The sequence below is a fragment of the Dendropsophus ebraccatus genome, unplaced genomic scaffold, assembly GCF_027789765.1.
Source record: "Dendropsophus ebraccatus isolate aDenEbr1 unplaced genomic scaffold, aDenEbr1.pat pat_scaffold_505_ctg1, whole genome shotgun sequence".
Classification (NCBI taxonomy): domain Eukaryota; kingdom Metazoa; phylum Chordata; class Amphibia; order Anura; family Hylidae; genus Dendropsophus; species Dendropsophus ebraccatus.
The window spans coordinates 6,153-78,241 of record NW_027210107.1 but is presented as its reverse complement, the minus strand read 5'-3'; the positions used below and the strand labels follow the sequence as shown (position 1 = coordinate 78,241).

Below are 72,089 nucleotides of genomic sequence, written 5' to 3'. Positions count from 1 at the left end.
GCACCCTCTACATGAGGAGGCTGATACAACCCTTATTGGTCTTGATCCGCGGCTGTGGAGCCACCTATAGATGGGGCCATCCGTTCCAGGTCATTGTGAGGAAGGAAGAGCGCATGTTTTACCTTAAGACTCCAGAGGACTTGCCCAGTTTGTTTGCCTTTTTGGATGTCGTCCCTATCCAGGTCCCAAACTGGCTTGCTATGGACCGCATCCCTATACCACCTGCCAGATCACGCCGCAACTCCACAGCGGGCCGAAGGAGATCTATCTCATCATTGCCCCGGAGGGCTCCGGATCTCTCAGTGGCTATGCCCGAGGAGGCCTAAGCAGGGCCGGACGTTGTTACTACACCGGCTGTACAGGCGAGACTCTGAGACGTACATGGGGAGTGCATAAATATATATGGGATGGGATGGTGTAACACGGGCACAGTCTAGGGCCACAGCAACAAAAAACACCCCTGCCCTTCTGTAAGGAGATGATTCCAGGAGGCACATTTATTTGTTGTTCCAGTTGCTAACCAGTATGGGTAGTGTACCTTACTCGTACTGGAGGTATTAGGTTCCCTAGGCAGTCATCCCCTCACGTTGATTGTTATGCCTCCCTAGTATAGACGCATTCTACCTGAAGTGTTCTTCCCACATACCTGCATATTTACAGTTTTCTGAGTTCAGGGGTTCTGGATTTTCCTCTGGTTGCACAAGATATGTTAGTTTATGTGTTTTTCATTCATATAGTCCGAACTAAGTATGTTGCCCTGGAGGGTACCGGCGGTCACCCTCCCGACCAGTTCGGGGGAGCCCGTTGGGTGCTCTCTAGAGATTTACCTATGGTCTGGCGGGGGCTGTTTATGGGCCTCTTCCTTGGTCTTGCACACCTCTTTTTCTTTTCAGTCTCCCTGGGGTTGTCCCTGTGGGCCTCTCTGGGTGAGATTCTTCTGGGCGTAGCCCTCCTACCCCCACTTTTTTCTTAGCTCACGCTATCTCTCTTTTTCTGTCCTCTTTTTTTTTTTTTTTTTTTTTACTGTCCCCTGTTCTATACGTATCTCTTCCACTCTTCCCCGCTTTCCTTCCCCCCCCTTTTTTTTTTCTTTTTTTATTTGTTTGTTTGTTTAGTTTTGTTGTCTGTCTCTGTTGTCTGTGCAGCGGGTCAGGAATGTCAGTCCAACAGGCAGATCTACGCATCGGGTCGCTCAATGTTAAGGGCCTCCATTACCCCGGGAAAAGGTCAATTCTCCGCAATTTTCTGAAAAAACAAAAACTCCATATAGCCTTTTTACAGGAGACCCATTTGCTAGAGTCTAACCTGATCACGTTATCTAACACTGTCTTTCCTTCCGTTTACCACAGTTACTCGCCAAATTCCAAATCTAGCAGTTCCTGCATTATGATCTCTAGGGATTTGCCGTGGGAGCACATTGAGACTCGTACGGACGGAGAAGGCAGGATGGTCCTTCTGAAAGGCCGCATTGCCTCACACCTGGTCACACTTGCATCATTCTATTTACCGACCACGGGTCAAAATCAGTCTCTCTCTGCTCTCCTTGAGACCTTACACGAGTTTACTGAAGGCACCTTGGTGGTGGGTGGCGACTTCAATCTGGTGCTGAACCCAGCCTTGGACTCCTCCACAGGTACTTCTCACCTCAGTGCGGCCTCATTGCGTAGAATAGGTCGGACACTGAATGAACATAGACTGGTTGATGTCTGGCGGGTGCTACACGGGGGAGAACGGGACTATACGTTTTATTCCCAAGCCCATAATATGTACTCTAGGCTGGATTATTTCTTTTTACGGCAACGGGACCTCCCTCTAGTTCAGTCGGTGCGGATAGATAACATCACCTTCTCGGACCATGCCCTGATTGTAATGAGTATGACTATGCCCTCTCTCCAACGTTCACAATTTCAATGGCGTTTGAACGCCTCCCTATTACAAGATGTGGTTGTATGGGGGAAGATAGAGTCTACTATAACTAATTACTTTCAGACGAATGTAACCCCAGATACTTCACCGCTCTCTGTATGGGAGGCGCACAAATGCGTCGTGCGGGGAGAACTGATCCAAAATGAGGCACGGATAAAACGGGAACGGATTCTAAAAACGACGCGGCTACTGGAACAACTTAGGGAATTAGAGGCGACCCATAAAAGGTCACCATCGGGAGACCTCACTGGAACCCTGATACAAAAACGGGAGGAACTGAGGACACATCTTCTGCATAATGCTAAAGCCACCCTGACAAAATGCAGGAGATATTACTATGAGCACGGAAACAAACCGGGGAGGGCTCTGGCTAGAGCCCTGCAGACACAACAATTGCGTTCCTATATACCCACGGTAAAAATGACGCAGGACAGGTCGGTGCACACCCCCGCTGCCATCGCTGAGGCTTTTAAAGACTTCTATGCGGGTCTCTATTCCATTGACTCCTCCAACCCCCACACTGTGAATACTGAGTTCAGGACACGCATCCAGCATTACTTGGAGAGTTCGGGTATGCCCAAGCTTGAGGAAAATGCACTGGAGGACTTAGAGCGACCTCTGTCGGAAGTAGAACTCTCCCTGGCGGTTAAAACCTCCCGGACGGGAAGGGCACCTGGACCAGATGGTTTCTCACTCGCCTATTACAAAACCTATCTGACCCACTTAGGTCCCCACTTCATAAAGGCGTTCAACTCTGTATCAACATCGGGTATACTGCCAGTAGATACCACACGGTCCCACATCTCAGTGATTCCAAAGGAGGGTAAGGACAGCGCGCAGTGTTGCAATTACCGTCCCATTTCATTGTTGAACGTGGACCTGAAACTATTCACAAAAATTTTGGCCACACGGCTAGCGCCACTGTTGGGGGAGACCATTCACCCTGACCAGGTCGGGTTTATGCAAGGACGCGAGGCTAGGGACAATACAATTCGCGCCATCAACCTAATTCAGAAAGCCAAGATATCGGATGTGCCTCTGTTGCTTCTCTCTACCGACGCTGAAAAGGCGTTCGATAGGGTGAACTGGGATTTCCTCTCCGAGACACTCCGCTGTATTGGACTAGGCCCCAGCTTTCTGCACTGGGTGTCCGCCCTGTATCACACTCCGATTGCCAGGGTGAGGGTGAATGGTCTCTTATCCGACGAATTCCACATATGGAATGGTACCAGGCAGGGCTGCCCACTGTCCCCGCTGATCTTTATCCTTACCCTGGAACCTCTGTTATGTAAAGTACGGTCGAATGTTGACGTAGGTGGGATACGAGTGCGAGGTGTCGGCCATAAGGTAGCGGCCTACGCCGACGATTTGCTCTTTTTTGTATCGAACCCCCGGATATCGCTCCCCTCTCTGATGAAAGAACTGGAGGCGTATTCTCATCTTTCCAATTTTAAAATAAATTTTCTTAAATCAGAAGCTCTCGGTGTGGGCCTGCCGGATGATCTGACATCCGCACTTCGTTCTTCCTTTCGGTTTCGATGGGCTGCGACGGCGATTAAATACTTAGGTATCTCACTGCCGACGGACCTGAAGAATCTGTACGTACTGAATTTCCCCCCCTTACTAGCCAAAATACAAACACAATGTGAGACCTGGTCCAGGGGCTATTTTTCATGGTTTGGGAGATGCTCCATATTTAAGATGACGATCCTCCCTAAGCTGCTGTACTCCTTTCAGTGCATTCCAACTAAGATTCCTCCATCATTTTTTAAAACAATCACGACTCTCCAAGTAAAGTTTATCTGGAATGATAAACCTCCCTGTATCCGTAGAATACTGCTTACCCGCCCGAAGAGGTGCGGCGGGGTGGGCTTACCAACATCCGCCTGTATCACATGGCGGCCCTCCTAACTAGAGTGATAGATTGGTGCCGACACGAGAAGAGTAAAATGTGGGTAGGGATAGAACAATCCATGTCCTCAGTTCCTCTTACCTGCTTGCCGTGGCTACACCCCTCTAATGTCCCGACCTTGCGAACCCATCCAACTATTGGCCCCACGTTGGCTGCATGTGCCAATCCCAATAGCCGGGCATACATCTTGCCTCACAGATCCGCTTGCTACCCGGTCCTGGGTAACCCAGCATTCCCTGCGAGTTTACAGGATCCGATATTCAAGGTATGGTCCAAAGCCGATAAATTTAGGGTGGATGCATTCCGGGCGGGCACATCCTGGCTCACGTCTGCGTCTCTAGGGGCTATATCGGAACCTTCACCGTTGGGCACGTGGAGAATAATCCAGCTCCGCCATTATCTAAACTCCCTACCCTCCCCTTCTTCGTTCAACACTACGAGTACCTACTTTGAGGCCCTATGCCTTGACGAGGGCCCACTGCGCCACTTTTTATCGTTGACGTATGCAGCTTTGCAGTCGCCACCTGACCAACCACTGCCGGAATATCTGCTCAAGTGGGAGTCTGATCTCAACCTCTCATTGTCTCCCCAACAACGAGAGAAAATACTTATCCTGGCACACAAATCTTCAGTAAGCTCGTCCTTTCAGGAGACTGCTTATAAGATCATGACCCGTTGGTATAGAGTACCATCTAAGCTACACGTCATGTGGCCTGATGTGGACCCAGTGTGTTGGCGATGCGGTGCGGCAGAGGGAACACACCTCCACATATTCTGGTCCTGCTCAGTGCTCACCTCCTTCTGGGAGATGGTGCAGAGTATTGCTCCTTGCTGAGAGCCGAGACAGGGGAATAGGGGGCTATGGGCTGTTCACCTTCGGTCCACTGGGACCCTCGGAGTAGAGGACTAGTGGACCTGGCCTTTGACCTGACCCGCAAATGGAGGTGGCTCTTGGTGAGACAAACTGATGCGCTGCACTACCCCCCTCCCTTTTCCCCCTTTTGTGTTAGGTGTCCGTTTTTGTGAGTGTATGTATATGTATCTATATGTTTACTATTATTTTTTATTACTTAGTTTATTTTACTTTGTTTTATATTTTACCCTTCCCCACCCTTACTGCCCACGGATCCTACCCTTTCCTTTTTCTTTTTCTTAACCCTTACCTTTTGAGTTCTTCTCCTCTATTCTTTCTCTGTCTGTTGGACACCTTCCTGGTGTTGTTAGCGGCACCGTCTGGTGCGGCTCTGTTACGTTACATTGAAAATCCGGATGACGGTGGGGGGGCCGGGGGACACTGGAATCCTCTGTATATAACTGGGGTGCATTTGTATGACGGGTTCATGACCGATTGATCATTTGCTCTTACCTTGCAATGTTATACTGACAATGTGCCATGTTTTACCTTTTTTTTTTTTTCTTTTGCATCTGCACTTTCCGTTATTGTGAACTATGTGCAGGAGGATTGGCGGGTGTGTTACCGCGCCACCTCCCTGTTGTCCTTAAAATAAAGAATTAAAAAAAAAAAAAAAAAGAACAGATGGTATAAAGTAGCCTCCATCATAACTATATGGGAAGGTATGGAGGTCATGGAGCAAAAAGAATAAAAACGTGGTGTGAACGAGACTTTAATATGGTGCATTTTTACACCGTCTAGTTTAAAGGGAACCTGTAACCCCCCGTGCCGGGGTGACAGGCTCCCGACCCCCCCGCTACAGCTACACTCTCCGTCATTCTCTATGAGCGTTGGACTGATCTCTCAGCGCACGCCGGGCTGCAGCGGCTGAGATCTCGACCGGATCCAGAAGCGGGACCCGGCAGGATCAGGTGAGTATAGGGGGCTGTAGCGGGGGGTCGGGAGCCTGTCACCCCGGCATGGGGGGTGACAGGTTCCTTTTAAGTTTCCACTGTCAAGCTAATTGACTTTTTTATTTAATTTAAAGAGGTACTCTGGCAAAAACTTTTTTCTTCTCAAACCAACTGGTGTCTGAAAGTTATATAGATTTGTAAATTACTTCTATTTAACTATTACTTCCAGTACTTATCAGCTGCTGTATGTCCTGCAGGAAGTGCTGTGTTTTTTCCAGGCTGACACAGTGCACAGTCTCTGCTGCCACCTCTGTCCATGACAGGAACTCTCCAGAGCAGTAGCAAATCCCCATAGAAAACCTCTTCTACTCTGGACAGTTTGTGTAATCAACAGAGATGGCAGCAGAGAACACTGAGTCAGACTGGAGAGAAAACACCACTTCCTGCAAGACATACAGCAGCTGACAAGTACAGTTTTTTTTTTTTTTAAATAAAAGTTAAATACAAATCTTTATACACCAGTTGATTTGAAAGGAAAAAAAGTACCAATTTAGTTCTACTGAATTCTGGCACTTTTTCTGCCATGTTCTCATTTTAGTGTAAAGTTTAGTTCTCATTTCATCCCCTGTGGGGCTTTTTCGGTACAAATCATGTCATTCTTTATCATGTGATCCCAGGTTTTATGTTGAAGAACTGGGGAAAAAACTGTAATTTCCATATAGACATGACAATATTCCCCCCTATCGAAGCTTGTGAAAAAACACAAAAAACACCATAGCAGAAAAATGCCCTATGGGTGTTGTGTTTCGATTTTCCCCACTGACTAACATCTGGTCTCTGCGTTTTTGAACCCCAAAAATGCCATATGACATATTTCTGAAAACGCCTAGTCTGAGTCCAGCCATATAGTACATGAGAACATACCCCTCTCCTAGTTATTCACAGGATAAGGGATAACAAGACCTACAGAGAATTAATGGAGCACTGTCCCCACTGTTTATTTGAGGGGAATATGTTTCCCACATTCTTATAACCACTGGGCCCTCAACCAATCAGCTTGATATCCCCTATCCTGTGGATTTTGCAGGGGGGGGAGCGACCTAGCCCACACCTGAATGTATGGGTGTGGGGGCACAATACTCTGCCTTGCCCCTGATCCTGCCCACACACACAAGAGCCACTGGGTTATGTATATATGATGTATATTTATGGTGGTGTCCGTGTTGCTATGATTGGTGTGACCTTGTCACTTAGAAACATAGAAACATAGAAGATTGTCGGCAGAAAAAGACCACTGGGTCCATCTAGTCTGCCCTTTTAGTATTTCCTTTCTAATTATCTTAGGATAGATATATGTTTATCCAAGGTGTGTTTAAATTCTGTTATTGTAGATTTACCAACCACCTCTGCTGGAAGTTTGTTCCAGGTATCTACTACTCTTTCAGTAAAATAATATTTTCTCACGTTGCTTCTGATCTTTCCCCCAACTAATCTCTCACTGTGTCCTCTTGTTCTTGAGCTCAGTTTTTTACTAAAAACACTCCCCTCTTGAACCTTATTTAGTCCCTTAACATACTTAAAGGTTTCAATCATGTCCCCCCTTTCTCTTCTTTCCTCCAGACTATACAGATTCAAATCCTTAAGTCTTTCCTGATATGGTTTATGCCTCACACCCTCCACCATTTTTGTAGCCCGTCTTTGGGCCCATTCTATTTTATCAATGTCCTTTTTTAGGTGAGGTCTCCAGAACTGGACACAGTATTCCAGATGTGATATCACTAGAGCTCTATACAGCGGGATCACAATCTCTCTCTTCCTACTGGTTATACCTCTAGCTATACAGCCCAGCATACGATTTGCTTTCCCCACCGCCTGGTTGCACTGGTGACTCATTTTAGGCTGTCAGATATCACTATCCCTAAATCCTTCTCTTCTGAAGTCTTTTCCAACACAGTACTGCCGATGTGATACTCGGATAGAGGATTCCTCCTCCCCAAGTGCATTATTTTACATTTGGAAACGTTGAACTTCAATTTCCACTGTTTGGACCACTTATCTAGCAAAGCTAAATAATTTTCCATATTACTGACACCTCCAGGAATATCAACCCTAATGCACACTTTTGTGTCGTCAGCAAACAGACAAACTTTACCTATCAACCCTTCTCCTATGTCACTTACAACCAAAATAAAAAGAATAGGACCCAGAACAGACCCTTGTGGCACACCACTTGTAATCAGTCTCTGCTCGGAATATACACCATTAACAACAACCCTCTGACATCTATCCTTCAGCCAACAACAAATCCACTGAACTATCCAGGGATTAAGTACAATTTTCTCCAACTTCTCTATCAGCTCTTTATGGGGAACTGTATCAAAAGCTTTGCTGAAGTCCAGATAGGCGATATCCACAGCACCACCTTCATCCAGCACTTTTGTGGCATAATCAAAGAAATCAATTAGATTAGTCTGACATGATCGGCCCTCAGTAAAGCCAGGGGTGATTCTAGCCTCTCTGCTGCCCGAGGCGAACTATAGGATGACGCCCCCCCCCCATCCCCCCCCCCCGTTGTCCACCCTACACATATAAATAGGCTTTCATGTCAAGACACAGTCATTTTATTTCTTGTGTTATGGCAAGGGTTATTAAATAAAGAAGTTTAAAGAATAATACTGACTGTACTCTCTCAGGAACAGAGATCTGCGGGGCAAAGACTCTGGGATAGTTCTGAATACTTTCTTGACATCGACAGGCACAATCAAGGTTTCCGGCCAAACTCTCACAACACTGAAACAGACAAAGAAGACACATAAGTAGACTGAGTACACCATGCAGATTCTTTTAGGCACTAACTTCCAATTCCAAAGGGATTCTCTTGTCCTTTTTAGGAGGTTTTATCATTGTAAGCATATGACAAAGTGCCCTTCTTCTTGCATCCCCAACAATCAACTCCTATTCTGACCTCATAGCTGCAGCTACAACTCCTATCCTGACCTCATAGCGGCAGCTACAACTCCTATACTGACCTCATAGCTGCAGCTACAACTCCTATCCTGACCTCATAGCGGCAGCTACAACTCCCACCCTGACCTCATAGCTGCAGCTACAACTCCCACCCTGACCTCATAGCGGCAGCTACAACTCCTATTCTGACCTCATAGCTGCAGCTACAACTCCTATCCTGACCTCATAGCGGCAGCTACAACTCCCACCCTGACCTCATAGCGGCAGCTACAACTCCCACCCTGACCTCATAGCGGCAGCTACAACTCCCACCCTGACCTCATAGCGGCAGCTACAACTCCCACCCTGACCTCATAGCGGCAGCTACAACTCCTATCCTGACCTCATAGCTGCAGCTACAACTTCTATCCTGACCTCATAGCTGCAGCTACAACTCCTATCCTGACCTCATAGCTGCAGCTACAACTCCTATTCTGACCTCATAGCGGCAGCTACAACTCCTATCCTGACCTCATAGCTGCAGCTACAACTCCTATCCTGACCTCATAGAGGCAGCTACAACTCCCACCCTGACCTCATAGCTGCAGCTACAACTCCTATCCTGACCTCATAGCTGCAGCTACAACTCCTATCCTGACCTCATAGCGGCAGCTACAACTCCCACCCTGACCTCATAGCTGCAGCTACAACTCCTATCCTGACCTCATAGCTGCAGCTACAACTCCTATCCTGACCTCATAGCTGCAGCTACAACTCCTATCCTGACCTCATAGCGGCAGCTACAACTCCCACCCTGACCTCATAGCTGCAGCTACAACTCCCACCCTGACCTCATAGCGGCAGCTACAACTCCTATTCTGACCTCATAGCGGCAGCTACAACTCCTATTCTGACCTCATAGCGGCAGCTACAACTCCTATCCTGACCTCATAGCGGCAGCTACAACTCCCACCCTGACCTCATAGCGGCAGCTACAACTCCCACCCTGACCTCATAGCGGCAGCTACAACTCCTATCCTGACCTCATAGCTGCAGCTACAACTCCTATCCTGACCTCATAGCTGCAGCTACAACTCCCACCCTGACCTCATAGCGGCAGCTACAACTCCCACCCTGACCTCATAGCGGCAGCTACAACTCCTATCCTGACCTCATAGCGGCAGCTACAACTCCTATCCTGACCTCATAGCTGCAGCTACAACTCCTATCCTGACCTCATAGCTGCAGCTACAACTCCCACCCTGACCTCATAGCTGCAGCTACAACTCCTATCCTGACCTCATAGCTGCAGCTACAACTCCCACCCTGACCTAATAGCTGCAGCTACAACTCCCACCCTGACCTAATAGCTGCAGCTACAACTCCCACCCTGACCTAATAGCTGCAGCTACAACTCCCACCCTGACCTAATAGCTGCAGCTACAACTCCCACCCTGACCTCATAGCTGCAGCTACAACTCCCACCCTGACCTCATAGCTGCAGCTACAACTCCCACCCTGACCTCATAGCGGCAGCTACAACTCCTATTCTGACCTCATAGCGGCAGCTACAACTCCCACCCTGACCTAATAGCTGCAGCTACAACTCCCACCCTGACCTCATAGCTGCAGCTACAACTCCCACCCTGACCTCATAGCTGCAGCTACAACTCCCACCCTGACCTCATAGCGGCAGCTACAACTCCTATCCTGACCTCATAGCTGCAGCTACAACTCCTACCCTGACCTCATAGCTGCAGCTACAACTCCTATCCTGACCTCATAGCGGCAGCTACAACTCCTATCCTGACCTCATAGCTGCAGCTACAACTCCCACCCTGACCTCATAGCGGCAGCTACAACTCCTATCCTGACCTCATAGCGGCAGCTACAACTCCTATCCTGACCTCATAGCGGCAGCTAAAACTCCTATCCTGACAGCTGGAACTACAACTCCCATCTTTACCTCATGGCTGGAACTAGGGCTGGGCAATATGGGCAAAACATAAAATCTTGATTTCTTTTGATTTTTTTCTCGATACTAGATTTAAATCTTGATTTTTTTAAAAAAATTTATTCTTTGCTAATTCTGATGGGTGTAGTAGTAGAGGCATAGTGGCTAAGGGGTGTAGTAACAGTAGAAGCATAGAAGATGAGAGGTATAGTAGTAGATAAGGGGAGTAGCAGTTTTGGGAGTAGTAGTAGTATCAGAAGTGGAGGTAATAGTAGGAATGGTAATGGGAGTAGTATTGGGGTAGTAGTATAGTAGTATTGGGGTAGTAGTATAGTAGTATTGGGGTAGTAGTAGAGTAGTATTGGGGTAGTAGTAGAGCAGTATTGGGGGTAGTAGTAGAGCAGTATAAGAGTAGTATTGGGGGCAGTAGGAAAGCAGCATTGTGGGTAGTAGTGGGGTAGTATTGGGGGTAGTAGTAGAGCAGTATAAGAGTAGTATTGGGGGCAGTAGGAGAGCGGTATTGGGGGCAGTAGTGGGGTAGTATTGGGGGTAGTAGTACAGCAGTATTGGGGGTAGTAGTAAAGCAGTATAAGAGTAGTATTGGGGGCAGTAGGAGAGCAGTATTGGGGGTAGTAGTGGGGTAGTATTGGGGGTAGTAGTAGAGCAGTATTGGGGGTAGTAGTAGAGCAGTATAAGAGTAGTATTGGGGGCAGTAGGAGAGCAGTATTGGGGGTAGTAGTGGGGTAGTATTGGGGGTAGTAGTAGAGCAGTATTGGGGGTAGTAGTAGAGCAGTATAAGAGTAGTATTGGGGGTAGTAGTAGAGCAGTATTGGGGGTAGTAGTAGAGCAGTATAAGAGTAGTATTGGGGGTAGTAGTAGAGCAGTATAAGAGTAGTATTGGGGGTAGTAGTAGAGCAGTATTGGGGGAAGAAGTGGGGTAGTATTGGGGGTAGTAGTAGAGCAGTATTGGGGGTAGTTGTAGAGCAGTATAAGAGTAGTATTGGGGGCAGTAGGAGAGCAGTATTGGGGGTAGTAGTGGGGGCAGTAGGAGAGCAGTATTGGGAGGTATTAGTGGGGTAGTATTGGGGGCAGTAGGAGAGCAGTATTGGGGGTATTAGTGGGGTAGTATTGGGGGCAGTAGGAGAGCAGTATTAGGGGTAGTATTAGGGGGAGGAGTAGTAGAGCAGTATTGGGGGTATTAGTAGTAGTATTGGGGGTAGTAGTACATCATGGAGACAACCCCCCCCCCATAAATGTTATCCCCTGTAAGGTCCCCACCATTAATAGATCCCCCAACCCCATTAATTCCAGAATTCCAGAAAACTAATTAAAATAAAAAAAAGGATCCCCTATATACTCACCTAGTGATCTGGCAGGCTTGTGTACAGCTCCTCTTCTCTCCGCTGCAGACGTGTGACGTCACCAACGCGCGGGTGGCCGGAAACAGCGTGGCGGTGATTGACAAGGCAGACAGCCAATGGGCTGTCTGCTATTAGTACGCCTGGGCTGTTGGCATCTCCCTCCTTCTCCTCCGGCCTGACGCTGCATGCACTGAAGGAGGCTGGGGGCGGGGACAGAGCAAGACATCCTCCTCCCGGCTCCGGCCTGTTACTGGGTGAGTGGCTGGGGGGGACGGAGCAGGGGCGGAGCACACAGGGGCGGACTTTATTCTCCTTCGGGCTCCGGACACAGGGTAGGCGGCCGCTGCAGCCTGCAGCCCTTAACCTTGCGTCCGGAATACCGGCCGGGGGGGGGGATGCGGCGGCGGCAGATGCGGCGGCGGCACAACCAGGATCACTGCAGCGGCTGTGTGTGCCCTGCTGTGTCAGTGTCAGTGTGCCGCCCCCATGATTACAGCTGGTGGCGCCGCCTGAGGCAGACATCTCAAGTCGCCTCATCATTGCGGCGCCCCTGAGTAAAGCCATGCTGGTTTGGATCCATCAAATTGTTGATTCTTAGGTGATCCATTATCTTCTTTTTTAGAAGAGTTTCCATCATTTTCACTACTACAGATGTCAAGCTCACTGGCCTGTAATTACTGGGCTCTTCTCTACTCCCCTTCTTGTGGATTGGTATAACATTGGCCGTTCTCCAATCATCAGGGACACTGGCGTAGCTACCATGGGGGCAGGGTACGCCGTCGCTATGGGGCCCGGGGGTTCAGGGGGCCCGGGCCCCCGCGTTAAAACATGCCCCCGCCCCCTGTATTGCCGCTCACTATGCATATGCATAGTGAGCGGCCCTGAGCCATCCCCCCGCCCGCCCCTTCTATCGCCGCTCAGCTGAGCCGATCAGAAGCCCGGGAAAGTGCAATGAGCAGCACTTTCCTGGGCTCCTGATCGGCTAAGCGGCGATGGAGGGGGCGGGCTGGGCAGGCGGAGGGGATCGCTGTCCTACTCACCTGTCCGCCGGCCCCAGCAGCTCCTCTCCCGACACTCCGGTCTCCCGTCATCCTCCGGCACAGGCAGCGGGGTACAGAGACGCTGCCTGTGTCCCGGAAGTGTTCTGCAGCGGCAGATGAGGATGACGGGAGACCGGAGTGTCGGGAGAGGAGCTGCTGGGGCCGGCGGACAGGTGAGTAGCCTGTTTGTTGTTTTTCTGGTTGCAGGGGGGCTACTATGGGGGCACTGGCTACTGTCTGGGGGCATTGGCTACTATGGGGGCACTGTCTTCTATGGGGGCACTGTATGGGGGCATTGGCTACTATGGGGGGCACTGTCTTCTATGGGGGCACTGTATGGGGGCATTGGCTACTATATGGCGGCATTGGCTACTGTATGGGGGCATTGGCTACTATATGGGGGGCACTATATGGGGGCATTGGCTACTATGTGGGGGTATTGGCTACTATATGGGGGCATTGGCTACTATATGGGGGGCACTATATGGGGGCATTGGCTACTATATGGGGGGCACTATATGGGGGCATTGGCTACTATATGGGGGGCACTATATGGGGGCATTGGCTACTATGTGGGGGTATTGGCTACTATATGGGGGCATTGGCTACTATGTGGGGGCATTGGCTACTATGTAGGGGCACTATGTGGGGGCATTGGCTACTATATGGGGAGCACTATATTATGGGGGCATTGGCTACTATGTGGGGCACTATATGGGGGGATTGGCACCAATTACACTGCTGCTATCTCCAAACTGTGACAATAAGCAAAATATTTTTTTTCTATTTCCCCCCCTAAAATCAGGGGTGCGTCTTATCAAAAGGCGCGTCCTATAAAGCGAAAAATATGGGGGGGGGGGGCCTTAAAAAATTTTGCTATGGGGCCCCGTGAATCCTAGCTACGCCCCTGATCAGGGACATCTCCTGTTAGCAGGGATTGGTTATACAGATCTGGCAGGGGCGCAGCAATCACTGATCTGAGTTCTTTAAGAACCCTGGGATGGACACCATCTGGGCCCATCGCCTTATTTAACTTTAAACAGGCAAGTTCCTCTGCAACTTCAGCCTCTGAAAATACTGGAGCTGAACCCATATAACTGGAGGCAATGTTGTGTCCAACCATCCTGTGACTGTGAAGGCCGCCTTCTGAAAACACTGAGCAGAAGTAACTATTCAAATAGTCAGCGACTGCCTTATCTCTATCAATAAACGTATTCTCCCCATTACTTATTTTAGTAATGCTGCAGCTATTCCTCTTCTTCCTGTCACTTATATATCTGAAGAAGGTTTTATTCCCCTCCTTAACAGATTTTGCCATTTCTTCTTCTTTTGAGGCTTTAGCAGCATTTATAATCAGCTTCATTTCCAGTCTCTTTATACTTCCTATATGCTGCCTTTTTTCCTTTTACAATGGCCTTGACCTCTCTAGTAAACCACAATGGTTTCTTCTTCCTTTTACTTTTGCTAACTTCTCGAACTTGATAAAACCTTTTGCCAAGCCTTGTAGATGTAGGTATGAACCTTGTGATGCATGAGTTTTCTTCAAGATTTGAGTGTTCCTTTAATCCAGGGATATGCACATACAAGCAGGAGTTCCACCAGCCACCGCTCTACACTACTTTTGCGCATTGTGCGCAGAGGTGATAGATCTGTGTAGCAGGCAGATGTCCAGCTTTATGACTCTGCAATATGTGATGGATCCCCAACTCCCCCAAGTTAAACCAAAGAACGCAAAATAAAAACATAACACTTTGTAATCAGGTGTCAAAGGGTCCCAATTTTATTTAAAATTACATGACACTGAAAATGGCAGACCCCCGACTCACAAAGAGTCACCCTCCAGCACTCAGGCGAGGAAAAACCCCCTGTGGGGGAAACCTCTAGGGAGCCATGGCTGGAGAGCTGCCCCTCCCCTGGGCTTAGAGGGTAATACCATACTATAAGTATAATAAACTGGATGTGAGAGAGATGAGGCTGCAATATCTGTCACCTTATTGATGGCTAGGCGGCTGTATCTCTTCTCCTTCACAGATCCAGGTCCCCTGCTAGAACCTCCAAATTTCATCAAGGGTAGGGGGCAGATAAGTAGTCAAGCTCAAGGTCCTCTGGCGCATCCAAGATGGCACTGATCAGGGTGCGGTGCATTGCTTTATGGAACCTTCTTTATGACATAAGCGCTTGTCATCACAGTGCATGGTTGCCATGGTTACTGCAGGTAAACATATCTGAAGCATTAACCCATTAATAACTGGCAATGTGCTTTACTGCAGAGGTCACTAAACACACTTGTGACCAAGCAAACAGCCTATGGTTAGGCCACACTAAGAACACTAAAGAACATGGTTTGATGTGGCCCATAGCAACCAATCACAGCTCAGCTTTCGTTTCTCAAATTACTCTGGTAAAATAAAAGATGAACTGTGATTGGTTGCCATGCACAATTTAGACAGTCTAATCTGCCCATAGCAACCAATCAAAGCTCAGCTTTAATTTTTTAAGAGCTTGTTAATATATGAGAGCTGAGCTGTGATTGGTCGCTATAGGAGAATCAGATTGTGTTTTGTCTCTGGCAGGTTAATAAAGCTGCTCCATTGCTGTAAAATCTTTTGATTATGATGATGACTGAAAACACATGACATCAAGCTTCCCCATAATGCTTTGCAGTCAGCCCTTCCTCCATACCTCACAACTTTTTGGAGGGACACTTGTGGTTCACAGACATTTCTATACACAGTTTAGAAAACCACTGGTATACAGTTATATACGGCGGATTTGTTAACATGAGTGAGACAGCCGACAATCTGATTTCGTTGTATGTGGAAAGGGCAGCCAAAGAGTATTACTACATTTCCCAGGCTGTCATAGGAAATCGGTGATCACCCGAATAGTTAATCAATGGAGAAACTGCGCTGACTGTACAAAAGGGGCTGTCAAGTTGTTTAAAAGTTAAATAGTCCACAATATTAAAGGGGTACTCCAGCAAAAAAATTATTTCAAATAAACTGGTGGCAGAAATTTGTACTTCACTTCTATCAAAAAAATCTCCAGTCTTCCAGTACTTATTAGCTGCTGTATGTTCAACAGGAAGTGGTTATTCTTTCCAGTCTGACACATTAATATCTGCTGCTAAAGTAAGTTACTGTCCAAAGTAAGTTCCTGGCATGGACAAAGGTGGAAGCAGAGAGCAATGTGTCAGACTGGAAAGAATACACCACTTCCTGCAGGACATACAGCAGCTGATAAGTACTGGAAGGCTTGAGGGGTTTAAGTAGAAATAAAAAAAAAATCTATATAACTTTGTGACACCAGTTGATTTGAAAGATTTTTTTCTTAGCTTGACATCCCCTATCCTATGGATTTTAGGGGGAGCACCAGCTTGGGCCCACCTGGGAATTTGATTCTTGGGGCCACCATACCTTACACCAGATATAATAAGCACCAAACCTTTCACATTACTATAGTGACCTTGCACAGAGCTGTGCATGTGACCAGCGATGTTGGCTCACTGCTAGTAACTCTTCAGTCAGTCTATGCAAACAGTATAACCCGCCACTTAAGTTTCTTGAAAGGAGAAGTCCCATGAAACTAACAAATCTCAGGTAGGCAGGGGGGTGCAGGAACATAATAAAGAAAGTATATTTACACATCCCTGTGCCCCCCAAGCTCTTCCTTAATGTGCCCGCTCAGCCAATCACTGACTGGGGATGGACACCGCTGCAGTTATTGACTGGCTGAGCAGGCAATCCATCAGGCGAGTATGTGACATTGAGCTGGGGCCGTGACATACACAGAATATGTTCAAAAATGACTGAAAAACTTCCAGCAGCTGTGGGAGAGAGCGCGGTCCAGGGGCACAGGGACTGGTGAATATAGTTTTTTATTATCTTCCCACACTCCACTGCCTGACTACCATTTGTTACGAGACTTCTGTCAGCTGTAATTCGCGTTCCAAACTGCTGACACTGTTAGATGCTGTTAGATGAAGAAGACACATGGTACCTTACATATATTTGTCTGTGCTTCTATAGCATAGAAATTGTTTTTATTCTCTGGTAGAAAGGGTCAGACAGGGAGGCCCACCTCCTGCCAGGGGCCCACCAAGGGGTAGGGCCCATCGGGGGATTCCCCTGTTCCCCTGTAGGCCAGTCTGAGCCTGAGGAGAGGGGTATGTTCTCATGTACTATATGGCTGGACTCAGACTAGGCGTTTTTCAGAAATATGTCATATGGCATTTTTGGGGTTCAAAAACGCAGAGACCAGATGTTAGTCAGTGGGGAAAATCGAAACACAACACCCATAGGACATTTTTCTGCTATGGTGTTTTTTGTGTGTTTTGCCACAAGCTTCTATAGGGTGGAATATTGTCATGTCTATATGGAAATTACAGTTTTTTCCCCAGTTCTTCAACAGAAAACCTGGAATCACATGAGAAAGAATCACATGATTTGTACCGAAAAAGCCCCACAGGGGATAAAATGAGAACTAAACTTTACACTAAAATGAGAAATATGGCAGAAAAAGTGCCAGAAAAAAACACCAAAAAGCAGGAAGATGTGCAACAGTCTTAATCTTGGTTCAGATTTATAGTGAATTCAGTAGAATTAAATTGGTACTTTTTTTCTTTCAAATCAACTGGTGTATAAAGATTTGTATTTAACTTTTATTTAAAAAAAAAACTGTACTTATCAGCTACTGTATGTCCTGCAGGAAGTGGTGTATTCTCTCCAGTCTGACTCCAGTGTTCTCTGCTGCCACCTCTATTCATGACACAAACTGTCCAGAGTAGAAGAGGTTTTCTATAGGGATTTGCTACTGCCCTAGAGCATGGGTCTCCAAACTGCGTCCCTCCAGCTGTTGCGAAACCACAACTCCCATCATGCCTGGACAGCTAAAGCTTTGGATTTGGCTGTCTAGGCATGATGGGAAATGTAGTTTTGCAACAGCTGGAGGGCCGCAGTTTGGAGACCCATGCTCTAGAGAGTTCCTGTCATGGACAGAGGTGGAAGCAGAGACTGTGCACTGTGTCAGCCTGGAAAGAACACAGCAATTTCTGCAGGACATACAGCAGCTGATACGTACTGGAAGACTTTTAAATAGAAGTAATTTACAAATCTATATAACTTTCAGACACGAGTTGGTTTGAGAAGCAAAAAGTTTTTGCCAGAGTATCTTTTTAAATTAAATAAAAAAGTCAATTAGCTTGACAGTGGAAACATAAACTAGATGGTGTAAAATTGCACCATATTAAGGTCTCGTTCACACCACGTTTTTATTTTTTTTGCTCCATGACCTCCATACCTTCCCATATAGTTATGATCTGTTCTACATAGACTCCCAAAATTCATACTGAAATACCTCCCATTATGTTCTTTATGTTCATTATGTCAGTTTAAAGGGGACTACAGGTAAGAAAAAATTGTTTTCTATTAAAAATACATTAAAAGTTAAATATATGTGTCTATACAATGTATTACCATATCTGTATGGTTCTGCCACACTGGTAGCTGATAGAAATCCAGGAAGTGCTCTCCCCCCTAAGGGTGCCTTCACACGTACCGACTCGCAGCGTTAATAACGCTGCAAGTCGGCTAGGTCCTGGCAGATCACTGTCATTACATACACGCAGCGGTCTCAACGTATGTAATTCTGCCGGCCGCTTAACCCCTTCTGATGCCGCCCGCCGCGGCATCAGAAGGGGTTAAGCGGCCGGCAGAATTACGGTACGTGTGAAGCTACCCTTAGGAGACAAATCTTTCATTCCTCTGTCTCACATTGTGTGTGTTTGCTGAGATCAGGCTGATGATGCAGACAGGGGGCAGGGCGTGATGTCCCAGGAGGCTTGGCTGGATCCCCCAATCCCCTGAGTGATTCACCATCTCTGACCGGCCAGAAGCAGGTGTTGCACAGATTTCTCTAATTGTGCAGAAGTGTGCAGTGAAATTAGGACTGTGTTCACACATGTTGGAGTGTCATTGCAGTACTGCAGCGTATTCACAAAAATAATGCAGTAACACAAGTAAATGATGCTAAACGGCAAAGAGGATCAGAGCCTTATTGTGGGGCTCAACCTCAAAGATAAAAGATGCTTGATCATAATATGTGCGTGGAAATGGAAAGAAAAAAAAATCAAAAAGTTCTTTACTTTATTCCAGCGTTACAGGTAAAGAATACAGCCTGCTGTGGGGTGTTACAGGTAGAGAATACAGTGTGCTGTGTGGTGTTACAGGTAGAGAATACAGTGCTGTGTGGTGTTACAGGTAGAGAATACAGTGTGCTGTGGGGTGTTACAGGTAGAGAATACAGTGTGCTGTGTGGTGTTACAGGTAGAGAATACAGTGCTGTGTGGTGTTACAGGTAGAGAATACAGCGTGCTGTGTGGTGTTACAGGTAGAGAATACAGCGTGCTGTGTGGTGTTACAGGTAGAGAATACAACGAGCTGTGTGGTGTTACAGGTAGAGAATACAGTGAGCTGTGTGGTGTTACAGGTAGAGAATACATGACTGGGTATTATTGAGTCCTTACTTACCACCCTCACCTCAAATAAAGACACAACACCATGTGGATTTTAATCGGCCACAGCAGCCGAGTTTATTACAAACAAACATTTAAATTAAATAACTCAACAACCTGAACTTATATCCCAACCATATAAAACGGCAGAGGTGGTCCTCGAAGCCCAAAATAACCAAGGCGGTCACCCACAATTAATCCCACCCACAGGTTGGCCTTCCAGCCGGTCTGCACAGGCTGAGAGGCATACAGTTAACACCTGTGGGCACCCAACTTCCTTTTACCCCCTAAAGGGTTAACTTCCACGAGCCACCAGGTAATTTTCCGTGACCGCCAACTCCATAAAGTTTGTTAAGGGAGACCGGAACCCACCTATGGTTCCCTCCCCTATTTTCCACCATTCCCAATAATCACCACCAACTCCGAGGACCCCCCCCACGCCACAGCTGCTGCGACAAGACAACCGCCCCCCAGCTGCGCCAATCAAAACACCACCTGCCCCCCAACCCCATACACCGATCCTAAACAACAGGAAAACCAGGGTGGGTGGGTGGGGTTGTCAGCTCGACTTTCTAACCACAAGTGGCTAACACTCCCCCCTCCCCTCACAATTTATAACATAACCCCCCCTTATCAAAAACAACCCTCCATATATGGTACCCCACATGACCTACGGCCAATGCCCAAGGCTTAACCCCCCAGTAACCCCCCACCCCTTTTCCTCTAACCAAAACACCCCCCCACCTAAACCACCTTACATGTAAACTCTCCTCACCATGCTTAATATTTGTCCCCCTCCCCCAGTCCCAATAAACCCCAGTCATGCTGGCCTCCCCTCATGCATTCTGCTACTGTCCGGCCATTACTTGACTGGGTATTATTGAGTCCTTACTTACCACCCTCACCTCAAATAAAGACACAACACCATGTGGATTTTAATCGGCCACAGCAGCCGAGTTTATTACAAACAAACATTTAAATTAAATAACTCAACAACCTGAACCTATATCCCAACCATATAAAACGGCGGAGGTGGTCCTCGAAGCCCAAAATAACCAAGGCGGTCACCCACAATTAATCCCACCCACAGGTTGGCCTTCCAGCCGGTCTGCACAGGCTGAGAGGCATACAGTTAACACCTGTGGGCACCCAACTTCCTTTTACCCCCTAAAGGGTTAACTTCCACGAGCCACCAGGTAATTTTCCGTGACCGCCAACTCCATAAAGTTTGTTAAGGGAGACCGGAACCCACCTATGGTTCCCTCCCCTATTTTCCACCATTCCCAATAATCACCACCAACTCCGAGGACCCCCCCACGCCACAGGGCAAACGCGGAACACCTACGCGGTTGCACCCCGCCACACATTAACCGCTACTTCCAAACCATCCTGCAATGCCAGGCACCACATGTCCACCCCCACCGCGTTGAGATGGACACCATCTTTTCTCCAGTACGCCCCTTCCCCTTTCTCCAGATCCACATGACGCACCACCACTGCCCCATTCCGTGCCATAAACTTAGATACCGCCTTATTCACCTTTACGCGGGCCTTATTAATCCGAGCCACCGATCTGGCCCCCTTCCACGTCTTCCTTGGAACAATGTCCGACCAGACCACTACCGTCTTCGGGAACAGGGACCAGAAGCGAAGCAAATCGAACTGAATGTCCTTTATCAGTTCCCTGAATGGACGTGCACCCAAATCATTTCCCCCCAGATGCACTAACAGTACATCTGGTGGACGATCATACCTGGCAAATTTGTGAACTTCCGGCAACAGCTCGCGCCACGTCATCCCCCCTTTTCCGATCCAACGAACTACCGCCTCCCGTCGATCAAACCCCAGCTGCCTCCCATTCGGACGAACACCAGCCCGCACAGCTCCCCAAAACACGTATGAGTGACCGACAATCCAAATCAAACACGGGGGATCACCTGAATTAAAAAAGAGGATAACATAACAACAGGACAACCAACCCCAAAGTCCACTCACCCCCAAGACCCCACTCCATCCAGTCAATCACCACTATAGATTACCTCACCCGTCCAGCCGCACATACGACCTGAACCGGATAGACTCCCAGCGGCCAATACGGCGTATCACGTCATCCCCCAATCCTAAGCGCGCCGCCTCCGTAGCCGCCCCAATACGAAACGAGTGACCACTGTAAACACCGGGTTCCAGGCCCAAACTCTGCACACACCTCTTAAACACTGCAATAAACTGGTACCGTGACAAATAAGACCCATCCTGATGTACCAGCAGAGGACCCTCCACCGCCACACCTCCCTGCCAGAAATTCCTCAAAAGGGACACCGGGCACATAGCCGCCCCTGTCACTGCAAACAAGACCACCCTCCTACCTCTGCCCACCTGATCCGTCTTGGATCTCCGCAACCGAAACTCAACCCTATCTTCAAACAGATCAACATCCCCGGCTAACAGCCCCCCCAACGTCACAATAGAAGGACAAACCAGCTCGCCCAATCGCAAAGCCCCGAAAAATGCTAAAGAAAATGCAAGTTGGAACAGAACCGTCTCCGCTGTGGACACACAAAGCACTGCCAACTGCAACCCCAGCTGCTGAAGCAAACCAAAAGAAACCGGCCTCCTCTTATCCAACACCCGGACACCCCGCCGATAACCCCTCAGCGCCTGGCGTGCCAGGAAAGATTTTGTCACGTCTTCCACACCCCGAGCCTTACACCCAAACGACACCCCTGCCACCAGCTTATTAATACGGCCCACTGACCAACCCCCGTCCAAACAATGCCCCAACAATAACAGAAACAAAGTCCCCCCATCGCCAATCTCACCCACCAAGCGTTGCCAGTCAACCCACTCCTTCCAAGCCGCCGCATACGACACCCATGTACCGTGAACCAAAGACTGCTGGATTAAGAGCTGCGCCGATTGAAGGGCAGGTCCCACAATTCCACCGGACAGTGTTCTCCCGCCTCCTCGGCCGATGGCGCCAGCTCCCGAAACCGTTGCCACTGCGAACGAGAAATGGCGTCAGCAATACCATTGCGCACCCCCGGAACATGCACCGCCACCACCCATATGTTTGCTGACAAGCAGAGCAGCACCAAGTATTGCAACAAGCGCACCACCGGAGGTGACGAAGCCGACACCTGATTGATCGCTGACACCACCCCCATGTTATCGCAGTGGAAACGGAGCTTCTTATTCCTGAACCTGTCCCCCCACATCTCGAAGGCCACCACAGTAGGGAACAGCTCGAGACAAACCAAGTTCTTTACCAATCCTGCCTCCTTCCACGACTCAGGCCAAGTCTCCCCACACCACCGCCCCTGACAGTAAATACCAAAACCCACACTTCCCGCCGCGTCCGTGAATAACTCGAAATCCGCCGCATCCCTCCCAGGTTCGATAAACAACGACCTGCCATTGTAGCGAGACAAAAACTCCTCCCACACCCCCAAATCCTCTTTTAGCTCTGCTGACAACCGAATGTGATGATGTGGGGCCCTCACCCCCGCCGTCGCCATTGCCAGCCGCCGACTAAACACTCTCCCCATCGGCAGGATGCGGCAAGCAAAATTGAGCTTACCCAACAATGATTGCAAATCACGCAGCCTGACTTTCTTAGACCCCCTCACCAACTGTACCGAAGCCCTCAAATCCTTGAGCTTATCCTCAGGCAGTCGACACTCCATCCTGACCGTGTCTATCACAATCCCCAGAAAACACAATTCTGTACACGGCCCCTCCGGGTATGCAGAGGCACTCCAAACCGACCCATGACCTGCCTCAGGGTATGCAGCAAAACCGAACAACAGTTCGATCCCGCCGGCCCGATACAAAGGAAGTCATCCAGATAATGGATGACCGACCTTGTACCTGCCAAGTCCCTGATGACCCATTCCAAAAATGTACTGAAAGTCTCAAAGTACGAACAGGACAAGGAACACCCCATAGGCAGGCACCTATCCACAAAATAACCCCCTTGCCAAAAACACCCCAACAAAGGCTGACTATCCGGATGTAACGGCAATAGCCTGAATGCCGACTCCACATCAGTCTTAGCCAAAAGGGACCCGGCCCCAAACTTCTGTACCCACTGCACTGCCGCGTCAAACGAAATGTAGCGAACAGAGCAGATCTCAGGATCAATGCCGTCGTTGACCGAGTCCCCTTTTGGAAATGACAGATGATGGATAAGCCGAAATTTATTCGGCTCCTTCTTCGGCACTACCCCCAGCGGCGACACCCGCAAACAAGGGACCGGCGGGCACGAAAACGGCCCCGCCATCCTGCCCAACGAAACTTCCTTCAGCAACTTGTCAGATACAACCGCCGCATGCTCCGATGCGGACTTCAAATTCTTCCCCACACCCCCCACCGTCCCCACAACACCGGGGATCCTAAAGCCGTCCCGAAACCCCCGCTCCAACAATTCTGCCGCCGCCCTGTCCCCATATCTATTTAGAAACGGGACCATCTCGTCCACCCGCACCGGTGTCTCCCCCTTTTGCAGCACCGTCGCTACCACCTCTCCCTCTACCAGCCTTAAAGCACCTGGATGCGCCGTGAGACCCCCCTCCACATCCAGAACATTCGTGTTTAAACTTGCATTTTGCCCCGTATTTGCAAAACCCGTCATTGTACATGAAGCACAGCCCTTTGTGGACCGCCGCTGAATGACCCGACTGTGAAGAGCCACCGGCGCTCCCGAGAAAGGGCTGATTCGTCCCCCCTGGACGCACCGGCACCGTGACCCGTAACCAAAGACTAATGTCTTTGTGATCCCACCGAATACCCGGCCGCAACGCTTTCCGCTGACGAAACTGTTCGTCATAGCGGAGCCACCCTTGCCCCCCGTACACCCTGTACACTTCCCCGATCGCGTCCAGATAACAAAACAAGCCCGAGCAATTCTCAGGAGCCTTCTCCCCTATTACACTGGCCAGTATAGCGAACGCTTGTAACCAGTTGGTAAACGTCCGCGGGATCGACTTATACCTCCGCCTCTCCTCCTTCTCTGTTTTTTCCAACACCGCCGTACCCCTATCCAAATTAAATTTTTCAAGCGGTAGCAGGGAGAAGATTTCCACATACTCCCCCCTCCATATTTGCTCCCGCACCTCTTTCTTCAGATGGGCCCCTAAGGGTCCCTCAAAGCAAACATAAACCTCCGACTTTGCCGCATCATCCAATCTAATCACCTCCCCCTCACCAGATCCAACAGCCGCCTGCCCCAGACCTCCCGCAACCTCAGTACCACCCCCAGCACCGCCACAAACAGACCCCCCAACAGCTGCACCAGCCGCCCCTAGCACCACCAACCCAGCACTCACACTCCCACTCTGCAGCAACCCGCCGTCCCGCGGCACCCCCACATTAGCCACAGAAGGCCCCGCCAGGCCAGCACCAGCCGGCACCAGCCCAGCAGGCCAGACATCCCCCGCTGCTGTACCCATGCTGGACAGCCAGGCCGCAGCAGGGCCCTGCGTCCCCAGAGACGCCTCCAACCCCTTCACAAGACCCTGCAAGCCCACCAACAATGCCCCCAACGAGCCCTGCTGCCCCACTCCCCCACCTCCACATGCCGGCACTATGTGTCCCAGCCCCCCCCCAGCCCCCAGTGTAGTGTCCATCTCACCTGGCCGCCTGGGTGCTGTGTCCCCAGCAGCCGATGCTCCGGCCTCTCGACGCTCTCCTCCAGTTTCCGGCTCGGCTCCAGACTCGGGATCCCCGGCATCCCGGCCGCTTCCGGAATCGACGTTGCGCCTGACGTCATCACGCTCCCTCCCGGCGGAACCGGAAGGGGCGCGTTCTTCCAAGACAGCTGGGCGGAAACCGAAAGAGGCGGGGCCAGCACCGCGCTGCCCGATTCCCGCATCTGATGGCCGCTCCGGCAGCCTCCGACTCCCGGCCACACAAACTCCCCCACTACGCCGGGTCCGGCCGCTCCGGCCTGGGACCGCACCTGCTCCCGCCACCACCGCCGATCTCACCGCAGCACGGGGAGGGGACTCCTCCCACGGTCGTAGGCCACGCCTTCCAGCGGGATTCCTCTCGGGCCGCGACCGGCGAGCTGCAGCAGTTCTGGTTACGGCCGGGCCCGGAGGGTCCCTTGAGGGGCTCCCTATGCGGCGTCTGGCCCTGGGGGTCGCTTCTTGGCTTAGGCGCGCAGGAGGCCTGGTCCTCCTCGGCCGGCGACTTGACGAGGACGCCTCGGCAGTAGGCGCCTCCGACCCCCCCAGCAGACTTTGGAACTGTGTCTGCATCCACTCTGCACCTCTGTCAGCAGCAGTCCTGCGAAACAGCTCCACCATCTCCTCAATAGAAGCCATTGCTCAGATTCTGGTAAGTTGTTGTCAGCTCGACTTTCTAACCACAAGTGGCTAACACTCCCCCCTCCCCTCACAATTTATAACATAACCCCCCCTTATCAAAAACAACCCTCCATATATGGTACCCCACATGACCTACGGCCAATGCCCAAGGCTTAACCCCCCAGTAACCCCCCACCCCTTTTCCTCTAACCAAAACACCCCCCCACCTAAACCACCTTACATGTAAACTCTCCTCACCATGCTTAATATTTGTCCCCCTCCCCCAGTCCCAATAAACCCCAGTCATGCTGGCCTCCCCTCATGCATTCTGCTACTGTCCGGCCATTACTGCCTGCTGTGTGGTGTTACAGGTAGAGAATACAGTGTGCTGTGTGGTGTTACAGGTAGGGAATACAGCATGCTGTGTGGTGTTACAGGTAGAGAATACAGCGAGCTGTGTGGTGTTACAGGTAGAAAATACAGTGTGCTGTGTGGTGTTACAGGTAGAGAATACAGCGTGCTGTGTGGTGTTACAGGTAGAGAATACAGCGTGCTGTGTGGGACCACAATGAAATCATAAATTACTGCAAATAATTCAGCAACACAATGAAACTGCAATGTGTGAACAAAGCCTAGATGTTTTGCAGCAGCTTTGGGCGGGGAATGGGCAGGGTGGAGGACTGTGATGAACAGCTGAGAGAAAGCATTGCATTCTGGAACCTGTAGTACTGTGTACAACTGATAAACCAGGAAGTGCAGAAACACAAAACAGAACAAAACCCCCCAAAACAAATAGATTTTTGGTAGTTTCAAAAATTGAATAGATAGGTAAGTAATGCTTTATGCTTCTGCAGAAGTTTCATTTTTTTAACCTCTACCTGGAGTTCCCCTTTAATGGGACTTCTCCTTTCAAGATACTTATGTTGCACCCTAAACTGTTTGCATAGAGTGACTGACAAGTTACCAGCAGTGAGACAGCATTGCTGGTCACATACACAGCGCTGTGGAAAGGTTTGGTTATATCTGGTATATGTAGGGTGGGCCCCTAGAATTAAATTCCCTGGTGGGCCCAAGGTACCCCAGTCCGACACTGCTACAGTCTATATAACACACTTGATCCTGCATAATTTTTTCCATTAATAAGGTGTGTGAACCGGCTTACTGTAATTGTCTATCACCTTCTTAGGTTACATATGCCATGAGTATATGATAGGCCTTTCCAGGGGCGTAGCTAGAGGCTCATGGGCCCTGGTGCAAAAGTTTAACCTGGGCCCTAGGTTAAAGATGCACAAGACAAGGGAGGCACACTATGGGCTATGTACAGCACATGATGGGCACACTATGGGCTATGTACAGCACATGATGGGCACACTATATGATATGTTCAGCACATGATGGGCACACTATGGGCTATGTACAGCACATGATGGGCACACTATGGGCTATGTACAGCACATGATGGGCACACTATGGGCTATGTACAGCCCATAATGGGCACACTATATGATATGTACAGTACATGATTGGCACACTATATGATATGTACAACACATGATGGGCACACTATATGATATGTACAGCACATGATGGGCACACTATGGGAGATGTACAGTACATGATGGGTACAATATATGATATGTACAGCACATGATGGGCACACTATATATGTACAGCACATGATGGGCACACTATATGATATGTACAGCACATGATGGGCACACTATGGGCTATGTACAGTACATGATGGGCACACTATGGGCTATGTACAGTACATGATGGGCACACTATATTATATGTACAGCACATGATGGGCACACTATGGGCTATGAACAGTACATGATGGGCACACTATGAGCTATGTAAAGCACATGATGGGCACACTATGGGCTACGTACAGTACAGGGAGGCACACTATGGGCTATGTACAGTACATGATGGGTACACTATGGGCTATGTAAATTATATATACCGTATTTTTCGCTTTATAAGACGCACTTTTTTTCCTCCCAAAGTGGGAGGAAAAACTAAGTGCGTCCTATAAAGCGAAGACGGCTCCCAAGCAGTGCCAAGCACCGCATGGAAGCCGACCCGCCCGCCCCCTGTATTGCCGCTCACTATTCATATGCATAGTGAGCGGCCCTGAGCGATCCCCTCCGCACGCCCCACCCGCCCCATCTATCCCCGCTCAGCTGAGCCGATCAGAAGCGTGGGAAAGTGCAATGAGCAGCACTTTCCTGGGCTCCTGATCGGCTAAGCGGCGATGGAGGGGGCCGGCTTGGCGGGTGGAGGGGATCGCTGTCCTACTCACCTCTCCGCCCCAGCAGCTCCTCTCCCGACACTCCGGTCTCCCGTCATCCTCCGGGCACAGGCAGCGGGGTACAGAAAAGCTGCCTGTGTCCCGGAAGTGTTCTGCAGCGGCAGTCTCTCTGTCCCCTGCTGCCTGTGCCGGAGGATGACGGGAGACCGGAGTTTTGGGAGACCGGAGTGTCGGGAGAGGAGCTGCTGGGGCCGGCGGACGGGTGAGTAGCCTGTTTGTTGTTTTTCTGGTCGCAGGGGGCATTGGCTACTATGGGGGGCACTATATGGGGGCATTGGCTACTATATGGGGGCACTGTATGGGGGCATTGGCTACTATATGGGGGCACTGTATGGGGGCATTGGCTACTATATGGGGGTACTGTATGGGGGCATTGGCTACTGTATGGGGGCATTGGCTTCTATATGGGGGCATTGGCTACTATATGGGGGCACTGTATGGGGGCATTGGCTACTATGTGGGGCACTATATGGGGGCATTGGCTACTATGTGGGGCACTATATGGGGGCACTGGCTACTATATGGGGCACTGTATGAGGGCATTGGCTACTATGTGGGGCACTATATGGGTGGATTGGCACCAATCACACTGCTGCTATCTCCAAACTGTGACAATGAGCAAATTATTTTTTTTCAATTTTTCCCCCCTAAAATCAGGGGTGCGTCTTATCAAAAGGCGCGTCCTATAAAGCGAAAAATACGGTAATAGTAATTCATTGAATAAAATGGGGACCAAAGCCAAAGCACCTCAATACTTCTATGAGGAAAGGTATTTTGACAGAATCAAAGGCCTTGGCCGCATCCAGTGAGGCCAAGGCCCAATCCTAATCATCCTGATCGCCTCACTGGACTACTAATTGGACTCTGCATAAATTGTCGGACGTACTACGACTTTGGACAAAGCCCGCTTAGTCAAAACCCGCTTACTTTGTTAAGCCTATTGGCCAGGAGTTTTGTGAGGATTTTGTTACCCGAGTTCAAAAGTTAAATTGGTCTGTATGACCCGCATTCAAGAGGAGGTTTGTCCGGTTTAAGGAGTAAAATTATATTGGCGTCATAAAAGGAAGGTGGGAGTTTGCCTCTTTCAAAGGAGGCGTTTAGGGTGGATAGTAAAGGTCGAAGGAGGTGTTCTTGATATTGGGAGTATAGTTCTAAGGGGAAGCCGTCTGGCCCAGAGGCCTTGCCCTTAGCCAGGGATGCTACTGCCTCTCCCAGCTCCCCAGACGTGTGCCATACAGATCCTGATAAAAAAAGAGCGAATGTGTTTAGAATGTCAGAATTATTTGTTACAGTCTGCCCTGTCGCGTTTCTGATTTGTATCACAGCCGGAGAGGCAGTATTGAGGTGTATAAGATGGGCAAGAAGGCTACTGGATTGGTTGCCTTGCTCTAAGTAGTATTGGTTAGTAAAAAACACCTTTCGCTTGGCTTTTTCATAAAGGGCTGACATATATTGCTGGCCCACTTTCAACCAAGCCAAGTGATTTGCCTCGGTCGGCTGGGACACAAACACCACCTCTAGGCAAGTGCATGTAGTGGCCAATTCGTCCTCTACCCTTGTGGACTCCCTTTTATGATATGAAATGGAGGACTGTACACATTCTCTGAGATATGCCTTCAGGGCCTCCCAGGTGAATAAGGGGTTGTCTCCGGGGAGATTAGCACGAGAGAACTCAGTTAGCTGATCTGGGATCCTATCCTAATCACCAAAGAGTGATAACCAGAATGGATGTATTTTCCTGGACCAGAGGATACTATAAGAGGTGCAAAGTCGAATGTTGCAATTAGTGTTGAGTGGTCTGACACTGCGTGTGGTAAGTGCCGAATGTCAGTCAGAATTGTTCTTATTTTGGGATTTCCCAGCATATAATCTATGCGTGACATGGTGTAATGTCCCATGGAGTGGCAAGTATACTCCTTTATCCCAGGGTTGGCCTCTCTCCACAGATCCAGCCATCCCACCTCATTCAGGACTCTAGCCAAGGGAGACGAAGTAGCCTGCTCTGCAGGATCAATATGAGTACCCAGTTTATCTAATACAGGATCAGGCACCAGATTTAGGTCACCCATGCATATTATAGCAGCATGTGGCCACGCAGAGGCAAACCGAATAGCTTCAAGCAAGATTGCTAAAGGTGTCGGTGGTGGTAGGTACAGCCCAATAAGGTCTACAGGGACCTGTTTCAATTTAGCTTGAACAAAGACCGCCCTGCCTTCAGGGTCTATGTATGTCTGGCCAGGCTCCCAGCGGACAGATCTATGTATGAGTAGGGATACTCCCCTTGAGGCTGCAGTATGGGTGGAGTGTGTGGACTATTGGACCCATGATTTTCTAATGAATTTGGTAGTGTCTGGGAGTAGGTGTGTTTCCTGAAGGCACACTATTTGTAGCTGGTGTCTGTGAATATGTTCAAATACCTGTGCTCGCTTCGCGTTGTCCCCAGACCCCGCACATTCAGGGATAGCAAACGGGGGGGCATAAAATCCACGCAGAGAGGTCCACTGAGGGAGGAAATTACCGTTCCACTGTCCGCAAACTAAATACCAATAACAATAAAACAAAGAAGATTTAACTTATACAATCACACGTGGCAAATGTCTACGGAGGGAGTCTGAGATTTCCGATCTCAAACACTCATACTCTCAGAATCTAGTTGTAACCGGTTTATGCGGCCTGTGCTAAAATTGGGACGTTACAGATCCGTCAGCACTATATATTATACCGTGTAGCAAATATTCTCCCCCTTTTTTTGGGGGGGGAGGGAAAGAAAAAGGGAGGGGTCTTGGGAGCTAGATAGGGGGAAAGGGGGAGGGAGGGTTCTATATAGCCAGGAAGGGAGTCATAAGGGTTATGGAGCTCAGTAAGGGTATAATAGGGGTACTAAGAGGGGAAAACCACACATAGAGTGCATAACAATGACTTGCCCCTGTCCAGGTACCAGGTACTGCAGGAGAGGCAGGATGGAGAAACATCAGACGTTCGGTAGACTTCAAAATCGCTGTAAAGTCAATTCTGCACTAGTCAGTGAGAGAAGCACAACATTATAGAGCAGTCCAGTCGTGGCATGGAGCCCAGACCCATAACATGGAAAAGGTGTAATCGGATAATCGGGTAGCAGAGCGAAGTCACCTGCAGTTCAAAGTTCCGGTCGCAGAGCAAACAAATGGTGTATGCAGGAACGGTGAAGGGTTCGGTCTTGTTCAGCGACGCGGAGATCGATGTGCCCCTACCCCCACCCCCCCCACCCCCCTGTGATCCAGGGAGCGAAGCCAATCCTCGGCTTCAGTAGGTGTGTTGAAGAAGATTCTCATCGTAAATCCCGCGAAGGCGTGCAGGAAAGGACATGGAATAGATAATGCAGCGTTCCTGAAGTTTGGCTTTCACAGATGTATAGGAGGCCTTTGTTTTCTGCAGCACTGCCGAGAAGTCAGGGAACAGAAGAATATTAGTGTTTTGGTAAGAAACTTTACCAGCTCTGCGTGCTAGAGCTGCATCCCTGTCCCAGTTGCTTAAGAGGCGGATCAGAAAGGGTCTTGGCGGAGTTCCAGGGGGCAGGGGCCTTGACGGCACTCGGTGGGCCTGCTCTACCGCATATGCCGGGTAAAAGATGGTGCCCGGAAGGACCTCCTTGAGCCACCGTTCTGCAAATGTGCACGCATCCCACGCTTTATCGACTTCGCTGTCGACTTCTAGGTGCGGTTGGTAGTCGTGCTGGTATGTTTGTCTGGCATTCTGAAGGCTCAGGGGTGTAAAAGGCAGCAATATATCAGCAGGATAATGAGAAATAACCGGTCCTCTAGATGGAGCTCACATGCAGCACGTCTGCTCGGTCCGGCTGCTGGCCACGCCCCCAAACTTAATAAAATTGTTAATATACAATATCCACCCTTGATGTTTCCTCTGTTTGGATGTATTGTTGCATTGTTTGTATTGCTGAAGGATGAATGTCCAGTCAGTGACATGTCAACCATAGTGATGTCACTACTGCCTGGGTCACGTGGGATGCACTAAATGTATTGGGGGCCTGAATGGCAGTAATGAGGGAAAATGTATATCTACTTTTTGGGCAGGAAAACTGGACAAGTTCTAAAAGTTTTTGTGATGACGTCACAATGCGGGGGAAATGCTGACCCAGCTGATGGATCGCTCGGTCAGCCAATCGGTGACTGCAGCGATGTCCCACCTCAGTCACTGACTGGCTAAGCAGCCAGTCTATCAACTGGGATGTGATGTCGGCTGATAAGCGATCCTGGAGCCATGTGGGGGTCACAGAGCAGCGACCCAGTGTTGCAGAGGCACAGAGAGAGGTGAGTAGTAATAGTTTATTATGTCTGATTAGAAGTGCGCTCGCTTGTCCTCCTTGGAGAAGCAGCTCAGATGTCTGGAAAGTTTTGTGATGAGATTAAGCCCTGTCTAGATGTGGAGTAATAGGACGGATCAGCTCCACAGGGCGACTAACCATGATCATTTATGACGCTGCCCTTTGAAATGAGAAAGAAAAAAAAAAAGAAATAGTCAAACAGTCCTGAGTGGTTTTCTTCCTCTATTTAATGGGGGAAGTTTATGGGTTTTTAGTAGTGATGGCAAAATGTTACAATTCTCAAGGTTAAAAATAAATTTATATAATAAAACTACCGTCACGTACAACCTAGGTATGGCATATACCACTATAATAACCACTTGCAACCACCAGTCCTACAATATAGTACTTCACAATTTTAAAGGGGCACTCTGGAAAAAAAAATTTAATCAATCTCAGAAAGTTATATAGAGTTCCACAGCGCCAGTGGTTATCAGAGGATTAACTGTTTGTATGTACTAGAACTCCCACTAGGGGTGTTACTATTATATACACCCTTCGCAAAAGTCTGTACTTTTTGTGGTCTTATTATGGTAGAAGTAGACCACTAGATGTCGCTGTATTGTGTATTAATGCATGGAAGCTGCACAGCTGAAGAATCGCAAAGGGTTATTGTGTTTAGGTGTACCAGAATCTGTGAACCAGAAGGATTTCTCCTTTCTTCTTTTCTATCACCTCTTCTCTCTATTCTTCTATTGCACTTTTTTCACCCAATCACAGCACACCCTACACGCTGTAGAGGAAGTTAGTCCCTTGTGTGGGGGAGGAGCAAGAGCTTTCCTTCGGGACAGTGTGGAGAAAGGACGCAAGCTAGATAGCTCTCCACAGCAGTCTTGTCCAGGCCCTGGCCCTCTGCCAGGTCCCCGTAGTTCAGTCTTAGCCAGTGCCCCACATGGGTTGGACACAGGACAGCACACTGTCATCAACTCTCAAGTACCCACACAAAGCACTATCCAGTATTAAACCTCTTAGGAGAGGACTAGCCAAAAGATAACCTCAAACCCACGCCGTGGACTAGGAGAAGAAACAGTGCAGGATCCACTAAATCCCCTAATCGACAGAGCCAGGAACTGATTTGGGTGGAGCAAAGTGGCAGTAAGCCTATGAACTCCATCCCGCAGCGCGGGTGTCAGCAGGGAACAGCATTAGGGTGTCAGCATTCCGCTCAGACCAGGTAACAAGGTCTGGGACCTGTGTCACCCATTAGTACGGTTCGGCCAACGCTAGTGGGCATAAGGTGGTGTGAAGACTAAAGTCAAGGTCAATACACAGGCACAGGTGTTCTTCTTCTTCTTCAACAATAGAGATGAGCGAACCGGGTTTGGGTTCGAGTCCATCCGAACCCGAACGTTCGGCATTTGATTAGCTGGGGCTGCTGAACTTGGATAAAGCTCTAAGGTTGTCTGGAAAAACATGGATACAGCCAATGACTATATCCATGTTATCCACATAGCCTTAGGGCTTTATCCAACTTCAGCAGCCACCGCTAATCAAATGCCGAATGTTCGGGTTCGGATCGACTCGAGCATGCTCGAGGTTCACTCATCTCTATTCTACAAGTATTCTCTATATCCTCCAACATCCCGTCAGAGCACATTTCTACATGGGTTGAGACTCTCACGGCATCCTCCTCTCTGCTACTCTACTCAGTACAACTCTATCAACATCTCCTACTCAGCACTTATCGCACAGATCTGGTTGTCTTTTGTTCGAGTCTGTATTGGATCTTTGTCAAGTGGATATCAAAAGCTCTTCTGTATTACCTGCTGCACATTTACAAGTAGTAAACCAACTCAATGTTATCTCAGAGTCTGTGATCATTCATCACCACCTACACAGCATACACACCGCAACCTTGGGACACTTCCCCTTTCTGTGGGTGGCGGGTCCTACTATTCGGGAGGGTCATTACACCGCTCTGGCCATCCGTGACTACATCATCTGTGATATTTATTCAAGGGACCTGGTAGCAACCGGGCTGGACACTGACCACAGGGGAAAAGGGTACAACCGGTCTTACACCTTAAAAGCAGGCGTGCCATCACACCTGTGTGCCCACCTGGCACTGGCGTCACGTGACAACATAATAAGGTCCGGCTGTATCTCGGCCATCCACCACCGGAGTGGTGTCACACTACAACATCTAGCAAGTGACCAGCCGTCCTCCGATATAACATCTCCCGGGGACACACCACACTGGGAGTGATTGCAGCTGTTATAGTTAGGGGGTCCTGGGTGCATTGTACACTGGATGCATTGTGGGAGATCACAATACATAGTTATATGGCAGCTCATTATGTGGAAGTGACCCAAGAACAGCACTAATAGGGATAAAATAAAAACACACAAACACATACAATGTTAGATGGGTTATCCAGGATTAGAAATAGCACAGTAACTTTCATGTAAAAACAGCACCAACCCTGTCATCAGGTTGTATGTGACATTACAATTTAGCACCATTCAGTACAATGGAACTGAGCTGCAAAACCCACACCCAAACTAAATACAAAAGAGGTACTTTTTCTGGAAGAAAGCAGCCATGTTTTTCTAATCCTGGATAATACCTTTAAAGGGGTTATCCAGCGCTACAAAAACATGGCCATTTTGTCCTCTGTCTTGTCTCCAGATTGGGTGGGGTTTCAAACTCAGTTCCATTGAAGTAAATGGAGCTAAATTGCAAACCACACCTAAACTAGAGACAAGAGAGGGGGAAAAGTGGCCATGTTTTTGTAGAGCTGGATAACCCCTTTAACATATCATCACCACACATTTCACTGTCACACTGTTAGTGACCAAATCCAGTAAACCAAGACCATTACCAATAATACCAGTATATAAGAAACACATATTATCACACCATGACCACCACCATTATCACCACATAGTAACTAGTGCCACATATCATTTCTACATTACTATAATCCTGTATATCACGACCAATAGTACCATATTATAATAGTAATAGTACAATATCTCCAAAGCGTGACTACCACGATTACCATCACATAGTTACTAATACCACCATACCATTTCTAAATAAAATCCACTATGTGAAGACCAATATTCCCCATGCACTAACCCACATAGAGGTATATACGAATTGTATACAAGCTCTGCTTACCATATAAGTGATTACAGTTCAGTGACTCACAAGGGAGGTTTTCTCTCATCGGAGTCTCTCACTTTTCCTTCTTCTCCATCTGTCCTGGCCATCATGAAGACTTCTCCTGGTGATGCCTCATCTCTGCAGAATCTATCAGACAAAGATTTTAGGCTCATTGCTCCAGCACCATCCTCTTCTTTATACAAAGTAACCCTCTGTATAGAAAGGCTGGACGCAACCCCGTGAGCGGTGAGCCGCCATGACGGGGTGACCATCCATGAAGGGGTTAATAGGAGGGTTGTTACGGGCCGCAGAGCGGGAATTGCTAGGGGAGGGGTTGGGGAGGGGGCTGAGACTATATAGGGATCCGGCTCTCTCCTCATGGTAACACTCAAAGAGGAGAGAGCAGTTGAGCAGAGTCCCGCCCACCCTCCCTATTGTGTTTTTTAAAGGTTGGGGGGGGGTTCTTTTTGTCGTAGCAGCTTTGGCGGGTGTGAAGGGTCCTTGGGGTGGTCTCACTAACTGACTTGGGGGTACATGGGAAGCAATCCATTGATGTACTGGTATCATCAGTGGAAGTTCTGGGCTCCTGCAGTGTGGTGTCACGGGGAGTGGCGTTTTATATATATATATGTATACATGGCCGTATTTGCCACTAGGCACCCGTGGTCCGGTGCCTAGGGCGGCGCCCTGCGGGGGGGCGGCACCCGCAGGACACTTTTTTTTTTATTTAACTTTTTTTTTTGGTAACCCCCGCCGCTGAAGTCCGCGCCCAGGTGGTGCGGGGGGGGGGGATTGATGGGTCGTCTGGGGGAGCAGCCGGGCGGCAGGAACAGAGACAGGCTGTGAAGATCTCCCCATGCATGGCCAGCGTGAGCTTCCGGCACAGACACAGGCCGGAAGCTCACATACAGCCCCGCGATGCCCGAACTTCTTCCCTGCTCAGCAGCGTACGTGTGACGTCATCATGCCGCAGCCAAACAGGAGAGAGTTCGGGCATCGCGGGGCTGTATGTGAGCTTCCGGCCTGTGTCTGTGCCGGAAGCTCACGCTGGCCCTGCATGGGGAGATCTTCACAGCCGCCTCTGTTCCTGCCGCCCGGCTGCTGTCTCTGCCACCCGGCTGATCTTTCGCCCCCCGGCTGGTCCCCCTGCCCACCCGGCTGATCTCTCGCGCCCCCCCCCCCCCCCCCCCCCGGCTGTCCCCTCCCTTCCCCCCAGCCTTTCACCTCAACTGCCCCCACCTATCCTCTCCCCCTGCCCACCCCAGCTGCCCCCCATCTTCTCCCCCTGCAACCCCAGCTGCCCTCCATTTTTCTCCCCCAGCTGCCCCCATCTTCTCCCCTGCAACCCTAGCTGCCCCCATCCTCTCCCCCTGCCACCCCAGCTACCCCCCATCTTCTCCCCCTGCAACCCCAGCTATCCCCATCCTCTCCCACTGCAAACCCCAGCTGCCCCCCATCTTCTCCCCCCTGCAACCCCAGCTGCCCTCCTATCTTCACCCCCAGCTGCCCCCATCTTCTCCCCCTGCAACCCCAGCTGCCCTCCAATCTTCACCCCCAGCTGCCCCCCATCTCTCCCCCTGCAACCCCAGCTATCCCCCATCCTCTCCCCCTGCAACCCCAGCTGCCCCCCATCTTCTCCCCCTGCAACCCCAGCTGCCCTCCAATCTTCTCCCCCAGCTGCCCCCCATCTTCTCCCCCTGCAACCCCAGCTGCCCCCCATCTTCTCCCCCTGTAACCCTAGCTGCCGCCCATCCTCTCCCCCTACCACCCAGCTACCCCCATCTTCTCCCCCTGCAACCCCAGCTGCCCTCCCATATTCTCCCCCCTGGCAACCCCAGCTGCCCCCCATCTTCTCCCCCTGCAACCCAGCTATCCCCATCCTCTCACCCTCCAACCCCATCTGCCCCCCATCTTCTCCCCCTGCAACCCCAGTTGCCCCTCATCTTCTCCCCTGCAACCCCAGTTGCCCTCCATCTTCTCCCCCCTGCCCCCCATCTTCTCCCCCTGCACCCCTGCTGCCCCCCATCTTCTCCCCCTGCAACCCCAGCTGCCCTCCAATCTTCACCCCCAGCTGCCCCCATCTTCTCACCCTGCAACCCCAGCTGCCCTCTAATCTTTTCCCCCAGCTGCCCCCCATCTTCTCCCCCTGCAACCCCAGCTATCCCCTTCCTCTCCCCCTGCAACCCCAGCTGCCCCCATCTTCTCCCCCTGCAACCCCAGCTGCCCTCCAATCTTCTCCCCCAGCTGCCCTCTATCTTCTCTCCCTGCAACCCTAGCTGCCCCCCATCCTCTCCCCCTGCCACCCCAGCTACCCCCATCTTCTCCCCCTGAAACCCCAGCTGCCCCCCATCCTCTCCCTCTGCAACCCCAGCTATCCCCATCTTCTCCCCCTGCAACCCAGCTGCCCTCCCATATTCTCCCCCTGCAACCCCAGCTGCCCCCCATCTTCTCCCCCTGCAACCCCAGCTGCCCCCATCTTCTCCCCTGCCCCCCATCTTCTCCCCCTGCTGCCCCCCATCTTCTCCCCCTGCAACCCCAGATGCCCCATCTTCTCCCCCTGCAACCCCAGCTATCCCCATCCTCTCCCCCTGCACCCATCTGCCCCCCATCTTCTCCCCCTGCAACCCCAGCTGCCCATCTTCTCCCCTGCAACCCCAGTTGCCCTCCATCTTCTCCCCCCTGCCCCCCATCTTCTCCCCCTGCAACCCCAGCTGCCCCCATCTTCTCCCCCTGCTGCCCCCCATCTTTCTTCCCCTGCTGCCCCCCATCTTCTTCCTCTGCAACCCCAGCTGCCCTCCAATCTTCACCCCCAGCTGCCCCCCATCCTCTCCCCCTGCCATTCCAGCTACCCCCATCTTCTCCCTCTGCAACCCCAGCTATCCCCATCCTCTCCCCCTGCCACCCCAGCTGCCCTCCCATATTCTCCCCCTGCAACCCCAGCTGCCCCCCCCAATCTTCTCCCCCTGCAACCCCAGCTGCCCCCCATCTTCTCCCCTGCAACCCCAGTTGCCCCCCATCTTCTCCCCCTGCAACCCCTGCTGCCCCTCCATCTTCTCCCCCCTGCCCCCCATCTTCTCCCCCTGCAACCCCTGCTGCCCCATCTTCTCCCCCTGCAACCCAGCTGCCCTCCTATCTTCACCCCCAGCTGCCCCCATCTTCTCTCCCCTGCAACCCCAGCTGCCCTCTAATCTTCTCCCCCAGCTGCCCCCATCTTCTCCCCCTGCAACCCCAGCCATCCCCTTCCTCTCCCCCTGCAACCCCAGCTGCCCCCCATCTTCTCCCCCTGCAACCCCAGCTGCCCCCCATCCTCTCCCTCTGCCACCCCAGCTACCCCCATCTTCTCCCCCTGCAACCCCAGCTGCCCCCCATCCTCTCCCCCTGCAACCCCAGCTATCCCCATCCTCTCCCCTGCAACCCCAGCTGCCCTCCAATCTTCACCCCCAGCTGCCCCCATCTTCTCCCCCTGCAACCCCAGCTGCCCTCTAATCTTCTCCCCCAGCTGCCCCCCATCTTCTCCCCCTGCAACCCCAGCTGCCCCATCTTCTCCCCTAGCTGCCCCCATCTTCTCCCCCTGCAACCCCAGCTATCCCCTTCCTCTCCCCCTGCAACCCCAGCTGCCCCCCATCTTCTCCCCCTGCAACCCCAGCTGCCCTCCAATCTTCTCCCCCAGCTGCCCCCTATCTTTCTCCCCCCTGCAACCCTAGCTGCCCCCCATCCTCTCCCCCTGCCACCCCAGCTACCCCCATCTTCTCCCCCTGCAACCCCAGCTGCCCCCCATCCTCTCCCTCTGCAACCCAGCTATCCCCATCCTCTCCCCCTGCCACCCTAGCTGCCCTCCCAGATTCTCCCCCTGCAACCCAGCTGCCCCCCATGTTCTCCCCCCTGCAACCCCAGCTGCTCCCATCTTCTCCCCTGCAACCCGTTGCCCCCCATCTTCTCCCCCTGCCCCCCATCTTCTCCCCCTGCTGCCCCCCCATCTTCTTCCCCTGCCCCCATCTTCTCCCCCTGCTGCCCCCCATCTTCTCCCCCTGCAACCCCCGCTGCCCCCCCCATCTTCTCCCCCTGCAACCCCAGCTGCCTCCCATCTTCTCCCCCTGCAACCCCAGCTTCATGATGCCAGATGGAGAAGAAAGCGAAAAGTGAGCAACGGCAATCGGAGAAGACGTCACCTGTGAGTCACTTCTATAGTGTGGCAGATCCCGTGTACCATTGGGGTCTAAATGGGTCAGTGTATTGTTTGCTGTAGTGTACTGACACAGCTCCGCTGTCACTACAGTACACTAGTGCAAACTTTTAAACTAGGACCCAACTACAAGAGCTGCAGGCACTACAACTCCCAGCATATTCTGAGGGCTGCAGATTATGCTGGGAGTTGTAGTGCCTGCAGCTGCTGTAGTTGGGTCCTAGGTGCATTATACACTGGATGCTTTGTGGCATATAAGAATACAGAGATCTGTGCAGGTAAGTGACCCCAGAACATGACTAATAGGGGATGGAACAGAAACATCTCCCCCTATCCCTATTAGTGATGTTCTGGGCTCTCGTCCCTGCACTGAGCCCCCACAGATCTATGTATTCTTATATGCCACAAAGCATCCAGTGTATAGGACCCAACTACAACAGCTGCAGGCACTACAACTCCCAGCATGTACTGGCAGTCTGCAGCCCTCAGGATATGCTGGGAGTTGTAGTGCCTGCAGCTGTTGTAGTTGGGTCCTAGGTGCATTATACACTGGACGCTTTGTGGGAGATCAGAATACATAGATCTGTGGGGGCTCAGTGCAGGGAAGTGACGCCAGAACATCACTAATAGGGATAGGGGGAGATGTTTTTGTTCTATCCCTATTAGTGCTGTTCTGGGGTCACTTACCTGCACTGAGCCCCCACACATCTATGTGCATCCAGTGTATAGGACCCAACAGCTGCAGGCACTACAACTCCCAGCATGTACTGACAGTCTGCAGCCCTCAGGATATGCTGGGAGTTGTAGTACAGTGTAGACAGATGTATTGCTGGACCTTCAGGGCTGATGGTTGTCTCCCACAGATTGAAGCCACCAGGAGCCTCTGCACACAGTGATTTATTACAGAGACTACAACTCCCAGCATACCCTGAGAGCTGTATAAATGGAGGGATTTGTCATAGATACAGATGAATCCAGGAGAGGAGTGGGTCAGCATGTCGCGTTTCACTGGTTCTATATTGGTGGGCCCCAGGTACCCCAGTCCGACACTGGACAGAAATGGCCCCCAAACTAAGACGTCCCCGGCCTCCTTCCTTACTCCATCACGTCTGTTTGATGAGAAGAGCGGGCATCAAGCAGAGCGGCACCCCAGTACCCAGTACTACTGACAGCCGGGGGGTGCCCCTCAGTAGTACTGGGTGCTGGAGTGCCGGCCTGCCAGCTGTGCCAGGGTCTCATCATGAAAAGTGCCTAGGGCAGCATGAACTCTAAATACAGGCCTGTATGTATATATATATATATATATATATATATATATGTGTGTGTGTGTGTGTGTGTGTGTGTGTGTATCTAATAATTTATATTTGTGGTTACGTATGTATATATTTAGGTATATATTGTATACTATTGTTTATTTTTCTATGTTAATTTAATGTTAATAAAAGGCTGCTGTGGCCAATTTTTTCCAATCAGGTGTCCGTGTTTTATTCGGGGAGTGCGGGGTTGGTCCAGCAGGGGAGGGGAGAGTGGAGGTGTACAAGTGAGGTAAGGGAATGGTCTGGGCTACCCCCTATTATGCTCCACACTGTAACACTGACCAATTTATGCCCCTGTATAGTATTTACATTTGGGCCCTCAAATAGTACTTAGGTCTCCTGTGTGCCTCCATATAGTAGTCAGATCCGCCTCTGTACATTCGTATGGTAGTTTGGCCCTCCTGTGCAGGTAGGCCCCCCCAGTAGGTAGTATTGTCCATGTAGCTTAAAGGGAACCATTCACCCCCTGGCCCCAGGCAGAAACTGATATACAGTGACATAAAGGTCAATATACTTACCACATCGCTCCCGGTCCCGTCCCGGATCCCGTTGTTGACACGGAGAAATCGGCGATTCTTCTTCTCGCGCCCATTATGGTAATGAGCGCCGCCGGGTCCGAAGTCCAGCCTTCTCCCCGCCTCCGACACTTGATTGACGCCGGGTCCTCTTCCTCCTCATCTTCTTTCTTCTCGCCGGATCCCGCGCAGGCGCCGTGACAGTCGTTTTCGGCGCATGCGCAGTTCACAATTGCAGCTGCTCCGCAGCTTCACTGTTTACTGCGCGTGCGCCAATTGTCTCGAACACGTATCCTGTTTACCGCGCAGGCGCAGAAGAGGTGATGAGACCATCGCAACGGCGCCTGCGCGGGAATTCGTCAGAAGACTGAAGACTGAAGACGTCAATCAAGTTCCAGGAGGCGTGGATGGGCGGCGACGAGAAGAGGACCTCATGAATAAGTTGGACTCGTCTGTCGTTTCCTATGGACGTTGGACTCATCTCAGCTCATTACCATAATGGGCGGGAGAAGAAGAATCGGCGATTTCTCTGTGTCAACAACGGGATCCTGGATGGGACCAGGGGCGATGTGGTAAGTATATTGACCTTTATGTCACTGTATGTCAGTTTCTGCCGGGGGCCACGGGGTGAATGGTTCCCTTTAATCCTCCCTACCCACCCCATAGGCAGTCTGGAGATCATCTCAATAGTGAGACGATCAGTGTAATTGCCATGCACCCCTCGCATGATGTGCCTTTTGGGGTCTGTCCTTGACAAAGACGGGTGCTGAGATATGCCTTAAAGTGTCACTGTCGTGAAATTTTTTTTTGCAGAAATCAATAGTCCAGGCGATTTTAAGAAACTTTGTAATTGGGTTTATTATCCGAAAAATGCATTTTTATCATGAAAAAGCAGTTTGAAGCTCTCCCCCCGTCTTCATTGTTCTCCTATGGAGAGAGCTAAAGAAAAGACCAAAACAGGACAACAAAGAGTTAATCTACAAATCCCTCACCCGTTATCTGTTCTGACCATCACCAGTGACCTGTCTGAGCTCAGATTACAGCTGTCACCCAGCTCCGTGCCTGTAATCCTCTGTTATCTGCTTTCTGCTGCCGGCTAACTCCCTCCTTCCTCCTCCCCCCTCCCCTCTCCCTAGAGCAGACAGGGGACGTCTCCTGCAACAAGTCACAATTTTCAGATTTTTCAGAGTGGATGAAAAAGAGGAAGGAGGGGGGGGACCTGGGAAAAGGCTTTTTACATGCAGATAATGGCAGATTTGGCTAATAAACCCAATTACAAAGTTTCTTAAAATCGCCTGGACTATTGATTTCTGCCAAAAAAAAAAAAAAAAAATACGACAGTGACTCTTTAAGGCAGGTGGTATATATTACTATTTGTGAGGTCATCCATCTTTCTGTGTATTTATTTACATGCTAAATTGTTTGCATAGTGCACTGGTCACTTTATACACACTTAAGATTTACTTTTAAATACATTCTCTACTATATTATACAATTAATTAAAGATGAAGGCCTAGGATTAATAGCAGCTGCTGCAGAACATCTTTAGAAGCGAAACTGCCAATCACCTGATTGCTGAAATAAGCTAAAGGGTGACATGAAGGGACAGTATATATTATATGGTGCCTTTAATGTGAGGTGGGGATCTTTGTGAAGTAAACCTTATGCTGAATTATACAGCAGAAATACAGCAGAGAGGACATGATATTGGGAAACACCTTCCAGTACAGAGCATATGTGCTAGCTGATCATAGCACTGCTGCAGAAACTCTTTGCAAGCAGGCCTGTCAATCACCTGATAAATACTAATGAAGTGCAAAATGGGCAATACATAAGGGAAACCTCTTCCATGTGTAATTGGCTAGGGGGACTTACAACTAAAAAACAGAGCTGGTCACATGAGCATGACGTCATCACAGGTCCTTTCCGTGCCTGGGATTCAGCCTGGATCATGGAGATCAGAGAACAGACTAGAGCGCCGTCACTACACGTTTGCCGCAAGTACATCGTAGCTCTATGATACTTCCGCTTCCGGTTTCGTTATTGGAGAGAATCAACGATGGCAGCCGGTGGTGCGGAGGTGCGGACGGGGGATGTGGAGGAGGACGCCTCTCAGTTACTCTTCCCCAAAGGTAAGACGCTGGTCCCGGAACGGCTGTACCGGGGTGGAGGATACAGGGCAGCGGCCAAGCCAATGTAGTAGTGTGCGGCAGCTCCTCAGCGTCCACCGTCATGGGGGCATTATGGCGCGCACAGCCGGTCCGCTGCGGCTCTGGGCATTCCCATTGTCCATAGAAGCCAGGCTGATAGAGACGATTATTGCCGCGTACATTTCCTGTGTGTATTATGTCACTGATACACGTACTGAAGCACAGGTACTAGGCAGTGTGAGGCCGGTCTACGAGGCTGAAGTTGGTTTCTTATTCGGCCAGTTTCTTATTCGGGGCTGAAGTTGGTTTCTTATTCGGCAGTTTCCTATTCAGAGGATTTTTTTTTCCTGTTTTAGCTATTATTCTTACAGAGAATGTATAATATTCATACCCTACCGTAAGTGAGGGGCCCTTAGGGGACCGGTGATAAAAATGGCCAAAAGGAGCCCAAGGTTGGCATAAAAATGGGCATCAAAGTAAAAACACAAATTATGATTTATGGTGCGTTCACACCTACAGGATCTGCAGCTGATTTTCTGCAGCAGATTTCAGTTAAATAACTGAACACAGCATCAGATTTGATGCTGTGTTCAGTTATTTAACTGAAATCTGCTGCAGAAAATCAGCTGCAGATCCTGTAGGTGTGAACGCACCCTTAAAAATAAAATTGACTTTGGGCCACTGATCTCACACTGATAATACACAGAGAGGGATGCCCCGCATCACACTGATAATACACAGAGAGGGATGCCCCGCATCACACTGATAATACACAGAGAGGGATGCCCCGCATCACACTGATAATACACAGAGAGGGATGCCCCGCATCACACTGATAATACACAGAGAGGGATGCCCCGCATCACACTGATAATACACAGAGAGGGATGCCCCGCATCACACTGATAATACACAGAGAGGGATGCCCCGCATCACACTGATAATACACAGAGAGGGATGCCCCGCATCACACTGATAATACACAGAGAGGGATGCCCCGCATCACACTGATAATACACAGAGAGGGATGCCCCGCATCACACTGATAATACACAGAGAGGGATGCCCCGCATCACACTGATAATACACAGAGAGGGATGCCCCGCATCACACTGATAATACACAGAGAGGGATGCCCCGCATCACACTGATAATACACAGAGAGGGATGCCCCGCATCACACTGATAATACACAGAGAGGGATGCCCCGCATCACACTGATAATACACAGAGAGGGATGCCCCGCATCACACTGATAATACACAGAGAGGGATGCCCCGCATCACACTGATAATACACAGAGAGGGATGCCCCGCATCACACTGATAATACACAGAGAGGGATGCCCCGCATCACACTGATAATACACAGAGAGGGATGCCCCGCATCACACTGATAATACACAGAGAGGGATGCCCCGCATCACACTGATAATACACAGAGAGGGATGCCCCGCATCACACTGATATACACAGAGAGGGATGCCCCGCATCACACTGATAATACACAGAGAGGGATGCCCCGCATCACACTGATAATACACAGAGAGGATGCCCCGCATCACACTGATAATACACAGAGAGGGATGCCCCGCATCACACTGATAATACACAGAGAGGGATGCCCCGCATCACACTGATAATACACAGAGAGGGATGCCCCGCATCACACTGATAATACACAGAGAGGGATGCCCGCATCACACTGATAATACACAGAGAGGGATGCCCCGCATCACACTGATAATACACAGAGAGGGATGCCCCGCATCACACTGATAATACACAGAGAGGGATGCCCCGCATCACACTGATAATACACAGAGAGGGATGCCCCGCATCACACTGATAATACACAGAGAGGGATGCCCCGCATCACACTGATAATACACAGAGAGGGATGCCCCGCATCACACTGATAATACACAGAGAGGGATGCCCCGCATCACACTGATAATACACAGAGAGGGATGCCCCGCATCACACTGATAATACACAGAGAGGGATGCCCCGCATCACACTGATAATACACAGAGAGGGATGCCCCGCATCACACTGATAATACACAGAGAGGGATGCCCCGCATCACACTGATAATACACAGAGAGGGATGCCCCGCATCACACTGATAATACACAGAGAGGGATGCCCCGCATCACACTGATAATACACAGAGAGGGATGCCCCGCATCACATCCAAGAGAGTCCAGCCTGGCCCAAAGTGGTTCTGGGTATAAAACTGGCATCAAAGTGGGCACATAGGCATTTTCCCTAATTTGAATAAGTAACAGCTGTTTTCAAAGGGTTAATGAGTTTGGGCCACTGATCTCACACTGATAATACACAGAGAGTGGCTCCAGTTTTTATAATGGTCTGTATGTACAATGGAGCAAATGCCAAACTGCACCACAACGGCATCGAGGATGAAGATAAGAGACATCCCTTCATCCATGGCGTCTCCGCTGCAATAGGGACATATCAGCGGGTTAGATTACTCCCACCTCCAGGTTGTTCCCCTTAAGGCCAGTTTACACGGAGTAAAATCGGTGAATTTGGCAACGGAACTCTCCCAGTTCCGTTGCCAAATTCCACCGATTTTACTCTCTGTGTATTATCTGTGTGAGATCAGTGGCCCAAACTCATTTAACCCTTTGAAAACACCTGTTACTTATTCAAATTAGGGAAAATGCCTATGTGCCCACTTTGATGCCAGTTTTTATACCCAGAACCACTTTGGGCCAGGCTGGACTCTCTTGGATGTGATGCGGGGCATCCCTCTCTTGTGTGTACGTTGTGTGAGATCAGTGGCCCAAACTCATTTAACCATTTAAAAACACCTGTTCCTTATTCAAATTAGGAAATAATGCCAATCTGCCCACTTTGATGCCAGTTTTTACACCCAGAACCACTTTGGGCCAGGCTGGACTCTCTTGGATGTGATGCGGGGCATCCCTCTCTGTGTATTATCAGGGTGAGATCAGTGGCCCAAAGTCAATTTTATTTTAAATCATAATTTTGTGTTTTTACTTTGATGCCCATTTTTATGCCAACCTTGGGGTCCTTTTGGCCATTTTTATCACCGGGCCCCCTCACTTACGGTAGGGTATGAATATTATACATTTCTGTAAGAATAATAGCTAAAACAGGAAAAAGAAAAATCCTCTGAATAGGAAACTGGCCGAATAAGAAACCAACTTCAGCCCCGAATAAGAAACTGGCCGAATAAGAAACCAACTTCAGCCTCGTGGCCGGTCAGAGATGGCAACACAGAGCACATTGTCAGACTGGAAAGAATACATCACTTCCTGCAGGACATACAGCAACTGATAAGTACTGAAAGGCTAGAAATTTTTAAATAAACTGATTGTAATAAATATGTATAACTTGATGGTAAGTTGATTTGAATTTTTTCTTTCGTCGTAGTACTCCTTTAACCAAGGTGTGTAAGTGCATGTATTTCTGTGTGGTGCTCATATTCGGTACTGAGTAACTTGAGACATTTTAAATATTTTTTTTTTCCATTTTGCATCATTCACATTTCCTTAACATGTTAAAGCGATTGTACCATCAGGTACACCATTTTGTACATCAATAGACCTATTCCCAGGCAGTGGCCTGACTTGAAGCACTGAAGGTAGGCCTGCTCGCCCCCTAGTGTGATGATCTGCCCTCCCCTCTGTGATGCGGCTTCATTAGAATCTATGGAGCTGCGTCACAGAGGGAAGGGGCTTCGTCACACTGGGGCCGGGAGGCCCCCTCCAGTGCTTCAAGCTTGATGGTACATTTGCTTTAAAGGAGAACTCCGGCCAAAATTAATTTTTGATATGTTGTTACTTATGAAAAGTTATACAAATTTCTAATGTACATTAATTATATAGGGCTATTTCCCTTAATTTAGTAGATCAGGAAGTGTTAGAATTCTCTCAGATTCAGTGACGTCACGACCAAAGGTGTAATTCCTATGGAGTGTCCAGCAGGGGGCGCTCTATATATAGAAGTCTATGGGACTTTATTGTGTCTATAGATGTCAATGTAATGTAATGTAGTGTAGTGTACAGTATGCTTTATTGAATGAATACATCTATGGAATACTTTGGGGAGCAAGGGTACTTGCTCCCAAAGTATTGCATAAATGTATTTATTCAATATATTAGGATATCACAGTAAGCCCACTGACCTGCCGCATTCCCGCCGCCCACCGATCAGCCGCATTCTCGTAGATCCGGATTATATACACTGAACTACAGCTCCCATCATCTGCTTATAGTATGAGCAGGTGTTGGGAGCTCCTTTAACTTTGTAAGTTAACTTCTCCTTTAACTTTGTAATTTACATAATTCCATGACTTTTCTTCTAAGGGTGCATTCAGACTACGTAATCCGTGCGGAGAACATCCTGTGGATTTCGCCGCTCGCCCTTGTTCCCTCCCGCTTGACTCTCCGCCTGTGCCATAGACTCCATTCTATGCTTAGGCAATTCTTTGCTTGTTAATTCTTTGAGCCGACAGCGGAATCTGCCCGAGCATAGACTGGAATTTATGGCAAGGGCGAGCGCCTGAATCCACGGTATGTTCTCCGCACGGATTCTGCAGTATGGATGCACCCTGACGGTGCGTGCACGCTACGGAATTCCAGCGTATGACCCGCGGCGGATTCCGTCGATCGTACCCGAACACGGCGGCGCGCACCTCTGCCCGTGCCATAAACACTTTTCTGTCCACGGGCGGATTCAGCGGAATGCTGCCCTGTTCGGGTACGAGCGACTGACTCCGCCGCGGGTCATACGCGGGAATTCCATTGTGTGCACGCACCCTTAGGCCCCGTTCCCACTGAGCAAAGGTAGCGGAATTCCGCTACGGAATTGTCCGCCGCGGAATGCCGTTAGCCTCCCGCTCATAATGGGAGTCTATGGGAGGTGCGCGCTCCTGCTCTGTACGCGCTGAAGAATGAACATGTTCATTCTTCAGCACGGACAGGGCAGGAGCGCGCGCCTCCCATAGACTCCCATTATGAGCGGGAGGCTAACGGCATTCCGCGGCGGACAATTCCGTCGCAGAATTCCGTTACCTTTGCTCAGTGGGAACGGGGCCTTAGGGGGAGATTTATCAAACATGGTGTAACTGGCTCAGTTGCCCCTGGCAACCAATCAGATTCCACCTTTCATTTTCTAAAGAGTCTGTGAGGAATGAAAGGTGGAATCTGATTGGTTGCTAGGGGCAACTGGGCCAGTTTCACTTTACACCATGTTGATAAATCTCTCCCATTGTGTTGAAATAACTGATAAGAGGTTGCAACACAAAGCATATGAGAAGGTGGCAGTACGTTTCATCTATTTATTTTTTTACACCATTTGACCATTGAACATATTTCTTGCGCAGAGTTTGAGAGTGCAGAGACGTTGCTCAATTCTGAGGTGCACATGTTGCTGGAGCACAGAAAACAGCAGAATGAAAGTGCAGAAGAGGAGCAGGAGTTATCTGAAGTCTTCATGAAGACGCTCAACTACACAGCCCGCTTCAGCCGATTCAAGAACAGAGAAACCATTGCCAGTGTCAGAAGGTAACCCTATCACTAGAAATATACCATATACTGTAATGGCTATATACCATCCTATAGGAGTTGTACTTTTCTGAGCTGTCCCATACACTGTTCCTGCACACATACATTCAGATCTCTTTAGTACATCTAGTGTTATATGCTGTGATTCACATGTGCAGAAAGCTTTCAAAGTGGCCAGAATGTTTACATGAGGTTGAAGGGACTGAGGATGCTAAACACCTCTACAGGGCAGCGATGGCACCAGACTTTTCACCCCCTTTTTTTGACTCTGATATTCAGCATGGTCAATCCTATTCAGTAGAAAATGGTCATTTATACAGGGAAGATTTCTGACTGGCTGTACCCAACAGATATAGAAGTAGGTATATAAGACTGGAAACATAATTAGCATAGCATAGCATTTTTCTGCTGTTTGTCTGCATTTTGTAGGCAAACTCTAGCACATACTCTATAAAAGATATCTATCATTTAAACAAACTTTTGACATGGCGTGAGAAGTTTATATCGGTCAAGGTCCAGGTGCTGAGAAGCCTGCCGATTGTTAGAATAAAGCGGCAGGAGTGCGTGCTCTGCCTCCTCTTCTCTGTTTCACTGCTTAAGTAGCAGTTGATGGAATTATAATGGAGCTCTATGGGACTTGCGGAGATTGCTGTACTGGAAGTTCCATAGGGCTCCATTATAATTCTGTCTATAACCCTAAATTCTGGAAACCTTGAGGATCATCCAGTACATGACTGCAAATGTTTTTCGTTTCTATTTTCGTAGCCTACTGTATTAAAGTTTTAACACAGAATGATGCAAACTATATATGTTTATAGCTACATGGCAAAATTTTTGCTGATAAATACTTAGTACAAAGTAGAAGAATGCATCTCTTTAGTTAATGCGATTTATTGTGCCATCTTGAATACATGTTGAGATGTTTCGCCTCTTACAAACCTCATTGTGAGCTTTCCTCAAGCATGTGCAAAAGTAAATGAAACGCCATTTATGCTTGTATTATGTTGATGCATGTCCTGAACATGGCGTCGTATTATGGAGCAGTAGACTAACAAATATCATGTCTTTTCACAGCCTGCTCTTACAGAAGAAGCTCCACAGGTTTGAGTTGGCCTGTTTAGCTAACTTGTGTCCAGAAACTGCAGATGAAGCCAAAGCTTTAATTCCAAGGTATGTGACAGTCTGGTTTTAGGATTCCTTAGTGACTTGACCATGCTGTGTTTATGGATTCCATTTTTACACTTTGTGCTGGCAACAAAAATGTTATCTTTTTTCTGAAAAAAAATAATCTTATTAGGCTATGGTAGTAAGAACTTAAAATGCCATTTACATATAGAGGTTAAAGGAGTTGTCCAGTTTAGAAAACCTCCTTTCATATACACTACACTATTAGTCAACTGTGAATTAATTTAATGGGGTGTTTCTACTTGAGATCCTAAGTTCTTGGCCACAGTGGACAGCAGGACATACCCACCCTGCCCTGCATTACACTTACGTAATGACCTTTGATATGAGTGGGTACTGTGTATAGCAGGGGTGGGGAACCTTTTCCATTTCGAGGTCCGGTCGGGCATTAATAAAATCATTCGAGGGCCGCATACTGTACGCGGCAGTTAGTAGCGTGTTTGCAGCACCCGGGGCAAGGCAAAGTATTGTTCCCCTAGTGCCCTGCTATTGTAGTTAACCCCCCCAGTGCCTGTCCCTTGTAGTCTGGTTAACCCCCCAGTCATGTCCCTGGTAGCCTAGTTAACCCCCCCCAGAGTCATGTCCCTGGTAGCCTAGTTAACCCCCATCAGCCATGTCCCTGGTAGCCTAGTTAACCCTCATCAGCCATGTCCCTGTTGCCTAGTTAACCCCCATAAGTCATGTCCCTGGTAGCCTAGTTAACCCCCAAATAAAAAAAAAAACAAAAAACATCCCACTCACCTTTCCTCCTCTCCCACGCTGTCCAGGTCGTCTTCTCCTGCAGGCGGCTTGCGATGAAATGACATCATCGCACGCGGCCCGCAGGAGACGGAAGACGTGCGCCGCTCTAGTAGGGAAGGAGCCAGCACACACAGCATCCTCCTGGCAGCTGTCACAGACACCGGAGGATGCTGTGTGCGCTGGCTCCTTCCCCTCCAGTGCGGCGCATGTCACAGGGGAGCCGCGGGCTGCATCGGGAGGTCTCGGGCCGGATGCCGCCCGCGGGCCGGAGGTTCCCCACCCCTGGTGTATAGCCTTATTTCCCCTGTGGTGGCACTGCAGAGAAATTGAACACCTTCCCTACAGATAGCAGCTAATTGCTGGGTGTTCCAGCATGGGGAGCGCTTAAAACACTCACAGGGTTCTTTGAAGATAAATTGATCAAAAGGCAGTAAAACCCATCAAATCATTTAATTGAAAATTGAATGTGAGGTTTGCTACTTCATCAGAACATAGCCTTAGGACCCTATTACACCAACAGATGTTGTGACAGATTTTTGCAGCCAAAGCCAGAAATGGATATAAACAGATAATTGGTCATAACAGAAAGACTGAGATTTCTCCTCTTTTCATATCCATTCCTGGCTTTGGCTGTAAAAATCTGTCAGATATCTGTTGGTGTGATAGGACCCTTAATTCAACACTTCATTCTGCTCTTTCCTGTTATAACTGTCAAGGTTAAATGGGTTATCCAGGATTAGAAAAACATAACTACTTCCTACCAACAACATCACCACTCTTGTCCTCGGGTTGTGTGGGAAATTACACTCAAGAGTTGTGCTGGGTCCCCCCCCCCCCCTTTTAGTACTTGATAACTACTTTAAGACTATGTACTAGAGCATCCTCATGATTTGGAACATCAGTGATCAGCCTAGGATCAGGTCTACCAGGAGATCCCCATCAACTGTATATTATCTGATGCTAATTCTTCTGTTAAACTACAATAATCCAACCTTTTGCTTATGCTGCATTTCTTATTTCCTCCAGCCTTGAAGGCCGTTTTGAAGAAGAGGAGCTCCAGCAAATATTAGATGACATCCAGACAAAGAGAAGTTTTCAGTACTGAAGAACAATTCATCTTTCTCCATGTTCACAGCCCCCACCAGTGCCATTGTGCAGATGTCATCTCCAGCAGAGACTCTTTCCCCCCCGTGTATCTTATTTTCCATAGTGTTCATCCTTTAATAAATATTTTTTAACAAATATTTTTTGTAATGCTGAATTATATCAGCAATTCCCTACATGCTCCTTTAACCATTGCAGTCCTGGTAGTGAACCATGAAGTTGTTCTCTTCTGAATTTGTATACTGTGTAAATTTATTTTAGGTGAGGAGGAAAGCATGTAGATTTTTTTTCTGTACATAAATATGAATTGTTTGTGATGCTTTTTAAGATAAAAAAATGAAAATTTGCTAATGTTATCTGGGGTGAGATGACCTTGCATTGCGGTAACTTTAGAGGATCAATAAAATTATGATGCAAAAAAATGACACAGTACAGTGTCTGGTAGAGCAGCACTCAAGTCAATAGTCTGAGCTGCAATACCAGCCCATGGACAATGACAACACTTGGAGCATGCTAATGCCTTCTACACTTACAAATGAATAGTTGAGTGTTATCCAGCGTTTGGCTATGTTGGCACACAGTATTTTTTGCTCAGTATTTTGGTACTAATATTGCAGCCAAAACCAGGTTGATTAAAAACACAGGCTGTGTTCACACACTGTTGAAATTTAGTGGATGGCTGTCATTTAATGGCAAATAATTGGCGTTGTTTTAAAACATTGGTCTTCGTTATGAAATGACGGCCATCCACTACATTTGAACAGTGTGTGAAGATGGCCTATCTGTGTTTTCAATCCACTCTTGGTTTTGGTTGCAATTAGAGGACCAAATACTGAGCAAAAATACTGTGTGAGAACCTAGCCTTAAAAACATGGCTGCTTTCTTCAAGAGACAACACGACTCTTGTGACACTGTCTCTGAAAGAAAGTGGCCATATTTTTCTACTGCTGGATAATCCCTTTAAGTAATTGTTTAGTTGTTCAGCTATCATTTTTTAAAGGAAAATGTAAAATCCAGTGTCAGCAGGGGGTAGGAATAAAAGCTGTGCTCACCCATGCCAGAGCAGCATTACCAGCTCACTGTTGGCCTCCAGTCTCCTGTTTTCTCTTGGAATCCTGCATTCTGAGCCGGGACATGGTGCTGCAGGAGGCTGGTGGGGGTCTGTCAGTGTTTATACCACTTTCACTCACTGAAGTCTGCCTTCGGTGCTTGCAGACAGGTGTTAGTTGTAACGTACAGCTGACGCTCACTGTATATAGGGCAGGTTCAACTCCTGAGCCTGCTACATATGCGACAACGGCCGGCCGATGTAAAAAAGGCAATGAGAGTATTGTCTACTTAATTACTATTTGGACTGAAAAGAAGAACACAATCCACTTTTAGATTCAACCCTGAGACTGCAGTGGCAGTTTAAAAAAAAAAAAAAAAAAAAAAAAAAAAAAAAAAGCTGTGTACAACAGCAACGTAATAGCTCATACACATTGTTAACTCCAAACATACAGCAGTAATAAAAAAAAAAAAAAAAGTACTTTGTTGGTATACTGAGATCTTAGCGATAAAGTATGCTGATAAATACAATGAAACATCCAAGGTAGGCTCATTGACTTCTGCTGACAATGTTTAGTACATTTGCCAAATGTATACTGTTTTTGGGACTCAAAAGTATTCTGCTCTTTAGTCCTGCAAAAAAGGATACGTTAGGTAAAATAAATTTAGTAAGTCTGCTGTGGTATGTATGAACAAACCTTTTCTGGTATTCTGATGTATACCAGCAACGTACAGGCTCTGTGATGTGCTTCCAATCTACCCAGTGAGAATTGATAAGAATTGTTTGCTTATCTATATCATAAAAATCAAAGTCTGTCTGTCTGTCCTTCTGTCTGTCTGTCCTCTATAGACTTCCAAACGCCTTGAACCGTTGACCCCAAATTTGGCACACAGATACATTGGGTGCCCGGGAAGGTTATTGCGAAGGTCCCGTCCCCGCCAGATGTACAGGAGGGGAGGGGGAGGGGAAAGAGAGGCGCCCCATAGAGATGAATGGGAAAATCTCACTGCAAACACAGGTGATATAATTAGCTGCAGCAGACACGGCAGTTGGAGCCTTAGCAACCAATAGGATTACTGCTTTCATTTTCACAGGGAGCAATGGTTGCTAGGGAAGCTGCCTCACAACATCCACAGTAATAACTGGTAGACCCCCCTACTCCATCTATACAGTACAGGTATATACAGGACCCCCTACTCTATGTATACAGCACATGTATATACAGGACCCCCTACTCCATCTATACAGTACATGTATATACAGGACCCCCTACTCCATCTATACAGTACATGTATATACAGGACCCCCTACTCCATCTATACAGTACATGTATATACAGGACCCCCTACTCCATCTATACAGTACATGTATATACAGGACCCCCTACTCCATCTATACAGTACATGTATATACAGGACCCCCTACTCCATCTATACCCATCTATACAATACATGTATATACAGGACCCCCTACTCCATCTATACCCATCTATACAATACATGTATATACAGGACCCCCTACTCCATCTATACAGTACATGTATATACAGTACCCCCTACTCCATCTATACAGTACATGTATATACAGGGCACAACAGGTATACCAAACTGTGACTGGGTAACACTGCTACACCAGACCTGACCAATACCGCCATACTGTGACTGGATAACACTGCCAGACCTGACCAATACCGCCATACTGTGCTGGATAACAATGTCATACCAGACCTGACCAATACCGCCATACTGTGACTGGGTAACACCGCCACACCAGACCTGACCAATACCGCCATACTGTGGACTGGGATAACACTGCCACGCCAGACCTGACCAATACCGCCATACTGTGACTGGATAACACTACCATACCAGACCTGACCAATACCGCCATACTGTGACTGGATAACACTGTCATACTAGACCTGACCAATACCGCCATACTGTGACTGGATAACACTGTCATATAAGACCTGACCAATACCGCCATACTGTGAATGGATAACACCGCCACACCAGACCTGACCAATACCGCTATACTGTGCTGGATAACACTGTCATACCAGACCTGACCAATACCGCCATACTGTGACTGGATAACACTGCCATACCAGATCTGACCAATACCGCCATACTGTGCTGGATAACACTGTCATACCCAGACCTGACCAATACCGGCAAACTGTGACTGGGTAACACCGCCACACCAGTCCTGACCAATACCACCATACTGTGACTGGATAACACCATCATATCAGACCTGACCAATACTGCCATACTGTGACTGGATAACACCGCTTACCAGACCTGACCAATACCACCATACCGTGACTGGATAACACCGCCACACCAGACCTGACCAATACCGCCATACTGTGACTGGATAACACCCCCATACCAGACATGACCAATACCGACACACTGTGACTGAATAACACTGCCATACGGGTAAATACAACCCTGCAGGTATACAGGACACTACAGGTATACAGGACCCAAAACTATACACTACAAGTGCATGGGACCTCCACAAAACTATATACTACAGGTATACAGGACCCCAAACTTTACACTACAGGTACACAGGACCCCAAAACTATATACTACAGGTATACAGGACCTCCACCAACTATATACTTCAGGTATACAGGACCTCCACCAACTATATACTACAGGTATATAGGACCCCAAACTATACACTACAGGTATACAGGACCTCAAAACCATACACTACAGGTATACAGGACCTACACCAACTCTATAACACAGGTATACAGCACCTTCACCAACTCTATACTACAAGTATACAGGACCCAAATATACTACAGGTATACAGGAACTCCACCAGCTATATACTACAGGTATATAGGACCCCAAACTATACACTACAGGTATACAGGACCTCCACCAACTCTATACTATAGTTATACAGGACCTTCAAACTATTTACTACAGGTATACAGAACCCCCAAACTATATACTACAGGTATACAAGACCTCCACCAATTATACACTACAGGTATCCAGGACCCTCAAACTATAAACTATAGGTATACAAGACCTCCACCAACTATACATTACAGGTATACAGCACCAACTATATACTACAGGTATACAGGACCCCCAAACTATACAGTACAGGTATACAGGACCTTCACCAACTGTACACTGCACGTATACAGGACCTCCCTCAACTATACACTATAGGTATACAGCCCCCCAACTATGCACTACAGATATGCGAGACCCCTAAAAACTATACATTGTGGGTATACAGAACCCCTCCAACTATGCACTACTGGTATACACTAATTCCACTGATTAACTCAGATGAAACAATACCTTTAGCTTGGCCTCCTGGGCACCTTAGAACAAATCTAATTAACACACTGACACTTTATACCCGGGCAGCGCCGGGTACATTTTCTAGTCTATATCATAAAAATCAAAGTCTGTCTGTCTGTCTGTCCTTCTTGTCTGTCTGTCTGTCCTCTATAGACTTCCAAACGCCTGAACCGTTTGACCCCAAAATTGGCACACAGATACATTGGGTGCCCGGGAAGGTTATTGCGAAGGTCCCGTCCCCGCCAGATGTACAGGAGGGGAGGGGGAGGGGAAAGAGAGGCGCCCCATAGAGATGAATAGGAAAATCTCCTCACTGCAAACACAGGTGATATAATTAGCTGCAGCAGACACGGTAGATGGAGCCTTAGCAACCAATAGGATTACTGCTATTCATTTTCACAGGGAGCAATGGTTGCTAGGGAAGCTGCCTCACAACAATCCACAGTAATAACTGGTAGACCCCCTACTCCATCTATACAGTACATGTATATACAGGACCCCCTACTCCATCTATACAGTACATGTATATACAGGACCCCCTACTCCATCTATACAGTACATGATATACAGGACCCCCTACTCCAACTATACATTACATGTATATACAGGACCCCCTACTCCATCATACAGTACATGTATATACAGGGCACAACAGGTATACCAACTGTGACTGGGTAACACTGCTACACCAGACCTGACCAATACCGCCCCATACTGTGCTGGATAACACTGTCATACCAGACCTGACCATACCGCCATACTGTGACTGGATAACACTGCCAGACCTGACCAATACCGCCATACTGTGACTGGATAACACCTCCATACCAGACCTGACCAATACGCCATACTGTGACTGGATAACACCTCCATACCAGACCTGACCAATTACCGCCATTACTGTGACTGGGTAACACCGCACACACCAGACCTGACCAATACCGCCATACTGTGACTGGATAACACCTCCATACCAGACCTGACCAATACCGCCATACTGTGAATGGATAACACTGTCATACAAGACCTGACCAATACTGCCATACTGTGAATGGATAACACCGCCACACCAGACCTGACCAATACCGCTATACTGTGCTGGATAACACTGTCATACCAGACCTGACCAATACCGCCATACTGTGACTGGATAACACTGCCATACCAGACCTGACCAATACCGCCATACTGTGCTGGATAACACTGTCATACCAGACCTGACCAATACCGCCATACTGTGACTGGATAACACTGCCATACCAGACCTGACCAATACCGGCAAAACTGTGACTGGGTAACACCGCCACACCAGTCCTGACCAGGACACTACAGGTATACAGGACCCACAAAACTATACACTACAAGTGCACGGGACCTCCACAAAACTATATACTACAGGTATACAGGACCCCAAACTTTACACTACAGGTATACAGGACCCCAAAACTATATACTTACGGTATACAGGACCTCCACCAACTATATACTTCAGGTATACAGGACCTCCACCAACTATATACTACAGGTATACAGGACCCCAAACTATACACTACAGGTATACAGGACCCCAAAACTATACACTACAGGTATACAGGAACTCCACCAACTATATACTACAGGTATATAGGACCCCAAACTATACACTACAGGTATACAGGACCTCAAAACCATACACTACAGGTATACCAGGACCTACACCAACTCTATAATACAGGTATACAGCACCTTCAACCAACTCTATACTACAAGTATACAGGACCCCAAATATACTACAGGTATACAGGAACTCCACCAGCTATATACTACAGGTATATAGGACCCCAAACTATACACTACAGGTATACAGGACCTCCACCAACTCTATACTATAGTTATACAGGACCCTCAAACTATTTACTACAGGTATACAGGACCCCCGAACTATATACTACAGGTATACAAGACCTCCACCAATTATACACTACAGGTATCCAGGACCCTCAAACTATAAACTACAGGTATACAAGACCTCCACCAACTATACATTACAGGTATACAGCACCAACTATATACTACAGGTATACAGGACCCCCAAACTATACAGTACAGGTATACAGGACCTTCACCAACTGTACACTGCACGTATACAGGACCTCCCTCAACTATACACTATAGGTATACAGCCCCCCAACTATGCACTACAGATATGCGAGACCCCTAAAAACCTATACATTGTGGGTATACAGAACCCCTCCAACTATGCACTACAGGTATACACTAATTCCATGATTAACTCAGATGAAACAATACCTTTAGCTTGGCCTCCTGGCACCTTAGAACAAATCTAATTAACACACTGACACTTTATACCTGGGCAGCGCCGGGTACATTTTCTAGTTTTCTATATATAAAGAAATGCTGGTGCAGATGTATTCCTTTCACATATAGCTTGAAAAGTTAATAAAGTTCTTACTCCTTGTATTCAGTATGTAACGGCTGCTCACGCCTATAACAAAGTGTAAGAAAAACCATACAGTCAGAAAAGCACAAACATTAAACATGTTTCTCCAGATCGGCCATAAACTCTACCAGATTTACAAGGGAAATGTGAAATCACGAGCCAGGGATATAACCACAATTCCTTGTAAGGTAAGCAGGATTAGGACTGTATAAATATTTGTGTAGACTACTATCTGTAACGCTGTATTTTTATATCCAGTGTCAGCAAGTTTCATTTAATGACTGGTAACATAAACTATGGGTTCAGCTTCCAGACACTCCAATGTTAGATCCTTCTGGCGGAATCTCTAGTCAATCATAATGGAACACACAATATCTGGTGAAGCAGCAAATACAGTGACTAGAAATTCTGTATAAGGGACAAGCCCGGCAATGGTGTCAAATAAATGTTATATCTGCAACATTTTGCCTTTGTCAAGGAAACCTTTTAAATGAATGGCTAGTGATGAGGTGGAGCTGCCTATTCTTGCTGCTCTACCTTTAAGGCTATGTTCACATACAGTTGTGGGCAGGGCCGCCATCAGGAATTTCGGGGCCCCATACAACCAAAGTGTCTGGGCCCCCCACATTAATAAAAAAAGAATTGTGTGTTCGCCCCACGCCTTGCTGGGAAGTATAATTTGGTTCAGATCAATTCTAGAGAACTGGCTCATATACCCCATTTTCCCCAGTGGCTTAAAATGTAACCTCTGTTATACAGTTATAAAATTGTAGAAATTAAATGTGAACAAGGTGCAATTCAAACAGACACTTACTTGTATAGCTGCCTCTTGTGCTCTGTATGCAGTGCGTTATATTCACCCCTGCAACGTACAATTTATAGCGTGTCTACAAGCCCAGCGGGGCTCATTATGATGGAGACTAAAACTTATACAAGAGTGGGGTTGGGGTTCCCCTGTTTTCAGAATGCTGTTGAGCACTAGGCAATGCCCCGTTTGGGGTTTTTTAATTTCGCGGGTCGGGGGGGCTGTTTGTTTTGTATATGTTCACCAATATCAGCCCCCCCCCCCCCCCGGTATGCTCACTAACATAGAATATGTTGATAAGGCTAATATAATGAGGCTGTTCCATGTTAGTGAGCATATACAAATCCTACCCACCCCCAGGCAGACTAGTTTAGCTCACCCAAGACAGTGATAGCGAATACATGGCGGTGAGAACGCTTTCTAGGAGATCCTGTTTGTGCAGCAGAGGTGTCTTTATCCTGCTCTGCATAGACCCTCGAAATTCAATAATCCCAGACGGGGCATTGCCTAGCACTCAACAGCATTCTGAATACAGGGGAACCCCTACCCCACTCTTGTATAAGTTTTAGTCTCCATCATAATGAGCCCCGCTGGGCTTGTAGACACGCTATAAATTGTACGTTGCAGGGGTGAATATAATGCACTGCATACAGAGCACAAGAGACAGCTATACAAGTAAGTGTCTATTTAAATTGCACCTTGTTCACATTTAGGTTCTACAATTTTATAACTGTATAACAGAGGTTACATTTTAAGCCACTGGGGAAAATGGGATATATGAGCCAGTTCTCTAGAATTGATCTCACACACAGACACCAGCACACATGTATACAGACATACAGACACCAGCACACATGTATACAGACATACAGACACCAGCACACATGTATACAGACATACAGACACCAGCACACATGTATACAGACACCAGCACACATGTATACAGACATACAGAGACCAGCACACATGTATACAGACATACAGACACCAGCACACCAGGGCACGATGAAGTTTGAACTTCTGCAACCTGGAGAAATCACCTGATATCACCTGCAGTCCTATGTAACACCACATAACACAGTGGTATCTCTGAGTACAGATAATGTAGTAGATTTCACCTGCAGTCCTATGTAACAGCACAGATAACACAGTGATATCTCTGAGTATAGATCATGTAGTAGATGTCACCTGCAGTCCTATGTAACACCACAGATAACACAGTGATATCTCTGAGTACAGATAATGTAGATGTCACCTGCAGTCCTATGTAACACAACAGATAACACAGTGATATCTCTAAATACAGATAATGTAGTAGCTGTCACCTCGGGGCGCCCCTACTAAATGATGTACTTGTACTGCCCTATCGGCGGCCCTGGTTGTGGGTGTATTCCAGTCCAGTGTGTCTCTGTCTTACAAAAATTACATTTTCAGAGATATCTAAAGTTTTATTCATTCAGGGTGAAGTGTTCAGCCCCCCAATGATCTCAAGATATAGTCAGGAGTAGCATGTGGCTGTGTGCTTCTCTCCCCAGTTTGTTGTGATCTGATTTGCTGGCCCAGTCTATGAAGCTTGAATCATGCAGTAAAATGGAGAGTTCTGTAAGCCGGGAAGCCAAGCGCCAGCAGCACACTCTTCTGACTATATACATTTTCCCATGAACAAAAGGCTAAAACCTGCCCCTTTTTTAAGGCTGAATAATCTATTCCAAATTCATGTTGTGAATGAAAACAGACGTGTAGCTGTATCTGAGTGAAGCACACTATCCTCATGGGGGTTTATTGTGTAAGGAGGAAATTTCAGATCCGTCTGTTCTCTCTTACCTACTTCCATCCTGCCTCACTGCGCTGACTGAAAGCTGCCAGGAAAAATCGAAATGAATTTATAATTGTACTCTGATTTTCCTAATGTTATGTAATACAGTACAGAGGCTAATACACTTGTGTGGTGTGTTGTACTGCCAGAACTACACAGTCGGGTAACGTTATTATGACCACCAGCTAGGGACGAGCAAATTTACAGTACTAGGAAATCACTTCGCTATGCTTGGCAGTCTGCTTGTCAGCCTGCTGCCTCTGAATTCCGTGCTGCTCTGCTTGCCTGGAAAAGCTGGATCCAATCCTGGGAAAATTCTCCCAGTTTTCCAAGACTTAATCCAGCTTTTCCCTGGACCTGGAGAGGAGCAGCTTGGAGTGGCACAGAGTTCAAAGGCAGCCGGCTGACAAGCCGACCACCGATCCTAGCGAAGCGATACGCTAGTACTGTAAATTCACTTATCCCCACTGACAGCTAATATCCAGAGTAACCAGCCTATGAAGCACAGACAGCAGCTAGATGAGGTGGGAGTGACTCAATAAGGTCCTGGTAGGATGTCACAGGTATCTGGAGCTATACTGACTGCAGGCTGCAAAATACTCACAAACACTTGTATATCTATGGGGAAAATCCAAAAGTTTGCATTGTTTCCAACACCAAAACTGACATACCTAGGATGTGAAATTTATATATTACAAGGCAATTTCACCTCAGATTTTCTTTGCTGCTGTGCTTAATCTCATTCACTTCACTGCTACTATGTGAATGTGCACCATGGGCGGATTAACTGTACCATAGGCCCGGAGCTGTTCACCAAGCCTGGGACCCCCACCCCACTGTAAGGCTGCATTCACACGTTCAGTGTTTTTCCCGGTCTGTGATTGTGGTCCGGCAGCTACCTCCGTGATCCATGCAAAACAGTCCGTTTTTCATCCGTTTTGCACCCGTGTCCGTTTTTTTTCACGGATCTGTGTTAAAGCATTTTAAATTTCATTGATTACATCACATCCGTGTTTTTCATGGATGAACACGGATGTCACATCCGTGAAAAACACGGATCTCATTGATTTCTATGGGGTATCCTTTTCGTGCATCCGTTCCGAGTAATGACTTCCTATTTTTTAACGGAACGGATCACGGATCCGTGAAATCACGGAACATCTGAATACTGTAAAATTGTCTGGTATCTCTGAGTACAGATAATGTAGTAGATTTCACCTGCAGTCCTATGTAACAGCACAGATAACACAGTGATATCTCTGAGTATAGATCATGTAGTAGATGTCACCTGCAGTCCTATGTAACACCACAGATAACACAGTGATATCTCTGAGTACAGATAATGTAGATGTCACCTGCAGTCCTATGTAACACAACAGATAACACAGTGATATCTCTAAATACAGATAATGTAGTAGCTGTCACCTCGGGGCGCCCCTACTAAATGATGTTCTACAAAATAAGACAAGTGTCATACAGTGACTCACCGGTGACGTCTTCTTTGATCTGAGGCGTCACTTTCCCTTTTCCTCTCCATCCGGCCCAGACCTTCATGATGATTCCTTCCAGATACGTTTCATCCCCTTAGAACCTGCGAGACAAACAATTTAGGCTCCGCACATTTCTAGCAACTTCCTTTCCTTTCTCCCCCCTGTAGGCTCCCATAGTAACTGCGCTGTGTGGGATGCCCCCTGTATGTAGGATCCCCCGCTGTGCCCCCTGTATGTAGGATCCCCTGCTGTGCCCCCTGTATGTAGGATCCCCTGCTGTGCCCCATGAGCTAATAATGCCCCTAGAGGTGGCCCCCATGAACTAATAATGCCCCCAGAGGTACCCCCATGCACTAATAATGCCCCAGAGGTACCCCCATGCACTAATAATGCCCCAGAGATGCCCCCATGAGTTAATAATGCCCCCAGAGGTGCCCCCATGAACTAATAATGCCCCCATATACTAATAATGCCCCCAGAGGTGCCCCCATATACTAATAATGCCCCCAGAGGTGCCCCCATATACTAATAATGCCCCCAGAGGTGCCCCCATATACTAATAATGCCCCCAGAGGTGCCCCCATACACTAATAATGCCCCCAGCGGTGCCCCCATGAACTAATAATGCCCCCAGAGGTGCCCCCATGAACTAATAATGCCCCCAGAGGTGCCCCCATGAACTAATAATGCCCCCAGAGGTGCCCCCATATACTAATAATGCCCCCAGAGGTGCCCCCATACACTAATAATGCCCCCAGAGGTGCCCCCATATACTAATAATGCCCCCAGAGGTGCCCCCATACGCTAATAATGCCCCCAGAGGTGCCCCCATATACTAATAATGCCCCCAGAGGTGCCCCCATATACTAATAATGCCCCCAGAGGTGCCCCATATACTAATAATGCCCCCAGAGGTGCCCCCATATAGTAATAATGCCCCCAGAGGTGCCCCCATATACTAATAATGCCCCCAGAGGTGCCCCCATATACTAATAATGCCCCCAGAGGTGCCCCCATATACTAATAATGCCCCCAGAGGTGCCCCCATACGCTAATAATGCCCCCCAGAGGTGCCCCCATATACTAATAATGCCCCCAGAGGTGCCCCCTAAAAAAAACAAACATCTTACTCACCTAATCCGCGCTGTGTAGGCAGCAGCTCTTTCTCCTCCTCTTCGGGCTCCATCTTGCGAGCCGCAGGGACGGGACTTCCGGCAGACGTTGATGACGTCACATCGTCACGCCTGCCGGAGGGGCACATGATCACGGCCCGGCCTCCCATAGGCTGCTGGTATGAAGTGCCGGCAGCCTATGGGAGAGAATACAGGAGGAGGACGCTGACAGGTCCTTCTCCTGTATTCTGATCGCTTTAATGTTCCGCCCGCTGTGCGGGCGGAACATTAAAGCGATCAGTGCATCCCGAGAAGCTGCGTGGCCGCAGCTTCTCGGGATGCTCAAAAACAGGTGGCAAGGGGAGCCAGTGCGGACCCCCCTAGCGTAGCAGGCGGGGGGCGGCGGCCGGCGGGCCCCCCCCCCCCCCCCCCGTGTCTCTTAGGGTCCGGGCCCCATACGGCAGTACCACTTGTACTGCCCTATCGGCGGCCCTGGGCAGTACCACTTGTACTGCCCTATCGGCGGCCCTGGTTGTGGGTGTATTCCAGTCCAGTGTGTCTCTGTCTTACAAAAATTACATTTTCAGAGATATCTAAAGTTTTATTCATTCAGGGTGAAGTGTTCAGCCCCCCAATGATCTCAAGATATAGTCAGGAGTAGCATGTGGCTGTGTGCTTCTCTCCCCAGTTTGTTGTGATCTGATTTGCTGGCCCAGTCTATGAAGCTTGAATCATGCAGTAAAATGGAGAGTTCTGTAAGCCGGGAAGCCAAGCGCCAGCAGCACACTCTTCTGACTATATACATTTTCCCATGAACAAAAGGCTAAAACCTGCCCCTTTTTAAGGCTGAATAATCTATTCCAATTCATGTTGTGAATGAAAACAGACGTGTAGCTGTATCTGAGTGAAGCACACTATCCTCATGGGGTTTATTGTGTAAGGAGGAAATTTCAGATCCGTCTGTTCTCTCTTACCTACTTCCATCCTGCCTCACTGCGCTGACTGAAAGCTGCCAGGAAAAATCGAAATGAATTATAATTGTACTCTGATTTTCCTAATGTTATGTAATACAGTACAGAGGCTAATACACTTGTGTGGTGTGTTGTACTGCCAGAACTACACAGTCGGGTAACGTTATTATGACCACCAGCTAGGGACGAGCAAATTTACAGTACTAGGAAATCACTTCGCTATGCTTGGCAGTCTGCTTGTCAGCCTGCTGCCTCTGAATTCCGTGCTGCTCTGCTTGCCTGGAAAAGCTGGATCCAATCCTGGGAAAATTCTCCCAGTTTTCCAAGACTTAATCCAGCTTTTCCCTGAGACCTGGAGAGGAGCAGCTTGGAGTGGCACAGAGTTCAAAGGCAGCCGGCTGACAAGCCGACCACCGATCCTAGCGAAGCGATACGCTAGTACTGTAAATTCACTTATCCCCACTGACAGCTAATATCCAGAGTAACCAGCCTATGAAGCACAGACAGCAGCTAGATGAGGTGGGAGTGACTCAATAAGGTCCTGGTAGGATGTCACAGGTATCTGGAGCTATACTGACTGCAGGCTGCAAAATACTCACAAACACTTGTATATCTATGGGGAAAATCCAAAAGTTTGCATTGTTTCCAACACCAAAACTGACATACCTAGGATGTGAAATTTATATATTACAAGGCAATTTCACCTCAGATTTTCTTTGCTGCTGTGCTTAATCTCATTCACTTCACTGCTACTATGGTGAATGTGCACCATGGGCGGATTAACTGTACCATAGGCCCGGAGCTGTTCACCAGCCTGGACCCCACCCCACTGTAAGGCTGCATTCACACGTTCAGTGTTTTTCCCGGTCTGTGATTGTGGTCCGGCAGCTACCTCCGTGATCCATGCAAAACAGTCCGTTTTTCATCCGTTTGCACCGTGTCCGTTTTTTTCACGGATCTGTGTTAAAGCATTTTAAATTTCATTGATTACATCACATCCGTGTTTTTCAATGGATGAACACGGATGTCACATCCGTGAAAAACCCGGATCTCATTGATTTATATGGGTATCCTTTTCGTGCATCCGTTCCGAGTAATGGAGTTCCTATTTTTTAACGGAACGGATCACGGATCCGTGAAATCACGGAACATCTGAATACTGTAAAATTGTCTTGTGCGCTACGGCCAACTTCCCGGAACGTGTGAAGGCAGCCTAACTAAAGCAGCACTAGCAGGGTATTCAATAGTACAGTATAGATAATGTCATGATGCCCTGATTTGTGCAAAATCAATGTAAAAAATCAACAATTGTTTGCAAATCAGGGCGAAAATGTAGCCAGGAGACAATACACCACTGAAAGTATAAGTCTGTTTGGTGGCCTGGGCCCCCCAGGAGCTCAGGGCCCCAGGCTACCGCCCCAAAAGGACTTATAATCCACTACTGATGTGCACATACACTGTGTGACCATAGACCAAATCCTAATAAAATGTTCAACACCTGTACCACTTCCCAAGTCATCTGTACACACTGGTTATAGTGTGTGGACAGGTCAGGGTCTGCTGGGGGCCCGTTACAGGGGCTCAAATCGTAACCCGCAGTAGCGGATTATAATAGGGTATAATAGAATTATACTTTCAGTGGTGTACTGTCTCCTGGCTACACTTCCGCCATGATTAGCAAAAAATCACATTTTTTTATGGCAATTTTGCACAAATCAGGACATCATGACATTACCTATACTGTACTATGAACGCCAGGCTAGTGTTGCCATAGTTACAGTGGGGTGGGGGGGCCCAGGCTAGGTGAACAGCCCGGGGCCTATGGTAAGTTAATCTGCCCCTGGTAACCCGCAGTAGCATGGGAGAGAGGAGGCAGGGGGCAAGTAGTGAGTGTTTACCCAGAGAGATTTATCTGACTGATTTTTGAAGCCAAAGCCAGGAATTAATTTAAGAAGAGGAGAAATTGCAGTCTTTCCTTTATGACCTGTTTTCTGTCAGGCTGTTCCTGGCTTTGGCTTCAAAAATCTGTCAGATAAATCTTTCTGTGTAAACACACCAGAGATCTAAGCCTGCAAGGATGAGGGCACAGTCCACAGTGCTGGTAACACTGAGAGTAGGAAATGGTCATAATAATATAACTTGTCTGTGTACTTGCATATATATATATATATATATATATATATATATATATATATATATATATATATATCAATGTTTCTAATGATAAGACTGACTGTGATAACATATAGTCTTTTTTTTTTTTATTACGCAAGTGCTCCAATAAACAATTTTTTTTTAACATTCTTAGTCACTTCCTCCTTTAACAATTGCTAGAAAACTAGAAGGCAGATTCTGAATGGTTGCCATGTGATGTCCCTTTATGGTAATAGTTACTAAGTAAACTTCACATATTGTACATTTATCTTCTAAAATTACGAAAAATAAAACATGTATGTCTGCAGAATAGAATTAATGTAAATTTTATTTTACAGCATTTTTCTCATTACAAACCATTGCATTTTTAGAAATGTAACAAACTATTTAACATTTTCCCTCTAATTTAGGTTTGTTGCCTTTCTTCAATTATGTGAGCTTTTACAATTATGACTTACTATGTATATTTTAGTGATAACTACTCAGTGCTGAAGAAACACACAATACATCATACAGATTAATTAAAAGGCCGGGTATATTCATACACAACTGATTTGTTGCAGGTAAAGATGCAAAGTGCTTCATTATCTCTGCAATCCACTCATCAGCCTGCTGCCTTTTAACTGAATGCCGCTCCATGCTGCTCCTCCCCTGGTGCCGGCAAAAGCTGGAACCAGTCCTGGGAAACTTCTCCCGATTTCCCAGGACTGGATTCTGCTTTTCCCAGCACTCGGGAAGGAGTGTCACGGAGTACTGTAAATTCGCTCATCTCTAGTTTCAGTCATTTCTATTTATATGAATGAGCTGTTTCTGCTACCGATGCATAGATTTTTTCCAGACCTATGATTAACTTGGACATTTACTTAAAAGGGTTATCCAGCGCTACAAAAACATGGCCACTTTTCCCCCTCTCATGTCTCCAGATTGGGTGGGGTTTCAAACTCAGTTCCATTGAAGGAAATAGAGCTTAATTGCAAACCACACCTGAACTGGAGACAAAAGAGAAGGGAAAAGTGGCCATGTTTTTGTAGCGCGGGATAACCCCTTTAAATTAGACATTGGAAATGGTGCTCTCTGCTGCCATCTCTGCCTGTGATAGGAACTGCCCAGAGCAGTAGCAAATTTCCATAGAAAACCTTTCCTGTTGTGGACAGTACACCACTACCCGGGAAACATACAGCAGCTGACAAGACCTGAAAGACTTTGTATTACAAATCTGTATAACTTTTTGACAGCGGCTGATTTAAAAAAAAAAACAACAACATTTTTCTGGCCTTTAACTATTGCTGACCTATGCTCAGGATAGGCCATCAGCAGTAGATTTAATGGGCACTCTTGCTGATCAGCTGTTTAATAGGAAACAGTAGGTGTGCTGCAGCCTCCTCAGTGTTTACAACAGCTGCAAGCTTGTTCTTACTTGCTGCGCCATATTTTTGTACAGTGGTGCAAGGTGCTGCACCATTGTCCCATTTACTTCTTTGTGGCTGTGCAGTAGTTCACTTGCATGGTGGGTGGCTGTGGTGCCCCTGGGCAGGAAAGACTAAGAAGTGGCCTGTTCATTTGAAGAATTTCCATAGTTCAGACCCCCACCAATCATAAAGTAATTCCATGTCCTAGTAATATGCCATCATTAATGGAGGGAATAACCCTTTAATTGTGTCAGGAGGAATTATTCCAATATCACAAGTACAGTAGAAATAATCAAAATTTTGGAATTATATTAAATGTTGCATTTTTTTAAACTAGTGGAAGAAATACTATATAGAAAGCTGATGGCTCTTTCACAAAAAGGATTCAATAAAAACTATTTAAGGAAAAAAGTAGCAACCTGTACTTGTCATCATCAGTACTTCCACTAGATGGGAGCAATAGGTAAATTTAATCTGATATAATCACTTGAGGATTATGATCATGTTACGGCTTCATCTGACTTCACGTGGTGCGGACGGAAATAGAAGGATGTTATACTTTTGATTCAATCAACACTCTCTTCCTAGAACATGATTATTAATAGACGGGGCCCCGACAGGGCAGCCTGACCTTACTCACCAACAAACCTAAGTATGAAAAAAACACTGGAATGCATTAAAAACCTAAGAATTACAGCATTGTGCAAAGCTGGCTGCTAATAAATGCCCATGTTATTCAGCAGCTGCTTCCATAATCCATCGATAACAATTCACTGGAAACTCTCGTAGCCATATTTATAATCTACTATTATACATTTCTGGCCCAGAAGAAAAGCCATGGTGGGCACTGGAAATAACAAAGTACTTTACAGAGGAGCCGGCAGGTTATTGTGGTTCAGCCAAGGCATTCTGGTTGTGGTCCCTGAGTTGAGGGTCCAGATTGAGGATGTGTTCCTTGGATTGCTCATCTTTAGTTTCCTCTTGTCTGTCAGTAGTGTCACCGATGTCATGTGCTGGGTGCTGCTGGCCAGGACCAGGAGAAAATGGGAAGCGAAGTCTAAAATAATCAATTCCTTGGAAGTTGCCTTGAAAAAAAATTGAAAAACTCTTACACATTTATATTGACACTAGTTTTCCAAATGCAAAGCAAGATGTTCTCAGTCAAGCTGTGTGCACGCACAGTATTTCCAGTCTTATTTTGGTTGGTATTTTTACTATGGAAAGATTTGCAACTTTATTGTTTTTTTTTTTTTAACTAAGTTTTTGGTTTGGCTAAAAATACTTTTAAAAATAACTGACCCAATTGAGGACCAAAATAAAACAAAATACTGTGCATGTACTGTGCAAAATACTGAATCATCAAAGCATGGTGGACACATAGTTGTTGCTGCTTTATTGCAGCTCATAAGCTACAGGTGGAGACCAAGCATGGCATTATCCTAGTTCTGAATATGTTTCTATGTCATTGTAGTGGGTTGGGTTCCTGGACATTATACTGGCATATAGCATTATACTGGATACACAGGGAAAGGAGTTCATCCCAACTGTTTAAGGCTAGGGATATGCAGCGATTCCTGGTTGTGCCACCAAGAACCACCATGTTGTGCTCCCTTGGCATCTCATACAAGTGAATGGGTTACAACTAGGGATGATTGAACATCGGAAAATCTTCCGCATCTGCCGCATTTGATTCCCGATGCCTTCCCAGTCTGTGGGGCAGGAGGAGACAGCCCAGGTACCGCCGGTACCCAGGCTGTCTTCTCCTTTCCCACGGACCGGGAAGGCTTCGGGAATGAAATGTTCAACAAGATTTTCCGATGTTCAATCATCTCTAGTTACAACTCAAGGCTATGTTCACACTGCGTATGAGTCCGGCCGTAGTGCGAACCGCGAATATACGCACGTAGTTTTGAGGGTTAGCTTGAAAGTATACGATATACGCCCGCACAATGCACACTATGTATGAGCTTACGGGCGGATCGTATCCGGCGCCGTGAAAAATGAACAAGACCATTGTTCCAACTCACGGCCGTGGATTTATTGGGCTGGGCGAAGATTTCCAAGTAAATGACCTGTTTCAGATCGCTTCGAAACAAGCTAGGGAAGCATAACTGTACTACGGGCGTATGTTCGCGGTTCGTACGCATCCGGCCGCATGTCAATTTTTCCCACGCCCGTAGTTTCAGCCGCACATGTACGGCGGCGTACGAAATGCGGCCGGACTCATACGCAGTGTGAACATAGCCCAAAAGTGTCCGTCAATTATAGGTAGTGACGTGACCCCTTTCACTTAAATGAGAGAGTGGGTTGCATGACAAGGAAACATGGTGGTTCCTGGGATCACAACAAGCATTTTCTGTGTAGCTCTAGCCTTAATGCATCTTGTGAAAGCTATAATGTGTCACAGCCTGTAGTAATTCTAGTAATTCCTAGTTCTTCATGACAATTTGATGGCCATGTACTGATTTTAATGGAGAGGCAATTCCTTGCTCACAGATGACCCATTATTGAATCACTTGTCAGTTACCAAAGTTCTTACTGATTTTAATAGAAAGTTGGCACCCATGCTGTATAATCTTTAATTTCAGCAATGATCCCAATTTTTTCTGAACACCAGGGTTAGTTATATTACCCAAAAACAATGACTACTATGACCCTCCTGCCAGGTCACAAAGTTTTTGAAACAAAAATTAAGCCAATGGGCCGCTGATATACATTGCTGCAGACTATAAACTCTCATGTAGTATCTACAGTAGGGGGGGAAAACCCATAAAAATTAGCAATTACGGCAGGAGTAGACTATTTTGATGGTAGCTGAGGATTAATGGCTAGAAGAGATCCAAATGTCCTCAGTCAGATGCAACACACAACTGCAACATGCAATTTTTAAGGAGTCTTCAGATGGGCTACATACTGGCATATATACCCTGAATGATCACTGTATTTGAGATACTCATGCAGTACTGTGTTGGACCACCTTTGGTCTTCAAAAACACAGCAATTCAAGTTGATGAAGTAGTTTTGCAGGAATATTGGCCGGAGAGGACAGCATAGATTCTGACATGCCTGGAATAGCCCATTCCATCTTGTCACAGAAATGCACTAGAGGACTAAGATCAGGTAAAGGCCAGGGAAACAAGAAAAACGTACTGTCATGTTACTGGAACCAATCCATGTCTATACGACCCTTGTGGAATGGTGCAGT

At 47.9% G+C, this 72,089-nt stretch overlaps 1 protein-coding gene across 1 annotated transcript; it reads left to right on the top strand.

The window, feature by feature from the left end:
• The first annotated feature begins 43,529 nt into the window (after positions 1–43,529).
• On the top strand, positions 43,530–52,436 carry LOC138777124 (DNA-directed RNA polymerase II subunit RPB4). The gene is made up of 4 exons (XM_069956232.1): positions 43,530–43,693; positions 49,088–49,268; positions 50,343–50,438; positions 52,221–52,436. Exons 1-4 carry the CDS (start codon positions 43,621–43,623, stop codon positions 52,297–52,299), a joined length of 429 nt encoding a protein of 142 aa, XP_069812333.1. The 5' UTR covers positions 43,530–43,620; the 3' UTR covers positions 52,300–52,436.
• Positions 52,437–72,089: the final 19,653 nt, after the last annotated feature.

Bases quoted from the DNA above. Each gene is read 5' to 3' on its own strand.
- LOC138777124 (XM_069956232.1), top strand. From the start codon at position 43,621: ATGGCAGCCGGTGGTGCGGAGGTGCGGACGGGGGATGTGGAGGAGGAC. The intron at 49,269-50,342 runs GTAACCCTATCA...GTCTTTTCACAG, and splicing joins ACCATTGCCAGTGTCAGAAG to CCTGCTCTTACAGAAGAAGC. The intron at 50,439-52,220 runs GTATGTGACAGT...TATTTCCTCCAG, and splicing joins GCCAAAGCTTTAATTCCAAG to CCTTGAAGGCCGTTTTGAAG.